This window comes from Micrasema longulum, unplaced genomic scaffold, assembly GCF_059751315.1.
Source record: "Micrasema longulum isolate JH-2025_06_02 unplaced genomic scaffold, ASM5975131v1 h1tg001312l, whole genome shotgun sequence".
Classification (NCBI taxonomy): Eukaryota; Metazoa; Arthropoda; class Insecta; order Trichoptera; family Brachycentridae; genus Micrasema; species Micrasema longulum.
The window spans coordinates 66,921-120,000 of NW_028278499.1; the positions used below are offsets into that span (position 1 = coordinate 66,921).

Genomic DNA, 53,080 nt, shown 5'->3' on the forward strand with positions numbered 1-53,080 from the left:
AATTATGCACGGCTTGTTCAGTGGTTTTACAAAAAAATATATTTGTTTGTAGACTATTAATAATTATCATAATTCCCTTTCCGCACTTAATGGCGCATAGGGCACTGCATTGGTACACTAATCGCAGCGTATCTTGATCATTTTTGTTTCTTGAAGGTAAGATGATCAGTCTTACGCTTCAGTTACCAGTTTACCAGTCCAGGGACTATGAAATATTCTGGTGCAAAAACACTTTTTGAATAAATATTTTATTTCAAGCATGTCAGGATACGAACTCGAGACCTCTTGCATGGTAGGCAAACGCGCTGACCATTACACCACGAGGCCGACTATTAAACTAAGCCTAAATATTTTTTTAAATAAATATTTGCTTTCTTATGATTTACCCGAGTATTTCAATTTTTCGGGGCAATTTTCAACGAGTAGTAAATATCTCACTATTGGAAAATGGGAATCAAGTTGGGGTAGAGTGGGGTTCGAACCTCGGACCTCTGATCCGTGAGTCCGCAACACTAGCCACGGGACCAAAACCCGATGATTCATGAATCACATAAAGCTAAGGTGATCAGTCTGACGCTTCAGGTGCCAGTCCAGTGAACAATGGCGTTCTTAAACCACCATTAAAACAAATATTCCACGTCGACCCTGCCTGGAATCTAACCCGGGACCTAATGAATAGTAATTGAATGCGCCTGCCACTACACCACGAGGCCGACTTATCCCCATCCAAACATAGTTTTCTGCATTTATACCTAAGAGTAGCTCGTCCAGGATTCTAGTTCTATTTCACACAGAGAACTGTATTCATTATCTAACAGCGTTTTAAAGTGTTTGGTTGCCCTTTTTTTACTTACTAAACTGAGAATATAAGAAATAGATTTTTAAAACCAATTTCACTTTATTTTTATTTATACCACTATTCTTTATTTCGTCCGGGAGTCTATTTACTATGCTAGTCTATTTACTAGTCTATTTACTATTTACTAGTCTATTTACTATGCGTGGGAGTATATACGCCCTGGTCCTCTCTCCATACGCATTTAGAGCTCTTTTTTCTATGGAAGATGATATTAAACACAAAAGTATTGAATATTTACATTAACCCTTTATAGAGGACACCTAGAACAAAGTTTATTTTCTAATATTTCGTATTGATAAATAAGTATTAAGTCACAAAAGTATCGAAATAATGCACACTGGTAGATCAGTCTTCCACTCAGATTTTTCAAATGCGTTTTATTATCTTAGAAAATATCATATTTTGTTAGGTTTGCGAGACGTAAATCAATACAAAATATGTTAACATATTACAACAGAGATGAAGAACATTTAAGAGGAGGTAATATAGAAGTCTAGGCATCTACAGGGCTTATGACCTGTCAACGGCTGGTTTAAGTGGCCACTTTACACACCGTGTAACATTCACCATTCTGCCCGTATTTGAACATCTATATTCCTTCAACTCTTTCATCTGTTGATGTTTGTGAAGTTAAAGAGCGGAAACCTTTATTTATTTATGCAGGTGAGATTAACGCACTACTTTGAATGACGTCACTGGTTCATATGAACCATCCAATGATATGAGAGCTTTGAAGGATATCCGGTTTGGTAACCATAAACGAACCAATCGGAAGAACTGTCGGAGAACAACCTCTGACGTCACACGCGGAATTATTTCAGAAATACGAAACTTTAACAAATCATAGCGCTGATAATACGATATATAAAAATAAAAAAGACTCCGAGTTTCCTCATTATGTAATTATTTTATTCAATAAAAAAAATGAATCAATAATATTTTGAGTATTTCCAAATCTTTGTAGGCAATAACAAGATTTTGATTATACACTCGTTGAATATTTAGGTTTTATAGTAAAAATATATGTGTAAAAAATATATTTGTGGAAGTACAGGGTGTTCTTTAAACCCTGTCACATCCGAAACCACGATTATCAGTATGGGCAAGAAGACATATTAACATATTTTTTAAAAATATTTAGAACAAAAAAAAAAAATTTTTTTTTTTTTTAATGGTTGCGTACTTCTGCAGGGGAGAAGTGAGGGAGGCGCCGCCGTGCGGTTTTCGATATATCGGACTCCCCCCTCCCCCTCCTCGTTTATCCTCTGCAGAAGTAAGCACCCATTTGTTTTTTTTTAATATTTTATTTTTGTAAATTTTATTCGTTCTAAAAATTTTTTTAACAAATGTGCCAATATGTCATCTTGCTCATACTGATCATCGTGGTTTCGGATGTGACAGGATTTAAAGAACTCATGTATATTGTGATTTATTATACAAATAAATTGTTGAAAATTGTAATTATTGATCTTCTCTCTCTCTCCTCCCTCTTTATAAATTATTTTCCTTTCAACGAGAGATCGAGGTGATAAATATTTCACCACGATATAGATCTATTGAAAATTCATTAATTTTACGACACAATTGATTGCATAAAATGAATAATTGCACCCAGTCTAATATACGCAAATATATGCGTAGAGTTAGCTGTTGGCGTAATTTCTATACAGGCTTGTCCATTTTCAGTACTAGGACAGTTACATATATACGTATAATGTGAAAGCATAAAAGGAATTATGTAGGCATTGTAGAATAGAGTAACGCGTCACGAACTCGATTACAAAATTAGTGTTAATCGATTACGTTAAATCGATTATAATCAATAATTAATTGGGCCGAAGAAAAACCATTCAAGGACGTAGGAGGAAAAGATCCATTGATGTAGTATTTTCTTTTTAATTATAGGAAAAAAACGTATGCGTGAAAGAAATCAATAATGGACCAAAGTACTTCGTACCTACTTTTGAGGTTCTTTATAATATTGTTTTCCCATCAGCCCGATTCTCTCCACTGCTGGATGTAGGTAGGCCTCTTCCAAAAATTACCATGTTTGTCCTGGTCACTCGTTTCCACCCGCGTCCCTCGAGTTCAAATATGTCATCAGTCCATCTCCGTGGTCTCCCCACATTCCTTTTATTTTCGTAGGATCTCCTGTTTAGTGTTCTGGGGGTCCACCGCCGATCAGCTTTTTGTCTCGCCACATGATCCGCGCGCTGCTATTTTTGTTTGTGTTTTTTTAGGTTACCGGAGCATATTTTTTAATCCCTTTAATAAAACGTTAAAATTCTGCAAGATTTGCGTGATACTAAACTTAAAAACATTGAACAGACTTTATAAATAAGTACCTAATTACAATGATTTTAAATGCAGTATTACAATATCCACTATGGAAGGTTTTATTTACCTAATTTTAAAAGCCACTAGAATTTTTTTCGTTTCTAATGAGAGTTACAATTTTTTTATATACGTACAATTCCATTATGACAATTATTAATTTTCATGTCCCGACTTGCTAGAATGTTCCGTGTTGAGTCAGAACTCTTATAAACATTAATTAAAATCATATACGTGTATAGATATATTAATGATGTGATACACACATCAATACAATTAATAAATAACGTAATACAGGTAAGTAATTCAATAATACAGTGGTATGGCAATATTAGGATCATGTTACTGAAATATGTCATTTAATTCTTGAATAATTGTATAATTCAATTTTACTATTAATATTCCTAATCAAAATAAAAAAATTCAAAAAGTAATATTGCATTTATTTAGTAAAATAATTTTATAATTCAGTTGCCTATCCAATTCTGTTCATCTAGCAGCAAATACTGATTCTTCTAAATGTTATTAAATATTTGTATATAACAACTTATCGAATTGTCTGTATCTACCGGTTTCGAGACGTATCCGTCTCTTCGTCAGGACACCAATTAAACCAACATACAAAACCCACTATACACCTTCACCATAGTTGTTGCACAAAAATATAAAACAACACGACATTCATTTTTATAAGCTACCGTTACATGCACTGATTATGTTTATGAAAATATTTTGTGTTGTAGGAGAAATAGTTAAAAAAAGATGGAGGGGATGAAGAGAGGGGTGTGAGTTTAATTGTATAGGGTGACCATTACAATGGAACATCGTATAACGGGCTATATCGAAATGTTGTTTGATTATTGATCAAAGGAATATTATTTTTTAAAGCTTTCCTAATGTGAAATATTTCCATATTATTTACTGTTAACCCTTTATTTATGTGTATGTACATTTTTAACTCCTGTATCTTTATTAAAGTCATGTTTAAAATTGATTGGGTGATTTGCGAATTCGAAGAAATTGTTATTGTGAGGACACCTCATGTTCTCGTGTTCGGATATCAAAATTTCTCGATGTTCTCGCAACGTAAGCTGAAGGACAAGAATTGCATTTAAATTGGTAAACACCTGAATTATTTAATAAACTATTTTTATGTTTATTATTTACCAATATAATTTGATTGTATAAAAAAGAAAGTCGGTCAGTGGTTATATACAAATATTCAATAACATTTAGTAAAATGTTTGACCACGAAGTTAATGCTTTAAATATTAAAAATACTGATTATATATCCAACACTGCATTTGATTGTTGAACTCAGGGCGAAGTAGCCCTTGCTTACGGTACGTAATTCGATTGAAGGTTTCAATTTAAAACGACAGTATATTCGTTCGGAGATTTTAATTTGAACGAAAGTGACACTGGGCAACAAAAAAAAATTGTCTCGGAAAGAAAAATATGTAATTTTGATTCACGCATGGTTTCCAAGAAACGGGCATTTATAATATCAAAAATTTTAACACTTTCTGCATTCTTAACTGCTCGATATTCAAACATTTTGACTTACATAGAAATAGAAACTGTTGAGTATCATTTATGGATGCTTGGCAAGCTACATTCTCCGGTGGATTCAGTAGTTCCTCAAACTTTTCATCGTGCATTAGTGATGGCATTTGTGGACCCACAATATTCCTTCTTTAATTTTTGCATGACTGATTTTAGGAAACTTCTGTTTGAAGTACACGAAACTAGGAGTATTGTCCATGGCTTTGCCGGAATTCTGCGGGTGATTAAGAAATTCCGTGAAAACAGGATTTAAAAAACTGTATTAAGTGTACCTATTGGTACTAGTGAGACAAAAATCATGTTGACCAGCGTAATTGTGTAGTTAGAAATCTTCATAGACTGAACTCAACTCGCCATGCCCGGTTTACCATTCAGTGTAACAGTCGGCAATGATGGATGGGTTCAGGAACTAGTGTCAAGCGTCCACCACCACCTCGGCGGTTTCATCTGTATGCTGCCGGTGATGGCGCGTGGAGTTAATGCGCCACCAGAAATGTCAGCAGTCAGCAATGTGCGCGTTACCCGAGCAATACCCCGTTCGCCGCCATATATGCTGCCGTAACTGGCCCAAAATGGAACAATGTCTGTGGCCCGCTAGCTTAGGACTCAATAAAGTAGAGGGTAGTGCCCTCTAAAAATATGTTTACGAATTTAAGTCTTCAATTGAACGTAGTTATGCAGAAAGCAGCTAGCCATAGAAAAGTAAAACCGAGACAATGGCACTTTTGTGAAAAATGTGAACAATCAAATCTACACAACAGTTAGAATGTTTTTTACTTTGGCAAATGATACATAATCCATGTATTCGTTTTTTTTATGATACACAAAAGATTTTAACTATATATATGACCAATTTAATGATTTTAATGACAGCCAGATCTAATATTGAATGAAACCTCATACAAACTTTGGATGTGTGAGAAGACGTTATTTTTTATGACATTTTGACGTAATTAAATTTTCAGTAGGTGATTATTGCAGTTTTTTGTATGAAAGCCGCCTGGCTGTTTTAAGCAGATCATGGAATTGACCTTTCTGAATTTGATAACACCAATGTCTCTTTTTTTTATTGTGATCTGGTGGCTGCTTTCTGCATAACTACGTTCGATTATTCAACATAAAAATATATTTTTTTTATTTACTCGCGGGGAATGCAAATTCATAATTCTGTCACGTGTAACATGTTTAATGCTGCAAAAAATATCTACTTATTAGGTATTTGTATTTATCAGTCGTGTGAATACTGCATTTAGCCCGCTTGATGCTATTATTTTTTATAATTTTCCCTCTTAATCAATCACTCCGTATCACTTGATGCAATATTTATTAGGTAGCGATATTATAAATAAAACGCTTTTTATTTATATGCTGAAATAATAAATAAGATAATTTTATTGTTTCACGCGGTTAAAATAATTAGTATCTAGAAACAGTTCAATAATGTTCATTTATCGTTTTTAAATGTTTTAAAATTTACAAATTAAAATCTCCAAATTTCGTTCTTTGTGCATATTTCGTTTAGCAATTTAGAATCGGGTTGAAATCCCGTAACTAGACTAGCTAGTGTTGCGGACCTACGGATCTAAGGTCCGGGATTCGAACCCCACTCTACCCCAACGTGAGTTATTATCAACTCGTTGAAATTGGTCCCAAAATTTAAATATTTTGGTAAATCATAAGAACGCTAAATATTATTATTTTTAATATAAATTTAGAAGAGCATAGTTAAGTTTTGTGTCCAAAGTAAAAATTTCTATCTCGAATATAAAAATAAGTATCTTGCATTATTTACCTATAAAATGCCTTTAACGCTATTCTAGTTAAAGTGTGAGAGTTTATATCAATTCGTTAAATATCACAGACGTCATAGATAAGAAAACAAATCATTCTTATGCAAGCGTATTAAGTGCTTATCGTAAACAAGTTTAAAGAAAGTCCACTTTGGCGGCAGACATTTAAAGATACCTGAAAACCTTATTTCCCTAATATTATTTCAGAATTTTATCATTCATGCACGAAACCCTTCATTAATTAGATTTTTTTTCATAAATTTAAGTATTTATTGAACCGCGATGCAAAGAACGAAAACATTTAATTCATTTATGTCAATATTTATTTGATCTTTTTTGCGAATCTGTTCTTCCGATAATTGCGTAAATGTTAAAAATATTCGGTTTCGTCACGAAGAAAACACAATTTTCTTTTTTTTTAATTTCCTACTAATAAATCGGCGCTCAAAAATTCTGATAAATATTTGCATTTGTTCCTAAATTAAGGCAATGAACTCTCCATATCATAATGGATACTTAGGCCAATTTGAAGGTTAGCTAAATATTTTCTCAGAAATTCAATACGATGACGTGCGGACTTTTTCTTGCTTACCTAGTTTATTGCTAAATCAAATATTCAAATACTACCTATGTACGTGTGGAAATGTTGTGATGTAAAAGTCAGTAATGGTTAGATGTTATTTTTAAAATGCACGAACATGCGATATTACATAATAGATTCTTCTAAACGTGTACAAGTTAACCATCAGCGTTATTCAATTTTATTATTTATCAATTATTAAGCGCGTATGTAGGTTAGGTACAAATTTAGTTTATGTACCGACCGGTTTCAGGACTACGCGTTCTCCTTTATCAAGGTGTAATATTGTTCCCAGTTGATGTTGTCCACTTGTGGTTATTGATTGATTGTAAAATCAATTAATTTTTTTTTTAAGGTTTTGATAATGAATGTCGATTTTGATAACATTAGCACAATAATAAAATGACTGACAATTATTTTATCAAATCGGAATTTGTTATCATAATTAAAATTTCTTAAAATTTGTTTTTTTAATGTCTATTTATTTATTCTTTCACTTTTTTTACACTGGGGTGTCGCGTGCCGAGGGAACCATTTTACATAATTTTGAAATAAAAACAGTGTTTTTTTTACTTATTTGGCTTGATCCACTCATCGATCCGTGCGCAACCCCCCCTCCATTATCCATTTCTTAATAGCAATTTTATAATTAGAGTACTTACTTATTGTCCTCATAGACAATGGGAGTATGCCTTTTTCGCTGTCCAGGATCACGAATAATAAAATTACCAGCATTATCACAAATTTTATGTACAAATATTTTGGACATCTGAATCGAAGATGTAGATCTTATTTTTAGGTGACAACTATCCGATGCGCATACTAAAAATATTTTTATAAATAAATCAATTTTTAAAAGGAAAATAGTATTCTAAGCTAGGTGATACATTGAAATTGGGACTAAAATAGTCAGGTTGTTTCTTCTATCTTCAGTAGAAAGAAAAATTAATTAACTTAACTTTATATTCTACAATTACAGATGATTTTTAAAAAATATTTTGCCCAAGTACTTAAATGTATTTTTTTAATTTATAAAAATCACTGACAAAAAGGATCCATCCATTTTTGTAGTAGTGTTTAAATTCTCAATGTCACACTTCTTTGACAGAGTTATAATTTCTCAGAATTGGTAATCCTATTTTACAATTCTATTTTTATCCTTGTATTGTTCTTACAAATTATCCTCCATTTCAAAAATAATACTTACAAATTACTTGGAATCGAGATTAATTTCTTTGGATTCACGGAATGAAAAATTTTCTGAGAAATAAAAAATCCTTTTATATGGGTACCTATTTAAATAATCCTATTGTAAAAAATTTAGTTTCTTGTAATATTATTTTCCTTTAAAATATTTTTTTTTTATTTAATGCACAAAATACACAATTTTACATAGACACAATTATATGTTTTTTATTTCCCAACTTGTTAGAAAATTCGGTGTTAAGTCGGGACTCTTCGATATATAAATCTAAAATGTTTATTTACATATTAAAACAATATACAGGTAATCAAAACAGTATACAAAATAATAATAGAAAAATTAAAATAATAAAAATTTATAATACATGTCGAAAATGGAATCAAAAGTCATATAATAATACGTATGACAGTGATGACATACACATATACGATATACGTATATGGATAATAATGAAAACAGCAGCGATGTTATGCATTTATTCCCGAAGCAATCTCATACAGTGGTCTCTACCCCTCGATACAATCCAATTATGGATCTTCATCTTAAATAAAGACGTTGTTTTGGAGAACTTAATGTGTTCATCCAAGACGTTGAACACTCTTGGAGCTATATATGAAAAGTGTCTCCAAGCAAACATCATACGCGTTCTCGGTATTAAGAAGTTTAGGTTACGCGAAAACCTCGTACGGGCATTCTGTTGGCAGTTGGGACCTCCTTCCGTAGTCGCCTGACCAGAAAATTGTCAATACATTTTTGATATAGATTTGACGAATATCAAGAACTTTTTACAATTGAAATAATGGTTCAGATGGGTAGGTCGGAGGGCACCGAAACATAACTCTAAGAATAAGTTTTTGCGTCTTGATTAGGGGGTTCATGACAACTGTCGAGCAACCTCCCCAGCCAATTATGCCATAAACAGCCACCGATTGAAAAAGCGCAAAGTAGACATTTTTAAGAGTGCTAACGTCCAGGATGTTTCCGAGTGAGAAGACATGACACAGTTTTCTTAATCTAGATACCAGGGACTGAACCTGTGTCTCCCATCGCAAATTTCTGTCAATTACAATGCCTAGATATTTTATATTATCAACTCGTTTCAAACTGGCTTCAGGTGGTGACCCATCTCTTATACTAAATGTAAGATATTTTGTTTTATCCACATTCAGCGTTAGCAGATTGTCATCCAGCCAGTTTTTGACACTTCCATACCACAATTTGCTTTTTGAAACACAGAGTTCCAGTCACTAGCCTCAAACAAAACAACCGTGTCATCAGCAAACGCTATAGTTTTTCCACCATTACTCAAATCACACAAAGAGTTTATATATTTTATATTATTAGTTTATATTATTATCTGTTGACATTATTTTTTGCAATATTTCATTCTCTTTTTTCCTTTCTTTCCAGTTCTCCTGAGTGAGGGTATAGAAAACGATGATCTCGAAGACAAGACTTTGAAAATTACTGATTTTGGTCTCGCTAGGGAAGTTTACAAAACTACCCCCATGTCAGCTGCGGGAACATACGCATGGATGCCACCTGAGGTGATTATTATATTAATTTTTAAAAATATTAATTTCGTGCATTATTCTTTTATACATATCCCGGCGTGGGAAATCAATGTGTGACAGGTTTACGAATTATGAAATCAGGTGAGAGTGCAAATCTGAGACAGGTATAATTGATGATTGAGAGTATTAGCAGCAAATTTAGAAATCTCCACCAAAAACTAAAAATTAGTTATTAATTCAAAAATAAACTAAACATAAAAACCTACCTACTTTCATAATAGCGTAATCAAAACCGTTTGCAAAAACAGATTTCAATTATACTACTTGACACCGTAAACTTAGCATTCTCCATTGAGTTAGTGAAGCATAATTACAAATCTAACAATTCTTTTTTCAAAGTTTTTCGCAAATATCTCAGTAACTCTCCTTCAATGGAGATTTCTAAGCTTGCTTCTGACATCCCAAACTCTCCTCTTTTTAATGTGTTTCACATCTTCACTTTATTTCCTTTTTCTTTTCTTAGAATTAATTACATGTTTAATGTAATAGCTATGATTTTATTTTATGCTATTTTCTATAATGCTTTATGTAATTTTAACTGTTTATTGTAAGAGCCCTCTGGGCGTTTATTAAATTAAAAAAATAGGATTTAGAAAGGGCACTGAGATAATTGGGTCGTGTAGAATGAATGGATGATGAAAGAATGGTATAGCGAGAGTGAACGGTAACGTAGGACGAGGACGACCAAGGAAGACGTGGCATGATCAGACAAACAAAAATCTTAAGTCTGGTCATGTCACAAGCAGAGAGAACCGAAGAGCATGTATGACAAGATGTATGAATGTGGAAGAAGCTAGCAATATATCTCGGGGAAATGGCGTAATGGTAGTGGTAGTAGGGTGAAAATAATGGTAAACAACTTTCCCAAAAATGAATTGTTTTGTGAATTAATTGTTATTTTATTTATGTTGTCTGTCCCTTGATAAAATATTCGCTCTCCCAACCTTGTAAGAAATAGTATAAAAGTTGAAAATGTTGTAAAAAAAATTACCAGTTCTGAAAATGCCTATTTAGGCAAAAGCGCTTGTTGGTCAAATTAAATAAAGTGATAATTTATTAAAACCATTATCTGAAATGGCTTAAATTGTGGCTACTATGAGAACGAAAATAAAAATATTAGAAGTATTATTTAGCATATTTGCTTTCATATCTTTTAATTTTTTACTTTTGCCTTCCAGGTTATCAAGAAGTCGACATTCTCGCGAGCGAGCGACGTGTGGTCGTATGGCGTGCTGTTGTGGGAACTGCTCACAGGCGAGACGCCTTACAAGGGCATAGACGCCCTCGCCGTGGCCTACGGAGTGGCGGTCAACAAGCTGACTCTGCCCATCCCCAGCACTTGTCCCAAAGAGTGGAGGGACCTCATGGAAGGTACTACCCCATCAAAATATTTTTTTTACAATAGTTTATGAAAATCTCCAAAATTCATTTTAACCCTTGTGTGTGATGTCACAATCTATGTAGAAGACTTAATAATATTGTATCTTGTTTTAAAAATTAATGTTGTCTTATTTTGCTATAAAAGTTTTAAATTATATGATTATTTTTACAAATTACGGAAAATGGTTTATTAAACAGTATCTCCCTTCTATGTATGCCAGATAAATCATATCAAATCAGTGCAACATCGTCTGTTAAGAAAAGTAGCATGAATGATTGGCCTCGAGCGGGGAGACTACACTTACGGAGAAATGGAGTCAATGTCAAAAATCTCAAGTCTACAAAAACGTAGAAATAACATTGACTCCATATTTATGTTTAATTTACTAAATGTCTAATTAATGAACTATTGTTACTGGAACAAGTGGCATTCAATGTTCCGATCCACCGATTGCGAAATAATAATGTGCTTTTCCTTGGTCGGCACAGCACAAACTATGGCTTGCATGCACCAATGTCCCGATTGTGTTGCATTGTAAACTCGAGACAAGATCTAGACTTTATCGGTGTAAGTCTTTATAGATCTAAACAATCACTAAGATGTAACAGATCTCGTCTTGAGGTAGTAATTATTATTTAATATTTTGTACTAGCTTTAATCTTCTTAAGTTGTATTTTATTTCAATTGTACCTGTATATATTAGAAGGAAATGTGTTTTCCATTGTTGAGTGGACTGAACAAGTCCGTAAATAAATAAATAAATTAATATTATATGCATGTTGAATTAATTTTTTTTAAGTTACTGTATTTAAAAACTTGTCATCTTTTATTTAATGTAACATGACATTACAGCACTGTTTCCAAAGAGTTTTTTTTATCTGTCTTTTAAGAGTTTACTCAATTATTTTACCTATGATAATTTCGCTAAGCCCCCCCCCCACTAACCTTGTTTTCCGTTTTCTAAAATATTTTTTTTTGTTATTCACCAACAGAAAATAGCTCCGAAAATTCGAAAATTTCAGTATATCATACATAAAAAAGATGAATCAGGTTCTTCCCGAGTCAGGTTCGCGTCCTGTAGTTTTGACATGAACTGCTAACGAACAGTCAGCGGCTGACGTCCAGGACGACGAACAACAGATACCTTGTAAAGTAGGCAAGCCTTGTTAAGGCTCTCAGGAGGCATCCGCGGTATATGGCCCAGCCAACCGTATCGCCTTCGCTTGATGACAATTGTCACCTGAGTTTTCTATGTTGGTTCGTTCTCTCATTTCTTCATTCCTTTCAAAATCAAACCACCGCACACCCAAGATTCTTCGGAGACATCTATCCTCAAAACTCAGTATTTTGCTATTGCGGGCCCTAGTGTGCCACGAGTTGCGTCCGTAGAGGAGAATAGAATTTATGCAAGCGTTATGTAGGTGGCATTTGGTTTTCACTGAGTAAATGTCTGATCTCCACACAGCCTTCATACTGTTGAATGTGGCGCCTGCTATTCCTAGCTGCACTCCCAGCTCTTTTTGAAAGGTGATATTTTCCATAATATATCTACTTTTACTCTCAGGGTTGATATTCCAAACCCTCTCGCGTATTTACATACAAAATACGCAAGATAAAAGTATTCTCTATGGCCGCGAGAGTGGTTCAGAATATCACCGTAGGTATTTAAAACTCGTTCCTTTAGATGACATGGTTTTACAGAATCGTGGGGTTTAAGCATTAAGGCAACGAAGTGTTCCACAGTCAATAGATTTTAGTAATATTTTAGTATTGTAATGTGCATAAATATTAAGGCTGACAGCCAGTGCAGTGTTGAAGCCATGGTACAGTAATATGAACTAACGCAATATGTATTATATTGAACTATTTCATAGTTTTTTTTTTTTTTTTTCAAAAAATAAATCTTTGCGTTCTTATGATTAACCTAAATATTTCAATTTTGGTGGCCTGTAATTGGCTGGTTTAAGTGGCCACTTTACACACTGTGTAACATTCACCGTTTGCCCTAAACATCCATATTTCCTCAACTCTTCCATCTGTTGACTTTTGTGAATGAAAGGAGCTAAAACCTTCATTATGAGGGTGAGATTCATCCAGCTGAACCAAATCACCTACTAGGCAACGCCTTCCAATTGTAATACTTCTTCTTTTACCAGGTAGTTAATTCACAGGTCATAAACCCTGTAAACGCCTAGACTTCCATATTCCCTTCTCAATATGTTTTCCCTGTTGTAATAAATTTAAATATGAACAACCCCCTAGGGAGGAAATCCAGCCAGTCTGCAAGTATTTGGACGTACTCAAACATTGTTGAGTTGTAAATAACTCACTATTAGAAAATGGAAATCAAGTTGTGGTAGAGTGGGGTGTGATCCTTGGATCTTTGATCCATGAGTCCACGACACTAGCCACGGGACCACAACCCGATTTTTAATGTATTCTCGATGTAGTATACTCACGCACAGGACATGCCTACGTGGGATTTTTTTTATTTATATAAATAAAGTGATACATTTTGTAATAAAAAATGTAAACAAAAAAATTGTAAATAAATGTATAGCTCTCGCACTAATGTTTGCTATAACTTTAAAAAAAATTATTATTGATGGCATTGCAATATTTGTTAAATCTAAGATGCAGCAAGTAAGGAAATGACATCCCTATTTTTTATGTCAGTATGTCGACACATCCTACGTACAACTGTGTAACTGCCTCATCCACGGTTATACGACTGTTGCATTTTTTAAATATACACCTTTGAAACTTTAATATTGAATATTAAAATAATTTAAAACATCGTTGGAACATGTTTTTTGTAAACGTATAAATGTTTAACTGCATATATCTAAAACAAAATCCGAGGAATAATTAAGTACGTGCCAGCTACATACTATTATGCGGGGGTAATGCGGCGCGGGCGACGAAGATCTGCCCATCGCTCAGTTTTTTTTTTTTTTTTAAAGGAAAAGAAATATTTGCGTTCTTATGATTTACCCAAATATTTCATTTTGAGGGCCATTTTCAACGAGTTGTAAATAACTCACTATTAGAAAATGGGAATCAAGTTGGGGTAGAGTGGGATTCGAACCACGGACCTTAAGTCCGGGAGTTCGAGACTCTAGCCACAGGATCACAACCCGTTCTTTTACCTCGGACAGCGAGGACAGCGCACAGGCTCCCTCAAAAAATTAAAAAACATAGGTATACTTATCAAAATAATCAAAATTATCTTATATTAATGTAACAGCGATACATAAACAAATATAAGATCGTATTTAATTACGATTTTTTTGTAAAAGCTGTGTAATTGAACATTTTTTTCAGTTTCTGTGCTGCAGAGCAGCGTTTATTTTATAATTAAAAAATACATATAAGAATTGGTTACCCACTAAGTCTAAAGACTTTTCGGTGGAACACATATTTTTTTTATGACAGGTTTATATTACATTTATTTTATTTCTATTTTACAAATTTATTTATAAACAAGCACTATAAAGTATCTAGAAGATATTTCTTCAGTTCTTTTTTTTCATTTGAAGATTTTTCATGTTAATGATGGTTTGTGGGAGATCTTTGAACAATCTTGGAACAACGCAATTTAATGTTCGCTCTCCGAAGTAATTTCTAATTCGGGGAACAAACAGGGAGCCCTTAGTTTTTAATCTAGTGTTGTGAGTGTGGGAAACTCTTTTTTTATATTCCGGATTAACAAAGTGATCTACAATCAATTTGTAGTCACAAAGTTGTTTTACCGGCAGGACATTACAGAATTTAAAAACATTTTAGGGGAAGATATCAAATGAAGTACAGAGTAAAACGATGTAACTAGGCAGATACTCGTGAAACATTTCAATGAATCCCATTGAATAAGCCTGTATCAGCGACTTACAGTATTGATGACAGGTTACGTAGCAAAATATAAATGTGTATGTGTGATAAAACAAACTAGTGATCTCAAAAAGTACATTTATTTTTTATCTTATTAAATAACTCAATTTAAAGCGCTATGCCAAATTTCACAGCTTTACTACGTAAGAACAGCGAAATATCAAGAGTTTTTTTTTTTTTAATCTTTAAAACACTCTCCTGTAAAATTTACTTTTTTCAGTTACACAGTTGGTACGTAGGATGTGTCGATATTTCATTATCATCTTTTAATTGGTTATTTTCTGTATTTCAGCATGCTGGCAGTCCAACCCCCACGATAGGCCGTCCTTTGTAGAGATCCTGGATGACTTGGAACATATCAGGAATTCTGAATTTACGATGGGACCGCACGAATCATTCCACACAATGCAAGATGATTGGAGAATCGAAATAGAAGAAGTACTTCGGGACCTAAGAAGAAAGGAAAAGGTATTTAAAATTATCAAATCAATGTCTAAATGTTTGTAGACAGGCTGGATTTCACTCCCTAGGGATTAAGATCTAAATTTATTGTAACAGAGAGCAATGTGGATGTTTAAATATACGCGGAATGGTGAATGTTACACATTGTGTAAAGTGGCCACCTAAACCAGCCAGGGACAAGTCATAAGCAAGCTGTTGCAATAAATTTTCATTAAAATATTACGCTAAGTATTCTTAGTGGTTGGCCATGGTTGTGAAGCGTTTGGGGCGTGGCACGGGCGCGGTAGGGCCTCGAATCGACAAATTTAAGGAAGAAATAAAGTGATTGTTGTCAGTGCTTCACTTTACTTTTTATGTGGGAAATTTGAGTTAAGTACATTACCTGAAAGCAGAATTCACAAGAGGATAATACGATAGATAAGATATGTCCTCTCCCAGCTCTGTGAACAGCCTCGACTGCGCAAGACAAGATTGTGGGACAATACAACAATGTGACCATAGTTCAAACGCGGAACTTTCTGAAAATGGACACATGACAATGCGAGCGAGTTTGCGAAAAATATTTTTTTTTTTAAAGAAAGAAGAAATATTTGCGTTCTTATGATTTACTCAAATATTTCATTTTGAGGGCCATTTTCAACGAGTTGTAAATAACTCACTATTTGAAAATGGGAATCTTATTTATTTTATACCTAGATGTATTGAAATTGTTGGGGGACACACACATGGACAATGCGACCGCCTGCGATGGTAAGCCGTTGTCCTGCGGAGCCTGCCTGTCTATCTCTAGGACAATGTCTCGGTCCCTTGTCCTGTCCTTCAAATTTCCGTCCATACTAGGAAAATAGGTCCGAAGCTGGGACGAGACAGTATTGTCCTGAACTGTGCATTATCAATAAATCTCCCATTGTGCTTTTAACCTTAGGATTATAAAAAATTACAAAAAAATAATAATTTGCTGCTTATTGTAATTCTCGAATAGAGGAATTATTAAGTGTTTTATTTTCTGAAATATTTTTCATCATTTTACTATATTTACCTCTGAACGGTTTTTAAATCTGAAAGTACAAACCTTGACCAACTTACACCTGTCACTTTTTAGTTGGTTGGAAGAATTATCGGGGTGGATATTAAATATGAACGCTTTTCTCGAAAACCGCCATGAAAGTTTCATTACCAAACTTCTATCATAAGTATGAGTGTTAACATAAGCTGTCTCCGTTTTTTTCCAAACGATGACAACAAGAGGACAAATTACAACAAATTATTCAATAATGTATTTGTTTTCTTCTGATTCCCTTGATTCCCCTGTAAACAGAGTTTTTCGAAATACTCACTTTCATCTACTGGACATTTAATTTTGAAGGCTTGTAATCAAATAAAGTAATAAATGTAATGTAAAAATTAACTTAACATCTTGTAGAGCAGAAAATTTTCTTTTGAACCTTTACTGTTTTGTTTTACTTTTGATGCTCATTTTTAAATTTAAAAAAAAACATACCCATCTTATTAACACTTAATAGTATTTTTAATTGAAAAAAACTTACGTTACATCTGCGATTATTCAACGAAATAATCTAGGTTTGTGTTCTGTAATTTAAGGCTTATTCTGCTTTACACGCAACCAGGCCTGTAAATCATTTGAGGAGGTTTGTAATTATAAAATTAATGTATTTAAATTTCGCTGCACTAGAAAATCGCTTGGCAAACCATAGCACTATTTTTTTCCAGCCCCAAATTAACTTACCCTTACTTTTGTTATTTTCCCCTTTAAATATATTTCAAAACATTTATTCATAGCAACAAGTAATAAATACATGTCTTATTTTCTGCACAAAACCTTTTTTTTTTATTACTATGATTTTTTTAATCTTTCTCCATCAGGCTACCACATAGTACTTAGATTGAGAATGTATTGCATATTTTATAATATTTTTGTAAAAGCATTATTCCATAAAATAAAATCATAATAATAATGGATGCTCTTTTCCAGGAATTGAGGTGTCGAGAAGAAGAACTTAGTAGAGCTCAACTTGAACAAAGGTTACACGAAGAGTCCTTACAACAGAGAGAGAGGCAACTAGATGAGAGAGAGATGGAGTTAGTAGAGAGAGAACTGCATGTGATAATGCTCGCTCAGAGTAACCCGCCTCAACCCAACAAAAGAAAAGGTAGGGGATTTATTTTACTTTGTATCGTTTTCGTAGCCTCCGTGGCTTAATACATAGGTAAGAAGTTGGTTTATAATCATTTTATGTGATTTTTCTTAATTTCGAGAATCCTATGCAATGATCTACCACTGTAATTCGGGTCTTAACCTGTTACGACGCAAACAACTTAAATACTTATATAGAAAGGGGTTAAGACCCTTCATGATTGGGTTCTAACTTGATACAAAGCATAAATATTTCTTAAAATATACAAGACCTATGTAAGACCTTTACTGGAGTATGGATATCAAGTATGGAGTCCTTACTTCACTAAAGACATAGATCTGCTGGAGTCCAAAGATGTGCTTCGAAAATCCCCAAATTACTCAAAAGGATGCCCTACCACGGTATATTAAAAGCACTAGGACTTACATCATTTGAAAAACGACAGAAAAGAGGGGACTTGATGGCAACTTCTAAGATACTAAATGATTACAATGACTGCCCATTAAATCCCAACACAATTTTACGGGGTCATAACTGGAAGCTCTATCGTCCCCAATTCCACCTCAATCCCAGCAACACTTCCTTTTCAGCTGGGTGGTTTCAGACTGGAATAAATTGCCAAGCCTAGTTGTCCATTCCATTTTGGTCAACTAGTTCATAAACCGTTTGGATGCTTTTTTGAAGGAAGAAGAACACAGATCAGTACACGAGATATAGACGCACCAACAAAGGCTGCCTGCCTGCCTGCCTATAATGAATAATAATAATTAGTATCGATGTTTGCTTACATTTGTTATTGATTCAATTTTGTATGACTCTTATTTTATTCATTACTCTTAAAATCCACAATCAATATAATTTTAAAAACGTCGTCGTGGTGTAATGACTAAGATACTTGACTCGCGCGCGGAAGATTCCGGGTTCGATTCCCTGTGAGAACACAAACATTAAAAGAGATTTTTCTCAAGCCTTGGTGTTCTGTGCTGTAATTCACCACTGTAATTGGGCCTCCTATACTGTTGTGATGCAAAAAAGAACATTGATTTAAAAGGTTTTTCGGTTTCTACCTTACCTTTTTTTCTACTTAAATGTTCTTGAAGGTAAACTGATACATATACAGTGTTTAATAATCTTAATAATGTTCAAATCGCCTCTCTTCTTCTAATAATTCATGTATAAACTGGGTCAAAAATATAAATGTCATTTCTTTTCCAGATAAACTCTTTATTGCTTTTGTATTTTTTTCCTAATTTAATTATCTAACTTTAGTTTAATAATTTTTGCTCTATATCTGTTTTTTATTAATTTTTTTTTATATACTTTTTTATGTGTTTATACCAGGTGTATGCATAAGTTTTTGCCGGTTTTTGTAGGAAAGATAACACGTAATTTTAAAGGTAAATTAATTTTTTGTTTATTCAACATTTTGGCCATCGACTTTTACACACTTCCCCCATCTTTCAGATTAGTTATGAATATCACGCCAGAAAAACTATTTGTCTTTTGTGGCAAACCATTAATCGAGCCATTTTCCAACTTCCTCGAAATTGCTGAAGTGCTGCTCTGTAAGCGCGCGCCCCATTGATGCGAAGAGGTGATAGTCAGATGGCGCCAGGTCGGGGGAGTACGGCGGGTGCGGAAGGATGTCCCAGCCAAACGATTTTAAGGTGTCTCACTGGTTTTGCTGTGTGAGACAGCACATTGTCGTGAAACAAAATCACTTTGCCATGTCTTTTGGCCCATTCCGGTCATCTTTTGATTAATGCGTGATTTAAATGAATCATTTATTGGCGATAACATTGTACATTAACGGTTTCGCCGGGCTTCAAGAGTTCATAATACACCATACCGCTCTGGTCCCACCAGACACAAAGCATAGTCTTCTTGCCGAAGTGATTTAACCTTGGTGTTAAAGGACCGGCTTCGCCAGGTGACAGCCACGATTTTCTCCGCTTCGGGTTTTCAAAATAAATCCATTGTTCTTCACCTGTCACGATTCGGTACAGAAATGATTTTCTTTTGTGGCGTTTCACAATTTTTGCATGCAGCATTTCACAAGTGACTTTGTGATTTTCCATTCAAATCCTGTGGGACCCATTTACCGAAATTATTGATCTTCCCCATTGCTCGTAAACGTCTGCTGATTGTGGTTCTGCCAATTGCTGTTGAGTTTGAGTTTGAGTTTAGTTATCATCCAGTAACGCATGAATTTGTCCGTCTTCACACTTTTGTGGTCTTCCGGGGCGCGCACTGTCTTTCACGTTGAAATTACAACGTTCAAATTGTCGAAACCATGTCTCACATGTTCTGATCGATGGAGCGTGTTCACTATAGGTTTCTACCAGCAAACGATGACTTTCCACCACCTTTTTCTTTTGATTAAATAAGAAAAGCGATGCGTGTCGCATGTTCTTTTCAGGCACAAACGTCAACATGATCGCTGAACGATACAACACAGACTAGCTATTGTTTAGCGGACTCAACTTGTGTGTGTTTGTAGGTTAATGTCAGATGAACAAACTGATGTAACTCTTAGTGAAACCGGAAAAGACTTATGCATACATCTGGTATATGCATCTACACCATAGATTTCATAATGTATTCTAGATTTAGTATACCCACGCACAGGCCATGCCTACGTGGTATTTTTTGTTATTATAAATAAAGCAGTATACATATTATGTAATGAAAAATGTAACAAATGTAAACAAAACAATTGTAAATAAAAAAAATTTAAAAAAACAAAAAAAAGCTTTTGGTACAGACACAACATCCACTGAACGCCTGAAGAATATTAACCTTTAAGAGAGTAGTTTTGTTAAAAATTTATCCCATCTACATTTTTTTTCAAAATATTTTCACAAATCATCCAGGGTGGCATTGCCATCTCCTTTTTATGAATAAATCAAATGAACAATTTTGACTAGCAACACCTTACAATGTACGTCCATACTGCTTTATGTGTAAATTATTTGAAACATACACGGTACAGCTTTATTATTTTTTTAAGACTTCAAGTACGAAGGATAAGTCCTTGGGTGGACTTATTGCTAGAAGCAATATCTTCCAGCCAACCAATAAACAGACTGGCCCATATAAGAGTTGGTCAAAAATTTGTACTAAAAAACAAAATATACATCAAAAGATACATACATGAAAAAACATAATTTATGAAAAATAACAGCTGTTAGCACACAATTTAAAAATGTACATTACGCTATTCATAGTAAAGGATGAGGAAAAAGGAAAAGAAACCAGAAAAGAAAGATAATATTTATAAAATTGTAAAGAAACAATGATATTTATTTATTTATTTATATTTGGATAATTTATATAGCGCGTTTTTGTGAAAATCACCTCAAGGGCGCTGTACAATAAATAAATAAGCCCACCACGTCTTGCGGCTACAGAGCGCATGGACGGTTGGGATTCTTGTTCCTCGTCTCCAATTATGATATACAGGAGCTAGATTACAGCACGTCTTGCAGCTACAGAGCGCATAGACAATAAGAAATCTAGCCCCTATTCACATTTTTTATTTGACAATAAAGTTTAGAGATTTAGTGATATTTAAAAAAATTATATAAAAAATAAATTTATAAAAATAGAAGTTAGATAACAAGTCTTGCAGCTACTGAGCGCATGGACTGTTGGAATTCTAGACCTCATTTACTAAATTTTGATATTTGATAACATTTACCTATTGAAGCTAGATTACTAATCGTCTTGCAGCTACAAAATGCATGGACAAGTGAAATTCTGGCAACTTAAAATTATCAATAAATTTACAAAAATAAACATTGAGCATAATAGTAAATTTGTAAAGTGTTTGTGCTAAAAAGTAAACAATAAAAAACAGATAAAGCACTTCAACACTATGGATAATATAACAGATAAAAATATCCGAAGGATAGCTTTCGTAGATGTTCGGTAGTCACTAGTCACTGTCGCAGTATCGCACAAGTGCAAACACATGTTGTTTGCTAAATTAAAGAAGATGGTCTGGTCCACGTGTAGTTGCCGGAGGGGGGAAAGAAGCCTATTGTTCCAACGACTTTGTATCCATTTTAGTCTGTATTATTTTGTTTTATAATGAGTATGAAATTCCCGCTCAATTTTATTTATTTTTCACATTATTATTAGACAAACGTGTGTATGAAGGGAGTTTAGGATTCTAAGGATATGTAGTAATGTTTCAGGTGTTTCTTGGAAGTAGTATACTCGCTTAGAGGTTAATATCCTAATTACGTATTTTTATAAAGTTTTAATTTAAAGCAAATGTGATTTTTTTTCTGAATTAATAACTTGATAATTTTTCAGGGAAATTCAGTCGCAGTCGATTGCGGTTATTGAAGAAGGAACCCGGTTCCGCCATCTCCCTCCCATCCGACTTCCGTCACACCATCACCGTACAGCAGCTGCAGGGAAAGGGAGCTCTCATGAAGAGTGTTGCTCTCAGGACACCTCCCGGTTCTCCCAGCATCCTCAGGGCTATAGCGTGTTGGTCACCTTTTATTATTTTACTCTTTGAACTCACATTGTCATTAATTAGAACCCTCTTTTCCATTTTATGAAATTGTTTAAGAACAAATGTTTAAGAGCAAAATGTAAGCATTTTTATTCAAAATCTCATTACATGACACACATTGTACATATAATGTAATACTTTCTAATGAGGAAGTTCATTATTTTTGAAAAAAAAACATATTTGTTAATATACGAGTACTATGTAGTTAATAGATTTTTTATTTCTTAAATTACTCTGCGTGTGACGTCTCGAGTTCTCTTCTGCTCCTTCTCGTTCTGCCGATTGGTCTGTTGACTTACCATAAATCGGAAATCTTCCACAACTCTCTTATTATTGGTTGATTCATAGGAACTAGTACATCGTTCATAGTTTGTTTTTTTTTTTATTAATTTTTTTTCATACATTTTCAAGAATCTTTTCTGTACAATTTAATGCTCTAATTTTTACCGCACGTAAGAAAAAAAAAATTCCCGTAGGACTGAACTTCCTCATTCTACCTTCGGTATTTACTTATTATGCTTATTTATAAGTTTTTTTTGTCGATTTATTAGAGAAGGTTATTAGAGGATTAATTTTGTAATTGAAAAATATTCCCATTTAAAAAATTCTTTCGTTTCACAGTCAAAAATTGCTTTATGAATTATTTTCTGAGGATTTTTAACAGAAATAATAACCATTAAAATTTGCCGAAAGATTTCTTTTTTTTGCTGTAAAAAATTACGCTAGAAAGTAGTTGTTTAAAAGTATTACCAGTGTAAAAAAAGTCATTTACGGGATTGAAAACCAGAAGTCCACATATGTGTAACCAGGGACGCTAGAAATTAAATTTGATGTTATATATGAATTTTTCAGTACCAGACGGAGTAAAGGGCAAGACATGGGGCCCGTCTACACTGCACCAACGTGAGCGCAGCCATCTCACTGCTCTGCGGCCCGTATGCCACCATCCGCATTTCAGCAAGAGCGCCCCTAATCTGCCCCCTGCGCAGCCCCCCCACCTGGCCCCCATAGGTAACCCCCCCTCCAAGCGTCTCCACATCGTAAACCTCCCCTTGACCCCCGTCCTCTGCAGCAACTCGGCTGTCTCGCTCCACCTCTCCAACTCTTCCACTCTCTCTTCTTTCTCGCCCGATTCTGACTCTCTGCCTAGTTACAACGCGGCGCTGTCGCCGCTCCCCGGTAGCCAAAGACACCGCGTCTCGGTGCAAAGTCGAAGCATTTCCAATTTGACTGAAAACTATTACGGCACCGTCTTCTCGACAGACAGCTATGTAATAGCGCAGAGGATCAATTCTTGCGAAACAATCTACGACGAGAGCAAGTTCCTAAAGTGTAAGAACATGCCCGATGAACAGAAGAAACCTAGTGTTAAAAAAACTATCCGTACTTTATTGGAAGACATGAGATCGGTAGTTAAATCTGCCGGATCAGTCTCTGTTAGTCGAGAGAAGACAAGTTTGTTGAAAAAACAATAATTCCGCTCGGCGAAATTTCTTAATAGTTAGTTATAATATATTTGTTAGTTTTTTTTACATTTTATCAAAATAAATTGAGAATGCCTCGCACCACTTTTCGTAACATTCACATTTTCAGAACCTATTCATTAATTATTTATGATTTGATAAGTTTGATGTTATATTTGTGTACATTTCCATTTTTTTCTTACCACCGCTTGCATATATCAGGAGTTTCCCATGAAAATCTTCAGTACCTGTGTAAGTAGAACAATGCATTTTCCAATACCTTCGTCTAGGACTTGTAGTTACTTATTACTTTTATACGTAATGTGGTTTTATAATGTTGTCATTAGAGTGACCTGTGTATGTTTTAATGATTTTTTTAGCGTCTAAATTTGTTAGTGATGGGTAGTAAGTGGATTGTGTTTATATTTTATAACTATAATTTATTAATAACTTTTGATAAACTGTATTTTATATAACTTAGACATGCCGTTCACTAAAGACGCTGTCAATTTATGAACCAATCTTAACTGAATTAGACTTTTTAATAAAAAAAAAAAAAAACATAATTGAATGTCTGACCGTTGGTGTTTGGGTGTGATAAATTTAAGTTTTAAAAATATACTAATTGATAACTCGGTTGAGCCAATCACACAAAAATGATAAATAACTTTAGCTGATTTAAAACGTTACGTTAATTAATTGGGAATATTCGAAATTTACCTAAAATAAAATTGTACCGATGCCTTTTAATATTATAACAAAGTATTAACAAAATTTGTCAACTTTAAAAAAAAAAAAATTGTAATTTTTGGTGAAGGTTTATAAAAGATTATTAATTTTAATATATATTGATGCTGGAATGTAAAAAGGTTTTAAGCGCTACTCCAAATAAATAAAATATATTTATAAATACAGTAGAACTCTGTTTGCCCGAATTCTAATCATCCGGATTTCTAAATATCCTGATCGTTGTCAGGAAATAAAAAATATAGATGTTCTAATGACAAATCAAAAAGCTCTCTGCTCGTAAACGAGTTTCTTCGTCAAATCAATTGCTTTGCTGGACATATTTAAGTAAGTTTTTAATGTGATTCCAATTCGCTGTATTTTTTCAAAAGCAATAAAAAAGTGATCGAGTAAATTTTGCATTTTCTTTCAAAACATTGCCTTAATTTAATGGTTAATCCAATGATCCGGATTTATGTATATCCCAATAACGTCTGGCACTCATTAATCCGGATAATTGGAGTTTTGCTGTGCATATGTAATTTTTTTATTGGCTTCAGCTCTTTACATTCCAAGTCGATGTATAACTTACCACCCCTTTCAGTTGTATTTGTGTAATATTATTTTATGTAAATGCTTTTTCGTTTTATTTGTGTATTCGGTAACAAATTTGCTACAGATTTGTCCTTTATTCTATTTACAAATAATTAGATTTAAAAAAATTTAATTTGATTTTCTAAAAATCCTAATTTTTTTTTTCACATTCCTTGACCAGAACATTCAAACAAATTTTTAAAACAATGCATTTCATTTTATGAATTCCCATACTTTAAACTTAGCGTTTGTACATAATTTATTAAGTATAATCCTTTTGGTTGAATAAAATTTTACTATTTAGATTAAATAATGTTTGATTATGTTCTATTAGTATATTTTGTAGAGTCATTTTCCTACACTTAGTTTCACCTTTATCAAATTGTTTTTACACCAAAACTGAGCGTACTTTTGTCAAAACATGTTTTTATTTTTGTATTTCATGTGACCACATTGTAATTTGTCTTTTTCAAAAATTCCCTGCAATTTTACAAGTATCGCACTTTAGTCATTTTAATACGCTTTGGATTTTCAATTTAACTTATGTTTTTTTTTTTCCGTGATACATGTATACTTTTCAATATTTTATTATGTAGTATTTTTCTAATGTTTGCCACCATAGTTTTGCATGAAAGTCTTATTTCTACCTTACTGTTATTCACCTAAATATAATGCACCTAAAGTCATAATTAATTCTGAAATAATATTCAACAATTAAAATATTCCCCTAATATTAATTTTATAACCCCTATCAGTTTTTTCTACAGTAAAACTTATCTTTAATAAACGCTTCATTATTTTTTTACAAACACATTAATTTAATTTGGAAATTCAAAATAAAATGGTGGTGGCAATTTGAAAAACATTAGCTTCCTTAAGATTGCATTTGAATTGAGATGTCAAATCTTTATTTACTTCTGATTCTTTGATAACATTCCCATGAAACTATCATGTATCGACAAGAGACGGAAATTTCTCTAAATTGTACGCGTTTTTAGATTAGTAATGCATTTATAGTACTTTTTTAGCTGTACCTTTTTATAATGCTTCTAAATAAGTTGATTTTTAAAATTTTACAATACGAATAAACTACTTAAGCTAAATGTTGTCTTTATTTTTGTTATGCATGTCATTTTGTTTAATTTTATTTCCTTTCATCTTCATTTTGCTCAGAATCAGAAAGCGACTCATGTCTCCCGAATCAGAAGGTGGCCATTGGTTGTGGTATCTTCAGGTGGTGGTTATTGAATATTTGCTTTTTAGAATCGTCCCGTGAAATTATTTTCACGAGAACTGCATATAGTTTTTAGTATTATTTATTTATTTTGGCTTTTTGCTTCACTCGGTTATGGTGCTTCACAATATAATCACAAAATATTAATCATTAGGACACTGTGGTGGCTTGTCAACAGTTACAATATATGATCTGATATACAGAAAGAAATGTAAGTATGTTTTAAATATTAATTCTGGTTTGTAATTCATTATCATCATTGTCATCCATTCTTGAAATATTCTTATATTTTTGTTCATGAAATTTTCAGTACGTAATTGTGCACTTTCAAAAAAAAAACTCACAGTACCTACCTATAATAGTATATTTAGAGTCATTCTCTGTAGATTATTGATCGTAAATATATATGTATTATATTTAATAATAGTTTTTGGAAATGCCTCAAATACATTAAAAATAGTTAAAATTAACACTTCCATAAAGCAGTGCGTGTAATTTTTTCACTCTTTTGAATCATCATGGTTATCACTCAAGTTAATTATTTTTTTGTAAAAATGGACTAAATTTCTAATTCTATAATATTTAAATCATTACGATTTTAAAAAAACCCACAGAAAACATTAAGTCCACGATAATAATGATTTTAACAAAATTAATCCATCATCAGACGAATTTTCTCTTTAGGTAAATTTTATTGAAAAGACCAATTACCTTTTTATTGCTTTTGGTATTTAGTTTTTTGATCATCATTAGTAGTTTTAATTTTTAAAAAGTATTTCTCGGTTCATTAAAAAAAAAAATACTGTTACTAATGATGAAACAACCGGGCCGAGGCCTAATCTTCTGCTAGAGAATGCTCTATATATTTTTTTTAAATAATTGAAAAAAACATATTGAAAATCTATAAATACTATGTAAAATTAAAATTGTCTTTGAAAACAGTTTTTCTGACTATAATCATTTGAAATCTTTATTTTTCAGAGATTTCTCATAAATATATATAGTTTTTAGTTACAAACGTAAGACTTTTGTTCTTTCACAGTAAGATTGATGTAATAATGCAACAACCTAGAAATACCTCGACTTGTCATTTTTAACATTTATTTTATAAATTGTTATTTAGTCTATTGACTAGTATAATTTTGTTCGCTGTTCAATCACAATACAAGTTATGATTGTATAATTTGACCTGACCTCTGTATGATAATTCTTATTTAAAACAACCCGACAGAAAATAAATTGCTTAAATCATCGCATCAAAACTGGGAGTATAAAAGTAAAATGGTAATAAAAACGTGAGTTTTATAAAAATATAAAAATTTTATTGAAACTAAATGAGATTTGACAGAAAAAAAAAACTTTAAATGGTTGAAAACTAATTTGTTGTTTTTCTTTTTATTTAAGTTGACAATATTTAATGACAGTTTTTTATAGGTTAAATTTTTTGCTAGTCTTATTTTACAATGACCAAAAACATATAAACTTATAAATATAAGAATATTGTAAATTATTATAAATGTGAGCATCATATTATTTGAAATAATATTTTTTAAATACAGAAATGTAACTACATAGATTATTTTTCGCCATGAATAATTTTCAGCTAATAAATGTAAATCACAATATAATATCAAATAGGAAACTAGAACTAATTAAGAAAATAGTTGTATGAAGAACCTAACAGTATACGAGGATTCATATGCTCCACTTCTGACCTATTTCAAAGTGGATGAGAAAAAGTTCTTGCACCTTATTTTTCCACATAGTACCCCGGGCCCCGATTACAATAGGAAGTTATCAGCATTATCTTCGACTGTCTTTACAGTAGAATCGAAATTTATGTACCAAAATGTGTATATTTGTATGAAAATAATAAGATTGAAGAAAGATATAATTTAATCTCATTTCAACATGATACACGCAATGGACAAAAAAAAGTTTGCACTTGTAATAAAATTCTTAATTTAAATTAATAAATATTCTCAATTGCTTGGATTTGTTTAAATATATATTTTGTAGATTTGATGACTAAGTAATGTTTCCAAGTAAAATATAAAAATAAAAGCTTAATGTATATTTATAAATAGGGTTTTTTCCAGGTAGCAGCTCCGTTACCATTGTTCTTGTACCAGACATAATTGATTTATGGCACTGTGTCTTTATTGGCAATCGCAAATAATTACATTTGGTTAATAGATTTTTGCGAAGGGTAAACAGACCGATATTTTAAACAAAAGAATATAAAAATAAAAGTAATTTTTCGGGTTCGGTAGTATTTTAATATTTTGTAATATCGCCTTTGCTCTTAATCACTAAAGAAATTCTGTTCGACATCAACAAATATAAACTATTTATAATATCTAATGATATTTCATGTTCCCAAACATGGTTAATGATTTTAATCAATTCCTGGGTATTTTTGGCCCGTTTCTTCGCAATTTTTTGTTTCATTATTGCCCATAAATTTTCTATCGGGTTAAGGTCCGGACTGTTTCCAGGCCAACTCAGTGATGTAACTCCAAAAGACTCTTTGAATTCAGTTACCTGTAAGAAAGAAATAATATTACAAACCAAGTAACAACAATTTAAATTTATAAAATAAAGTTATATACTCACAAATCGAGCTCGATGGCAAAGCGCAGAATCATCTTGGAATATACATCCTATAGGATTTGAACTAAATTGTGTTATGTCTTCAACTGTAGGAAACAAATGATTTTCCAAAATAGTTTTGTATTGTATGGCATTCATAGTGCCTTTGACTATCTGTAGTGGACTCAAACCACGAGCTGTCATGCACCCCCATATCATGACATAGGGTGAATGCTTTACTGTTCGGGTAATACATTTAGGATGAAATCTTTCGCCGGACTATCGTCTTGCCATCTGGACCAAACACATTAAATTTAGATTCATCGTAAAAAAATACTCATTGCCAATCGTCTATTGTCCAATTTTGGTGCATTTTGGCCCAATCTAGACGAGCCTTCTTCATTTTCTCCGTTAAAAGGGGTTTTTTTGCGGGACTTCTTGCTTGGAACCCCTACTCCAATAATCTCCTGGAAACCGTCCTCACCGAGAACGCGGTTTGGCACGTAGACTGGATGTCTCTGTGTATTTCTGCAGCAGTTAGAAAACGATTTTGGTTGATAAGCTTGGCAACCAGCCGATCTTCTCTAGGAGTTGTCTCGCACTGCCGACCACTTCCCTTTTTTCGCTCCAGAGAGCCGGTTTCACAAAAAAAAATTTAAAACTTTCTCACAGAACACTCCGAGAAACCGATTCTACGAGAAATTTTACGATTCGACATATTTTCCTGTGACAGAGTAATAATTTTCGATTTTACCGCGATAGACATTTGACCCGAACTCTCCATATTTTCGTAGCGATGTTTCTTCAGACGTAGTTTTTAAAAGACTGATGAAGCTTTTAAAAATGTAATTACTTTAAATGTGTAGCCAATATATTCCTTAACAATAAAAAAAAGCGATTGTTAAATAATAAAATCGTTTCTAAGAAATAGAGTCAGGTAAACTGGGAATTACGGATAGCGGGGTAAGTGCGAACTTTTTTTTGTCCATGGGTGTATATCGTATCTGCAGAAAACACCCTGATGAAATTGTTGTGATCATAAAACAACGACATATGTGCGAAAAATGCAACATTGACTTTCTCTTGTATTTGATCTTGAAAGGGTTTGAAAAAAAAATATGTATAACCCAAGTTTCAAAAGCTATACTTTCATACTTATCGAGTTGAGAGTTTAAAAAAAAATTAACTGCTCTCATGTAAAGTTGAAGAAAATCGCATGTGTCGTTGTTTTACGATCATGACAAAATAACAAAGTAACCGGAATGGAACTTAAATAAATATATAAATAATAATAATATAATTTTATTATAACATTGCGTATGATTTACTTAGATAAATATTTAGATGGGTTGCATTATAAATATTTAAATTTTGTCAAACATTTCGGCTTGAGAAAAGTTGTATCCATAGGGCCAGAATGTACACTGTTGTATATTTGATTTTATGATTTAAATAATTCTAAAAAGTCACGAGATGTTGGACAGATTAATAATTATAAATTTAGTAATTTGAAATATCCCGCATTTGGTGTACAATGCCACGTGAGGACAAGAATTTTATGATTGAGATGGTGAATAATAATGACATTCTAATTTTTAAATCAGTTATTTATCCTGAAAATTGGTGTTCTATCACCAAGTTAATAAAGCTCCAAAATATTTTATTTGACAGCCTAATTACCTGTTTCAAAATGTTGTTTCAATCAATCAAATTGAATATCTTGCCTGTGTGGAATGATGGTAGGTTATCTATTTAGATCACAGCAGGATGTAATAATTAAGTTTGGTGTTTTGTCTTGATTATTTTTAGATTATAATAATGAAGAATGGGGTTCAGACTATCCACTGGGAGGAATGGCAAGACAGCCTGTACCGATGCCAACATTGTACAATACTGAAGGTAAGAAGCGGGCGCAAACTTTAAAAACAGAGTTCAATTATTTCTCCCATTTAATTTACACTTCTCCCATTTAATTTACACATTTAAATACATATACACCGGAACCTCTTTTTGCACGGTGGATACGTTCCACACGGTACCGTGTAAAAAAATTAACAATGCAGGATAGGTTTCCATTAAATATTCGGTATTCTACTGAATACTGCGTACAAAAACGTATCTGTTTTAATAAAAAAATATTAATAAAATAAATTAAAATTATTATTATTAATGCTTAAAATCTATCAGTGGCAAGGTGTGATGAATAAAATCAATTTTTTCAGCATTTGTTGGTAGCAAACTATTGCACTTTTTATCATAAATAATACATCGGGAGATCTCCCAGAGAACAAGATCTTGTTACACAGCCAGTTTATTATCTTCACTACAAATCTCATAATATTCTCGAATAGGCGATGGGGGTTCCGAGTTTGATTCTTTGAGATAAATAAAATGTCATCTTTCTCCAGCCTGGGTGTTATGTGCTGCAATTCATAGCAGTAATTGGACTTCTTAGCTAGTCGTGGAATATTTAAAAATAAATAAATATTAATAAGTCAACTTTTCTTTTATATGAGATAAAAATTAGTTCTTGAACAGAAAAAAATGTCATTTGAAAATTACTCATTTGTCTGTTTTAAAACCATATATTCTGTGGTATTAACCCTAGATTCATAAACATACTTGGGAGGACAGTATTCATAAACATTCGCCTCTCAGATGAACCTATTACATTGATGATTTTAGATGTTTACACTTTGAAAATCTTAAACGTTGTTTATTAATGATTAATTACATGAAATAAAAATTAGCACAATATATTCAAACGTTCTGCGGAGTTGAACTTTTTATATTTTTCATTATAAAAGTTATAAGTGTTTACGTGTTTTGCGCGGTCTGTAAGACAAATGTTTATGAATCTAGGGTTAATTTAAAACCCGAAGAGATTTAATGAATTTATCTTATAATATAAAGTTTATATTTGAAGCACTAACTTTGTGGTTATTCATTATAATAAAATAAATAAAACAACTTTGTTTTCAGCCACAAATTTTTATTTTCCACTGACCGGTTTCAAAGCAAACAAGCTTCTTCGTCAAGGTTTACGTAACTAATGAATTGATTCCTTTTTTATTTTTAAAAATTATTTTTTAAAATAAAAAAGGAATCAATTCATTAGTTACGTAAACCTTGACCAAGAAGCTTGTTTGATTTAAAACCGGTCGGTGGAAAATAAAAATTAGTGGTTGAAAACAAAGTTGTTATATTTATTTTATTAAATTTATTTTACATCATAAAAAAATATTTTTAATGAAAATTCATGAAACAGATTTTTTGCAAATCATTGTTTACATAAAATACAGCTGATAAAAATATTTTATATCTTTTTTACTGAAGTATTTTATATTTATGTACTATGTACATCGTATGGAAAAAGGTTGATCATTACACTTTTTTAACTTGACAGTGGTTATCAAAATCATCCCACCCATAGTCTTATCTGAAGAATTTAATGTTGTTTATATCACAAACACAGCCAACATAATCAGTAATTGTGCATTAACAATAGACATTAGCATACCTCAACAGCTCAAAAGCGTCATAATTATTATGCATAGCATATACAGGATGCATTTTATGTTGCAGGTTGATGTTTTTTTTAATGACTTTTTAATGAAACACAATTTCACAATTGAAATTTTATTTATTGATTTAATGGTTTTTAACGATTCGTTTGAAGTATAATGCCGGTCAAGTGGCTGCCTCTTTCCATAGCTAAAATGCCATCTCTTTAAAGCATGTTTTTCATTACATTTTTGCAGACTTCTGGTGTTATTTCGGCAATTTCTTTTTGGTTGTTATCATTAAGAATCAGAATTATAATTGGTTTGCTGGTGTACACCTTTTCCTTTAACATCCCTCTTAGAAAAAATCGGAGGTGGTCAAATCGCAGTATCGTGGGGGCCAATCGATATCACCATTTTTTTACATTATTCGGCCGGGAAAGGTTTCTCCGAAAATTTGCATTGTTTCATGAGCTGTGTGTGATGTGGTGCGATCCTATTGGAACCACAAATGCTGTAGACTCAATTGATCCAATTCGGGTACAAAAAAGATTTTCAACATGTCACAATAATTTTCCAACATCCATTCCTGTTAATGGCATCAACGGGTGGTGCCCGAATGTTCACAAACACTGTGCCTCACCACATAAATATTTTCTAGTGTATGTTGGGTACGTTGTTGTCCAGACTTTGCTTTATCTCCCAGTGTATGAAAAATTTCAAAAACATTCATAACATGCTGAATATTTGACTTGCTTTGCACCTAAAAAATGATACAATTTTCTTTGAGTATTCACAATTGAATGATTATACAAAGTGTTCTTTAAACCCTGTTACACCCGAAACCACGATGATCAGTATGGGCAAGAAGACATATTAGCATATTTAAAAAAAGGTTTAGAACAAAGAAAATTTAAAAAAACAAATGGTTGCTTACTTCTGCAAGGGAAAAGTGAGAGGAGCGCGGCGCAGTATCAGACTCCCCCCTTCCCCAACCTCGTTTCGCCCCTGCAGAAGTAAACAACCATTTGCTTTTTTTTATATATTATTTTTATAAATCTTATTCATTCTAAAAAAATATTTTAATGTGCCAATATGTCTTCTTGCTCATACTGATCATTGTGGTTTCGGATGTGACAGGGTTTAATGAACACCTGTATATATATATATTTTAAAAATAAAATTATAACTTGTTTCTGCATTCCATAATAAATTGTTATTGACCACTCTCCACAACTATGAAATATGAGCCAACAAATGGCAACGAAACCAAAATGGCAGCCAGACAGCATCGGCCTGGAACACAAAACGCACCCTGTACCTACACACATACACAGATTATATATACAAAACCACTTCAAAAGCATTTTTATAACTGATAAGATAAAAATATGTTCCAGAGTAATGATTGCGTAAAATACAAAAATGCTCTTCTAGACTCTCTGCTTATCTTTTTAAAAATAAATATATCGCCCATAAAACATGCAATTAATGTTATCTTTACGATAATCGTTTTGTTAATTTGAAAGTGATATGTTTTCATTTGATAAAAATTTACAAATAATATATTACAGATGCCTCCTGAGTGCCTTAACCACGCTTGCCTACTTTACAAGCCACCGGGTTCATCAAGGTTTTGAGTATGTCCAAATGTTTGAGGACAGGCCGCATTTCCTCCCTAATTAAATTAGGGAGCCCTGTAAATGCCTAGACTTCCATATTCCCTTCTCAAACCCTCTCTGTTGCAACAAATTTAGGCTCCAGGTTCTTGAGGTCCTGTACGTCCATGGTTGACAGTTCGTCGGCTAGTGTCTAGGAGAATATTAATGTTTTGCATTTCACTATAACAAATATTCAGCATTCCTTGTATAAAACTATGGGCAGATATCAATTCAGGATTCTAGTACGCTCTAAAAAAATGTATTAAATATATATTTATTATATATATTAAAATAGAATAAAAATAGTGTCGTAGAAAAATGACTAGATTTCTTACATAAAAATATATTATATTTATTGATTTTATAAACATTTCTTAGTTTTCTGTTTTATCTAATGGTTTTACGGTATTGACACCGATGAGATTATTGCCATGTTTGTTTATAATGATAAGATGGTCAGTAAACATCGATGGTTTTTTTTTTCCAGGTTCTAGATCAAAAAAACCAAGTATTTTAGAACTGGTGCTATACAATATAGCCTCTATGCTAAGTGGAGTCGCAGCTGGCTATGATGTCAGAATGTCCAATGTTAGTCCTTTACATCCCAGATTTAAACCTTATAGGTAAGTTTAATAAAATATTTTAAATACACACACTTATTATAAATGAAATAATCAGAGCATAATTTTATATAAAAAATATAATTTTGTTTCGATTCATGTAAATAAATAATTTATTTGAAAAAGAACAGACCATGCACAGCCATTTTAGTCTTAGTGAATATTTTTTTCAAAACTTAGCTTTTTTTTAGCCATATTTCGAAATTATTTGTAGGTACACATATACTTATTTTGTTTGTATAATATTCAAATGAACATAATATTACAATAACATGATATTTTAATAATGAAATCACATCTATATTTCTAGAGTTGAATTTACCATTAAATAGATTCATTTATGGAACAAATTTACACAATTTTAAGCAGTCATTGTTTTTCTTACTAAAATGACACTACCAGAATGCTAAAGGAATGCTCAAGATCACTCGGCATACATTATTACAGTAGTCCTTAATTTTGTACGCTTTTAATTTAGCTCTGTCCATCTTTGTATCGGTTTAAACTGTGGAATAAATTATTCCTTCAACATTATTTATTATATTTAACAAATCTCCTTGGTAAAGCATTTTACGAATGAAGATTAGAATACAGTAAAAGTACCTATTTTATCAATGTTTATTGTGATGTACCTGAATGTACTTAATTTTGTATTGATTGTTTCTCAGAGCTGAATCCCAAACGGACTCACAGTACCGGACTGGTTCAGAAGGAAGTCCACACTTTGGGACTGATTACGAGTTCCACACAGCTAGTGGATACGCACATAATACATACCACGGTCCCGCAAAACACTATAGACCCCTACTCAACACTATTACCTCAAATCAGGTAAGGATTACATTAGTCTATCAAAAAAGAGAATGCTGTTTTCATGACATTTTATATGGTAATAGAATTGACTACTTGTTGTAACCAATCAAGCCACTTATGACTTTGTGTCGCCAGCGTCAAATCATTAGTATTTCCGTTTTTTTTTTTCTTTTGACAGACTGCTAGTGCTGTAACCGATTCACGAATATAAAAAACAGACAAATTTTATTAGGTTTGTGTTAGTAACACTATTGAGTCTAAGAAAATATGAATTATGAAAAATAATACATTTTAATATGGGAGTAGTGTAGCAAAGACAGTTTATATTATAAATGATTACAATAACACCTGTAGATGGAAGGATCTGTGCTTTCCAAAACTAGTAGTGCTATAAAATAAACTCAAATGGTCTAAGAGCAAAGTTATTTATTGATTATATATTTAATCATGTTTTTCAACAAAGTTCATGCCGATTCAATCAATAATATTGATTTGGTGTTTTTATGTCACAATCCGCCATGACAGGTTATTAGTTATGTAACCCAAATGCCGGCCTTCCATTGGTTGATTGACAGATCGTCACCTCAGTTTGTTATTATCCAACAGACCAAAACCCAAATCTGCAGAAATAAGAGCTTTAAAGTTTTTTTTATGAAATAGGCATAAATAATGACCACAACTTAAGACAAAATTAATTTTTAAAACCCCCTTATGTAATTTAAAAAAAAAAAAAATTCATTTAAATTTTATAAATAAAGGCTCTCAGAACTCCTGTACATTTAACTCAATTTTGTTATAAATGGTCTTTTGGACAAAAACGAACTAAGGCAACGAGATGTCTGATTTCGAAACCAAATCAACGAGTAAATGTCCGATTTGCGATGTTTTTTTATCGCTTCAGTCCATTTTTGTCGTACCTACATAATATTAATCGAAAGTGTGAGTGAAAATCTGCAAGAATTAATTATTACCTAAATCGAATAACAGATGTCCGTCTTTGATACTACACTACTCGTGCAACAAAAATAAATATTTGAACTTGGAATATAGTAAAACTACAAAAATGGACTGGCAATTTTGAAATCGACCATTCCGTTTTATTTGTTTTAAAATATTTATTTAATGGCTGTGACATCTTTTTTGTTAACGGAAAAGACTGAAGACATGAGCAGCTGTTTTTAAAGTAAATATTGCCATTAGCTAATTTAGCCACTGTCTGTTAGCGCTGTGTCAATCAATATTTGTGATCAAAGGCAAAGCCAAATATACAAATTTTAAACTGTTAACTTGACTTTGGCTCGATATTCAAAATCCAAAATCTAGTCACGGAATCGATACTTTATTACTAAATCTACTCCAATAACATACACACCACATTCCACACACATCATTCCATATACCACACACCACACTCCCAAAACAATAACACCAACACAACGCCCGTATTATGGCCATACGCTGTATCTATATAGATACAGAATTTTGGCTTAGCAACATTCGATCAATTCCATTAGTTGAGTTACATCATATGAACTTACTTTTTTTTATTGTTGTTACTTTCCAAGAAATTGACGATGACACAAATGCTGTAAGTGCAAAAAAAACTTCCGCCAGAACATGTTTTTTGTGAATTCTATTAACAATACTTTTTTTTAATACTTATGTTTTGGATGAAGGATCAATCTAACTTCTCACCAAATTTTAAATTATTCCTACTAATGTTACTAATGTTTGCGAGGAATGTAACACAATGTCTAAAAAACTTCCAAGTCATTTATCACAAAACTACCTTTTTTAAGATACAGCATATTGCCATAAAACGGGAGACAAATGAAATCATCTGTAGATACCTATTTTCATTACATCTTGTCCTATTTAGAAATTTGTGTTATATGTCGTGTATGTAATTGTTGCTGCATCAGGTCTATGTTCTTTTGTAATCATTTCAATGGAATATACCAATATAGCACTGTGTGCACAACAGTAATATAAATTAATAAAAATAACCTACTTATAAGGATGATATTGATACATTTTTTTAATTCTAGGCAACTCTATCGCAAGGAGAGGAGCAGAAACCAATTTCTAGGTTCAGCGATTCCCCGCAGCACTACTCCAACATGTCCCCCCTCCCCGCCCCCACCTTGTCGAGCACCAGCGGACTGGGCTCCAACTACACCAACACCGCATCCAGCCACAGCACCACGCAACCGCCCACTCCCAGCCCCCGCAGAAAGTCCAGCGGAACCTCCACCGAGGGAGACCCCTATCTCAACTACCGAGAGAACTTCAACACGGCGGAACGCGTTCCCGGGATGTACCATCAACCCCACCTCGAGTACCCGGAGTCTGACGGGCCTCAGTACGTCGGCCACTTCGCCTCGCGGGGAGATCCTTACAGGAATGACAGCCTTTCTTACAACTACGAGAGAAGCAACGAATACGTCTCCAAACACAGGAATCCGGAAACCTACCCTTATGTAGTTTATAACGACTATCCGAATCCTCCACACGCATACGACACTTACCACCCGGAATACAACCAAGAATACGTCCACCCATATGAAAGTCCGGCTGCGACGCGCAACAATCGCACTCCCGTTAGATTACCGTACAATACTCACAGACGAACCGGATCTAACGCATCAGACGCGTCCAGCGCCAACACGTCGGGGTCCAACACTAACCATGGGTTCCGAACGGACGGAGACGAGGTCGTATATTCCAACCAGTACCGGCGAGGGAGGAGCGGCGATCGCTACCAAAAGAGCGAGTATGAAGAGAGGAAGGAGGGGGCGGGGCAGGAGCGGCCGGGTACACTGGGGCTGGAGCAGGGCAAGCTGCGCTCCAGCCTAAAGAAGCGTGGACGCGGCTCGGGTGGAGGGACGCCCACTAACCCCACACCCCCCGACAGCCTGACCAGCGAGGACAGCTCCTATGTGTCGGCCAAGGACTCCAGTGGTTCAGGCTCCCGCGTCCGGTTCAGCCCTGACCCCCCTCCCCCCCCTTACGAGCGTCGCCCCTCCAGGAACTCGTAGCGACGCCGCAACCTCTTCCAATATTACCTCGTGTGATCCGACAGAGGCTCTCGTTTTGCGCATTCCCCTAGCTTATACTTTACTTGTATGAAATATATTTCCGCAAGCGTATTCAGGGCTAAATTGAACAGTATAAATCGAACGAACCTAATTCCGAAATGTTTAAATGATAAAATACTATCACCGCAATCATGTATTGAGTTTGGGACAAACCGTGACTTCTATTCATGAAAACTATTGTTATCCAAATGAGAAGCTTTCCTTAAATGTTTCGCTTGTGCATATTTTGGTATAAATTTGAACATGCGCTCGCAATCGAAGAACGAAATTACGTATAATTGTCGGACGCGGTATTTGAATAGTGAAGAATAAGATAAAATCATGAAAGAGGCAGTACTTGGAGAGGTTTGAATGTCGTCGCCTTTTGTATTAGAAGCAAATCGAAGCTTAGTTATGAAAAACAATACATTGTCAGAAGAAACACACATAAAATTTGTTACTTTATTTGCTGTTCTAAATTATTAAAAATAATTTTATTTTATATACAATAAATATCTCTGGTACTTTTCTGTTAATACGTAATCTAGTGAAAATCATCTCATAAAGTTGAATAAATTTTGACAAACATGAAACTATCGCTACCCAAATGAAACAGATGTTATAACTGTTAAACAATGTTTTTATCAAAATTTGTAATGTCTTTTCAATTGACGTATAACGTAAACCAAACATAAGATTTAAAAAATTGATCAACATTAGATAATTTTAATGAATCATCAGAATTTAACTGATGGTTGTGTAAGGATATAAAATTACTTGTCGGGAATTATTTAAATTAATTTAAGAGACAATTTTGCAATAATTATTTGTGACATTCTCACATAAAAAATGATATGTAAGTTCTATTTCAATTACCTTTCAACTCATTTATTATTTTTCTATCGAATTTTCCCAGAACACTGAAAATTCATATTGCAAACTAACTTTAAATAGAGTATTCTAATCATCGACAATCAATCTATTACATAAATCTAACAGCTTACCTACAAGAAGCTCCAAGGTCCTTTAATGACTTGAATAATAGACAATTCATAGTGTTTCTTCGATAAGTGTACTGTACATATTATAGCAATCATAAAAAATATACTAACATAGAATTATAAATGATTACTCTTATTTCTCTGGATAAGGAACGTTAGGTACAACATACTCTTTAGTCTGAGATAGGCGTACTTTTGAAATATTTCAAGTATTTATACACATGTATTATACATACATTTTAAGTTATAGATGAATTAAAATACAGTTGCTCTGACGCATATTGTTACGTGCACACTAATTAACATACATAATGATTGGCCGCTGTAATACTGCAAGATTATAATATGCATACCATGGCCCAAAACTGTGTCTAAAAATCACTTTACCTAGAAAAAGGCATGTACAAGTATGTATTACATGCAATATTTACATTCAATATTAACGTATTCTTTTCATGACTTTTAAAATTACATATGTTATTTATGTAAAAACACTTTTTTTTAAACATTTCCAAGGGATTTTCATTCCAGATTTTAAAATAATATAGTTTTTACTATCTTACATTGGTCTTCTATCAATTTTATATTCTTCTCGTACATTACCTTGAATCACATCCATCATTTGCATAAATTAGACATAATTATAATCTTGCACTTGTTCCAATAATCAGAAGTGTTATGCCTGGTCACTTAAAATTCATAAAACTGCAAATGACTCGGTTTTAGTATACTTTATTCAAAGATTGAGTAACGAAACACCGACCCCCCTCCCCCCGAGTAGTAAATTCAAGATCACCTATTTGTTATTAAGTAAGGATCCTTGCAAACATTCCAATGTGCCTCGAGATTTTAATTACGACTCCACACTATAACAGTATTTTAGTTTAATCTATAGTGTATATAGTTACTATGCCATAGATATTTTTACGATTATTTAAAAAGAAAGTAGCCTTAAAATTAGCCAATGTACTTAAATATTCGAGCATATTATTTTTAAACGAGTATAGAAATAATGAATTAAATAGGATATAGGTTCGACTGGACTCATCAAATGTAAGAATTTTGACAATTAGCTTTTTTATACAACTTAATATAATAGGTACCTATATAATTACGAGCGAGATATTGGTGGTTATTTCCACAGAAGGAAAATGTAAGCATTCCATAAATACTGCTAAAATTTTAAGTTGTTAATAATTTACATCAATATTATGTATGTAACAATCACAAATATATATAGCATATGCTAAAGTGTAATTTAAGTCTGACATTAAATTAGTTTACAGCAAAAATGTATAAATATTTTTTTATCTACGATCATAGTCACTTGTGACTATTTTTCTACACATTACTATTTTGCAACTCATTCACAAAAAATATATCATGATAATTTTTATTAAAATCTATCATGATAATCCGTTATTCAAATTTTTCAAAATCTGTCTTCTTGAGTTTAATGCAAAACTGTATTCCTTCACATTTGTCAATCCTATTTTTTTAAACCCAGCATCCCCATTGGCATCAGATTACCTGATATTTAATAAATACACCAGTAAGCGAATCGATAGGAACGATTTAGCTTACTTTTTCTCGTATCTATTTTATTATGGAAATACATTATCTTTATATCTTACCTAAAATAAAATGTTTTTCATTAATTTAGTAAAGTTTGTCGTAATTTTTTTATTTAAAAAATGATTCATTAATAATTTCATTTTTAAAAAGTATCACATATCAGGTGTTTTTAGGCCAAATTATCTTTCACAATAACTAGTGAATTAATTAGAATATTGATTCAAAAAATATTTCTCACCCATTGGATATAGAATACAGAGGATTTAATAAATTACACATATTATAGATAAACAAACCTTTTTTATATTTGTTACTTTGAGATCACTGACCTATAAGAGTACTTAATATTAAACTAGTCACATTCCAAATGAATCTATTTAAAAATCAGAATAAGACAACTTATTAGAATTATGATTCCTTTATTGTTACAAATTTGTTTTACATACTAATTTGATTTTTCTGCAAGTCACAAATACAGTACTGGTTCACACAGATCACTTGGAAAATATCCAATTTTATTTGTTTATCACTGATGCTGCCACAAATCCTGAAAGATCTCATTTGTAACACATGGATTTTATTATATCCGGAGATAATGTTTTTATTTAGGAAATCCTCGACCCAAAAACAATATTATTCATTTAATTGTATTAGTCACGTTCATATACCTACTGTGATTTCCATAAAACTCTGGATCTCTTGGAACTGAGTTCGATCAGTTTATATCTTAAATTGTTCGCAATCAGTAGACGTAATATAAAATTTGGGTAATACATCTCGCTAATCCTATATGCATTCCTCGAGAACTTAGTTCTGTGGTTTGCCCACAAGAAACAATCCCAAAAAATCTCATTAAGGTGCCATTCTATTGTGAATATTTATGCCTAACTTAATAATAATCAGGTAATTCACGTTTCAATGTAATGATAGACAGTTTACCATTACTAATTAGTAATTTCAGTAAAGATGTGCAAATTATCACGTTACACGCATTGGGAGATCTTTATATGCAGGTGCAAAGTTTGCTTATGTCAATATGTATGGAAAAAAAACCAGTTTGAAGAAAACCGGTCGGCTCAGATATCATCCCGAAATGTTTTATTTGACTGATTAACATAACTTTCAAGGTTTGTGTCGAAATTTGAATAAAAGTAATAAACAAATATCACCTAAGTAATTTCTACATCTACTTAACACAAACCCAAATGAGATGGTTTTTTATCGAGATTATAAATTTTAGTTTTATGAAAATGTTTAAGCTCAAAGGTGAAAATTACTCCGCAACTTTTTACTAAATATATTGCTACATCTACTAAAATATTACGAAGTTGTTGATTCTTCTTCCCCTAAACAAAATAAACTAGTAGTTTGACACGTTTACTCAGTTTCCAAATATAGAATGATGATTGATTTGTATGGTATTAATTAAAAAGTTAGAAATACAAAAATACAGTTATCAAGTATTGTGGTTTCCATTCCATTTTTTTAGTTAGGTTATTGTGAAAATGAAAAATAAGTATTATTTTTATGAATTTTATATGTATTGTGAATAATTTCATTCCATTTAAAATAGCTTTAATTATTTATACTTATGATTCTCGCTCCAATATGTATTGTGAATAAATAAACAATTCAATCTACAAATTCATCGATGTGGACAAATTGTAAAGAAAAAGAATTTCTGGTGACTTGTGTGTAACTTACCTTTGCTCATTTCACATTCACAAAAATTATTTTCCTAATACTGTATAAAAACTTTCGACACACAAGAGTCAACGAAATTAAGGAAAAACACAAAATTAATTCCCAAGAAACTATCGAAAGTTGATTATTTTTTGTTAACTTTGGTCTGTTCAAAAGAGTATATTTAAAATGTTCTTAAATTGGTACTTTTTATAATATTATATTTGAATAAAAATTTTGTATGCTTGATATTTTTATATTAAAAATATAACTTTTAGTTCAGTTACAATCTAAAAGCACTAAAATATTTTGGAATGTGTACTTCAACATTGTTCAAATTTCCTAGCCTTCGAGGCTACTCAATTTCACTCCAGAGGCCCCCTGTAAAGCACCACTAAACATGCAATTTCCTTAGGCCGTGTATCAAGTCGGGGAACATATTTCTGACTGCACTTATCACTTGTATTTATGTTTAAGTCTACCAAAATGTGTCGACCAATGAAATGTTAACATTTTTCTTGTGTCACGAGGTAGATTGCGCAATGAAATGTTAAATCATCCACTACTTCTAGTCCCTTAAGTTACTCTCCCCGTAATGCCACGCATTTGCGGAAGGTGTGTTTTTACAATTAGTTTTTCACTAAGTGGTTTACTTTTCCGGATATTATTAGGTTTACTTAACGGGTTGTGTATTGGTAAAACACCTGGCGATGTTTACACGCTCGTAGTATCGTGCGTGTTGCGCAATCTACTTAAATCTAGTAGCATTTAAGAAGAGTGCCAAGAAGTGTAATGAGATGAAAAAGATTGTTGTAAATTCTGACAAATAACATATTAATAAACTAGTATAAGCTTTTCACTGGTGTTTTTATTCAACGGAACCCCTTTATGTACATCAGGCTCGGGAAATTGGGAGTCACCTTCTACAGGCACACAATAATATATTGTATCGGTTATTTCCATTCTATGGTATTTTACTACATATTATAATATGTACAATAAAATAAGACTAAAATATAAGAATTGAAAAGCAACTGTCAAACTTTTATTAAAAGAATAGAAAAATACATTAAGTTTACACAGAAATAAAATGCATGATAATACATACATATATATTATAGTATACAACGGAGCCAACTGCAACAAAATGCGTAAAAACATAGGAAACAAGTTGTATTATAGTTTTACAGTTAGTGGTGGGAGGAATACAACAGGAGGCTCCGCAATAAGTAATACATTAAGTGAGATATTATGGTCCATATGCGGAAACAGCAATGACAATACATATAAATAAGTAAGTAAGTCTTCTAAACGCATTCATACTGATCTTCCTTCCACTATATTCTTCGATATAGCCTTATAAAAATATTCGTTTCTATATTATCCTCAAATTCTAAATTTTGTCATATAAAAATATGTTCAATGCAAATGGAATGAAAAATAGCCGAGAAATATTTAGGGAGACGTAAAAACCGATCACACGAGGACTCTCTCCACTCCTCACTAAATATATCCTAACTTTACTTAGCTCTACTTTCTCTTCTGCGTCTTAAAGCTGACGGACAGCACCTGACCGTTGAGGGTGTACCCGTTGAGAGCCTGAATGGCCGCCGAAGCCTCCTCGTACTCGCGCATGTTGACGAAGGCGAAGCCCTTGTTCTTCTTGGTTTCCGTGTCCTTGATGACCTTGATAGAGTCGATGGCGCCGTACGGCCCGAACAGCTGCCACAGCGCCAGCTCCTCCGTGTCCTCGCCCACGTTGTACACGTAGACCGTGGTTTGCGGCAGCATGGGCGGCGCCAGCATGGCCATCGGCGGCTGGTGGCCCGGCGCCGCCATGGGGTTGTACCGCTGCTGGCCCTTGTTGAGCAGCGGCAGCGCCTTGCCGGGCGACGGCAGCAGCGGCGGCGCCAGCCCGCGCAGCCCCGCGTAGCTCTGGCCGTTGTAGGCCGCGCTCTCGAACAGGCCGCCGAGCCCCGCCTGCGCGGGCCGCGCGCGCGGGCTCGCCTTGTTGGCCGTGGGCTTGTTGGCGAACTTCACATTCATGGGGCCCGTTCCGCTCTCGGGGCAGTAGCCGTTCAGGCGCTTGATGGCCTCCTCGGCCTGCGAGCGGGCCTCGTAGCACACGAAGGCGATGCCCTGCGACATGCGGCTGTTGGTAATGGTCCCGAACGGCTGGAACAGGCCGTTCAGCGCCTCCACGGTCATGTCCGGCGGAAGGTTACTGATGTACAAGTTGGATTCTGTATCGGTTTTGACGGCCGATTTGTTTTCCGGATTCAGTAACGCAAAGGACACTTTCAACGTTTTGCCCTGAATCATTAAACCGTTGAACGAAGCACGCGCTTTTTCCGCGTCCTGCGAGTTAGAGTACTCGACGAACCCGTAACCTCTGTTGGCGATCAGCTTGCAACTGTCTATCTTTCCGAATGCCGAAAACAGCGAGTACATCATGTCGCGATTCATCATCTCGGGAATATAGTTTACCATGAGCTTAGTGGATGACACATTCGCATCGCCGCCGCCGCCGCCGCCGCCATTCTCCATCGGCGTCATATTATTCATTCTAAGAAAAGCCAAAAATCAAAAGCCGAATAAGCGATTAATTGGAGATGAGCCACATGAATTTAAACTCGATAAATTGCAATCCAGTCGTCGGCGTAAACTAATAATAATATTAAATTACTCGCGAGCTAGTCACACGCTGACGCCGGTCGGCGAGTTGTTTTCACAGTGTTGCCAATATGACAATTGACAATTACCGTTTCTTTGTTCGATGACAGATATTTTTTTGCTATTTCAGTTTCACACGAGTAAACTTTATTATCAATTTATAAGAAAGATCATCAATTTACGCTTATTCATGGATGGTGTTTTAAAAATTGAAAAAATAGGTAAAATGTAGGTTGCTGAACAAATCTCCCATCTTCCTATTAGAAATTGATTTTTGTAAGTTTTGTGTACCTCTTTTGATATTTTTCCTATTATTTATTTCGTATTTAAAATTTGTATGGATTATTTCTTAGTAACCTCTTTCCTCTTGGGAAAGTTTCAGTTAAAAATGAAAAAAAACGCATATGGAATTTTTACATGGAAATATTATTTTCTTATACGTTTTGAATACTTTTCCTAATAATAAAACCATTTTTTAGAATAATAAATTTATAAACATACTGGATTAGGTCCTTAAATAAATGTAAAAAATATGGTTTTATTTCTTAAATTATTATTTTCAAAATCTACATTTATGTGGTATTACGACGTTACTCAATGATTGATTTTAAATTAGGGCACCGATTGTGAGTGTGTGAAGTCAGTTTAAGTAATTGTTTTTCGAAAGAAGCTTGTTTTTCTTTTTCCTCCACGTTGTTTAGCATAGCTATAATTTCTTAGTCAGATGGAATCTCGCTTGTCTCCAAATACATTTTGTTATAATTGTGATCAGTTAGAATTCTAATAAAAATTAGTAGAGCACATAAAAATGTATTTTTATTGTAATAAAACATTACATGCTTATAGATTTCTATTGCTAAGCTATATCGACAAACTTGGTAACAGCATTATTTGTTATTTTTGAAAAGCTAGGGATTTAGTTCTATGTAAAATTTATTATTCGAGTCTTTATTATATATTTGTATTTAGCATTCATCGATTCAGCCTAGCAGAATTTAAAAAAAGATTTGTTATTTTCGTTTGAATTTACGGGCGTGAGAAAATATAATTATTAGTAATGTAGGCATAAAATACTAAAAAGAAGGTATTTTTGTTGGTTTTCATAGAGCAAAATAATATTATTTGAAACAAAACACAAAACATAAGACAACTACCCATATCACAGACAATATTAGTGTTATTTTATAATTTATTGTCTTTGATTGATCGTCCGTTGACAAGACACAGACAAATATTTTTTTACGTTTTCTAACCTTCAAATCTGCCTTCAAAGTTGTGGGTTATGAATGAGAATTAAATCAAATTAAATGACATATTTATATATTTTAATAAGAAGGTGAACAAAAACAATGTTTCTTACAAATGTCCTTTGCAAGAGAGTTAAAAGCAAGTACGTTCACAAATTGCATTTTATTTTCATTTATTTCTCCACACTATTACTCGAATTTTCACTGTTTATTATTAGATTTAAACTTCTAATCTTATAGAATAGTGTTTGATGTATCATTTTGGTGATGTTATTTTTACACACTGTAAGGTGGCCACTTAAACCAGTCAATGATAGATCATAAGACCTGAGTGCCAACACTTTCATATTCCCTTCTCTGTTGTAATATCGACTGTGTTCAAGACAAAGGCATCAAACCACAATTCTAAAAAAAGGGATTTCACTATTTTTAATGTGTTTTTAATTAAACTCCAATATTATTAGTATTAATTATACCAGTAGGCATATATCGCATCCCCCGTCAAGGATGCCATAAGTAAAAAATAACTGTGTTTTGAGTTACGTATGACATTTAATAGAATTTGGAATGTAGCAGGTTGTGCCAAACTGCCATAAATAAAAAGTTCATTAAAACCGCATAAGAGTGCATAATAGTACTCTCATCATCATCAGTGGCGTAACAGCCCATTGTGGGCCCTGACCTCCTCCAGAATCGGTCTTCATTCCTCTCTGCACCCTGCGGCTCTTCTCCAGTTCATAAGGCCGATTTCTCTAATGTCGCTTTCCATATTATCCAGCTATCTTAATTTTGGTTTGCCTCTGCTTCATCTGCCTTCCAGAGTGGTTTTTAGTACGATTATCATGCATTCTGTGCACACTTATGTGATATTTATTTATAGCCATATTAAGTGTCAAAATTAACAATTGAAGATATTTTTTAATAAATAATTGTTGTTAATTAATATTGCAGTAAACTTATATTGAGTACATTGTTTTATATTGATCTGTGGCCGAAACTTGCGAAGGTCAAAATTATCAAAGTCGTCTTTCTCAGTTTGACGCATTAAGAGTTGTGGCACTCTACTTCCAACTGAATGTCTCAATCGGGTTTAAAAAAATTGTCTTTAAATGCGCTTCTTTATGCCCGGCAATCGCGATCGAAATCTCCCCCTTCAGGGAGGGTTACCTTTCTTTTTTATACAGATCTAGTGGCTTCCAAAAATAATTTCAAGACTTTTAAAAAGTTTTGTAATAATTTCGGTAAATTGATCATGTCCTATCAGTATATCCCAGTCAGTGAAAACTCTCACTGAAAACTCACTTCCCTCTTTTTCTCAATCCAATGAAGTGCATATATATACTTCTACCAGATTACAAGAGCTTCTTCGGGCAGATTTTCTCATTCGGCAATGAGCAATTTTTCCATGTATGTGGGCACTGCGAAGGAGAATTATGCCCTCAGATGTGGTGTGCGGTATGTGGTGGGCACGCTGTGGCACTTCAGACAGTGGAATGCGGAGTGTCCAATTAGTTTTTTAACGTATTAACAGATGGTTATCGTTTTTGGGTAGTATTAAGTTTAGTTATAAGTCCGTAATCTTAAGAATTAATTTAAGACATAGGTTTAATATTTGTTTAATTATAGGGATTGTTATCCTTTAATTGTTAAAAACTATAAAACCTACATGGGAATTTGATCAAGCACTCTTTCATTATTTTATACCCCTTCCTCTCAACATAATATTTTTTTATTTTTTTTTTATTTTTTTTTTATTTATTTACAATTTTAAAAAACCCGTGAGGCAATCTGATTAATTTTTACTAAATTCTTCTAATAATTAAGATAAACTTTAGAATTAAATGAAACAACAGGAAATCCTATATTTCTACTGTGTTATGCTTTATAAATTTGTAGAATGAGTTCAAGAGTAATTACGATGAAGGCTTTTCTAATCGGGAACATCAGTGTATTTGCTCTCTTAGCTATTGTTGTGATACGGTCACGCCATTTCAAATCCTTTGTAATCAACAGATTCAAATCTTTTTATTTCCGATTACAGTATTTAAAGTACAGTTATTAGTATTTAAACTGCAAACACCCATTTGTGCAATCCTTTTGCCAGAAGAGCTATGTAAATGGTTAAAAAGACATTGAATGTTAATAAAACAACTTTCTAATTACCCAATCAATTTATTCAGGTGTAAAAATCTTACATATAAATATTAAAGGGTTAAAAGTAAATAATATGAAAGTGTTTCACATTAGGAAAGCTTTAAAAATTATGTTTCTTTGGTCAATAATCAAACAACCTTTCAATATAGCCCATTATCGATGTTACATTGTAATGGTCACCCTATACCTATTAAACTCACGTCCCTCCCTCTTTTTTCAACTATTTCTCCCACAACATAAAATATTCTCATAACCTAATCAGAACATGTTTGTGCTAATCAGTGCATATGCTTATCAAAATGCATGTCGTGTTGTTTTTATATTTTTGCGCAACAACTATGGTGAAGGTGTATATTGGGTTTTGCATATTGGGTTAATTGGTGTCCTGACGAAGAGATAGGAACATCTCGAAACCGGTAGACATAGAAAAGTCGGTAAGCAGTTATATACAAATATTCAACAACTTTGGCTGAAATTATGGTTTTAAGTGTTTGTCTTACATTCGATATGTCGATAATAGTGTACTATTTTTAAAGGTCCGGCAGGAATACACCTTTTCATATTCATTTCATATAAATATTTCATTTCAGGTTAATCATGGTCTTGATGGAGAGTGCCGTCAGTGGACACCAGTACAATACAGTTAGACCACGTCTTGCAGATAAATTAGAAGTGATGAGATATGATCCATATAGTAAGTTTTTGAGGGCTTAATATGCTTTTCTAAAATATTAAACACTCTCAGTGCAATAAAGACGAGGTGCCTCTGAGAGAAAGTCATGCTGGTTTTGGATACCCAATATCACATAATCCATATTCTGGGAAAACCTCATACAAATATTTTGCTGATCTTTCCTTATTGTTTGATCAGAATTGAATTGAAATCAAAACAAAATCAATAAAGAGTTTTTATTTAGCCTTCCATTAATAACATGTTTTTTATTGCAGTTCGAATGGTTTCGTACTATAAGGAAAGGAAGAAGATAAAAAGTATAAAGTAAACAAATAAACTATTTTGTAAATTAGTGAAATAAAACTAGAATCATGTATTTGCATTATTTTATTTGAGAGGATATATACTTTAGTAGTACGATAAACATCTGGTAGGAAATCTTATTCATAGTACAATGTTAAATAAGGTACAGTGGATTAGGTACATTCTACACGATTCCGAGGATATACAGTATTCGAAAATTCCATACTTCACTTTATAAAATATCTATCTTTATGACTATTGGTAAGTTTATTGTTACATCTCATTATTTTATTAGTAAGATTACTATGGGTATTATCAAAGTCTATTTCAACATGGCTCCGATTTGTTAATGTGAAAATTCAGTGTTGATTAGGAGTTTGATTGGATTCATGTATGGACACGCTGTATACAGTAAGTTCAAATCACATTTTGGCACAGATGGAAAGTAAAATTGTCAATACATTAAATTTAAAATAGGCCCTCAAGAAGATATACCTAAAATATTACAAAATTGATTTATGAATAATAAAAATTACACCAACAAGAACACAATCGATGATTACATTGTTGTTTTGAGGATTGGCTTTACTTTCACAGTTACAGTTAAACTTTACTCAGTTGAGCTGCAAATGGAATACGAGATATCTTGAGGATGTTTCCTTTTCACTTTGAGGATATACGATATAATGTGGGGATCGGACCTCCAAAATAATGGAAGTGCTTTCATGTTAAAACAGAAAATATTCTATAAAAGAAGTAATTTAATACGAGTATTTTGAAAGTCATAGTGGCTCTCATTATCAACTGTCAATAAAAAAACTACGAAAATTTAATAATAATTGTAGTTTTGATGCTGTTGTTAAGTAGTAAAAATCAAACCTGAAATCGTCAATACTGTTACAATATCATGTATCATTATTTCATAATTTGATTTTTAATATGATCCTCACAATTAAAGTAGTAAATATAACTTCGGACTAGATAGACATTTAGTTATTAATGTTAAGTCTTATTGGAAGGTGTGTTCGTCCGCTTTAACTTTAGATAGATTACTTCGTAAATCTATTCTTGAAGGTTTTCGATGGCAATAAAGATAATTTGTTTTCTTAGTGTACTAATGTATCGTATAAACTAATTTTCTAATAACTTTTTTAAATCTCACTTTTCATGATAGTATCAATAAATTTTGAATAACATTAATTCTTAACGTACTGCCCTATACTAAATAGACATTTATCTCACTTCTTGAATTCAATTCTTTCCATTTAAAGGCTTTGAAGAACATTTGTAATGTTCTCAGCAAAGGATATACCTTCTGGACTAAGCTGATAAGAAGATTAACATATCAGCGGATCTATTTTTCTAGAAAATGTAATGATTTAAAAAAATAAACCGTTATTACGATTAAAAAAAATAATGAGGTTTTATAATCTGGAGAAAATACCTGGACCTAAAAAAAACACACTTTCTTAAATAAATTGTAAAATTGGATGCAAGATTAATTTATTTTATTATATATTTTACCTGACTTGTTTATGATACCTAACAAAAAATACGCATTGAAAAAGTAAATCTAGGCATGTAAAGTAATACTCAAAATTTGTAAATTTGCTAACAGTAACTTTAAAAAAAAAAGAAAACAATAGGATGTAATATTAAAATCATTACATTTTTTTTACATTATACTAAATTTTATCTTAATTATATCAATAATAAATATAGTATATCAGGTTTCACATTAGTTCACAATCGAGTACTGTTATAGCATAAATAATAAAAAAAAACTTAAAAGTAAATTCACAGTTGTAAAGGTACATAATAATTTTAATTTAGAATAATTTTTTTTGGCATCAATTAACTATACATGGTCATATTATTAAATTAAAAGAAATACTCATTAATTTAGATGATTTCAAACCATGAATTAATGTGAAACCAGGTGTACTTACTTATACATTTATATAGGTATATAAAGTTATTTGACGCAAAACGTATTAAATGAAAAAGTGTAAATAATTATTCTAAGAAGTGTTTGTATAATTCTTACAATTTTCTTAGTAATAACATAAAATGAGAAATAAATAAATACTGGTCGTGATGTAGGCAGCTAAAGGAAGTGATATGCTACATAATATGTATTACAATGGACATATATAAAGAATGAGATTTAAATTATAAACTTACACAGTAAATAATTATGTCTTTATCAAAATAAATTATTTAAGAATAATATAAAAAAGAGTTCAATCCAATGCTTTCCACAAAAACTATTTTTTTCAACCTTTTAGCCTAAATAACCTGTTTATTATAGAAATAAAAGACAAGTGTTAAACTTTAATCCACAAATTTGTGACGAGTGATACTTTAATCCACAAAAATCACTTTACGTACTTAAATGTTTTAAATAACCTTTGTCTGAATAAAATCTATTATATTAATACTCTAGAATTGATTGATTGCGTCTGTCCCTTATATTCGTGCAAAGGAATTTGAGCCTTAATATCGTGGTATCAATGCTAAATCAGAGTCATTTTTATCTGTCTTGAAGCCCAAAGGGACGATAGCGCCGACTGTTGCCTGCTAGTCCTCTTTAATACAATAAATTCATGGGAAATTTTCGAAAATAAATATTGGGAAAAAGTTGAAATATTTTGAAGTTATTGAGGTTATGGGATCGCTTACAATTCAAAGTTTACTGGCAAGATTTATTTGCTCTAATTACCATAAATTATGTTTTTTAAACATTTGTGGACAGTTACAAAGTAAAATTATATTATTAAATTGAACAAGTTTATTAAATTTTTATATTGAGCCAAGTAAATATTTTATATCCCAGGCAATAAATAACGACGTATCACGGCTCCTAAATTGATAGTACTTAGGTATTAATGAAATTACCTTGTAAGAGGTCTCAGATTCGATTCCCGAACAGATTGACATACATTGAAAAAAAAAAGGTTTTGCCTTTTTTATTTTGGAATACATATGATTTAGTTCAAGAAAAACGTGAAATATAATTAATTTGCTACTGGAAACAATCAAATGATGTGAATCAATCAATAAAATATTTATTATTTTAAGTTAATTTTGGTACTGTAAAAGAATATTAAATGATGAATTTTTATATTTAAATAAGAAAAAAGAAACATTAGTTTTTTAATCGTGT

General features: G+C 32.7%; 2 protein-coding genes and 1 pseudogene across 3 annotated transcripts; 2 read left to right on the forward strand and 1 right to left on the reverse strand.

Moving 5' to 3' along the window:
• Positions 1–9,743: 9,743 nt before the first annotated feature.
• LOC148275948 (uncharacterized) lies at positions 9,744–38,706 on the forward strand (the record flags this gene model as incomplete). The annotated part of the gene is made up of 10 exons (XM_088234979.1): positions 9,744–9,880; positions 11,086–11,278; positions 15,469–15,644; positions 17,632–17,809; positions 22,115–22,294; positions 23,175–23,333; positions 30,741–30,830; positions 34,583–34,718; positions 35,384–35,546; positions 37,577–38,706. Coding segments are annotated over 10 exons (2,402 nt in total), but the record flags the coding sequence as incomplete, so codon positions are not given.
• Positions 38,707–43,881: 5,175 nt separating this feature from the next.
• LOC148275949 (ELAV-like protein 1-B pseudogene) lies at positions 43,882–45,620 on the reverse strand (annotated as a pseudogene). Its single transcript, XR_015823914.1, has one exon. The product of XR_015823914.1 is annotated as an ELAV-like protein 1-B pseudogene (transcript).
• A 1,132-nt stretch (positions 45,621–46,752) lies between these two features.
• mRpL33 (mitochondrial ribosomal protein L33) lies at positions 46,753–49,987 on the forward strand. Its single transcript, XM_088234978.1, has 3 exons — positions 46,753–46,927; positions 49,529–49,632; positions 49,887–49,987. Exons 1-3 carry the CDS (start codon positions 46,887–46,889, stop codon positions 49,937–49,939), a joined length of 198 nt encoding a protein of 65 aa, XP_088091104.1. The 5' UTR covers positions 46,753–46,886; the 3' UTR covers positions 49,940–49,987.
• Positions 49,988–53,080: the final 3,093 nt, after the last annotated feature.

Coding starts and splice junctions, on each gene's coding strand:
- mRpL33 (XM_088234978.1), top strand. CDS start 46,887: ATGTTTCTTACAAATGTCCTTTGCAAGAGAGTTAAAAGCAA. Junction 46,928..49,528: donor TGCAAGAGAGTTAAAAGCAA/GTACGTTCACAA, acceptor ATTTCATTTCAG/GTTAATCATGGTCTTGATGG. Junction 49,633..49,886: donor GATGAGATATGATCCATATA/GTAAGTTTTTGA, acceptor TTTTTATTGCAG/TTCGAATGGTTTCGTACTAT.